The sequence below is a fragment of the Electrophorus electricus genome, chromosome 16 (genome assembly GCF_041902795.1).
Source record: "Electrophorus electricus isolate QZ-2024a chromosome 16, ASM4190279v1, whole genome shotgun sequence".
NCBI classification, from domain to species: Eukaryota; Metazoa; Chordata; class Actinopteri; order Gymnotiformes; family Gymnotidae; genus Electrophorus; species Electrophorus electricus.
Window position 1 is genome coordinate 14186715 of NC_137512.1, and position 72089 is coordinate 14258803.

General features: G+C 41.5%; 1 protein-coding gene across 1 annotated transcript; it reads right to left on the reverse strand.

Moving 5' to 3' along the window:
* Window positions 1-10785: 10785 nt before the first annotated feature.
* LOC113574187 (ephrin-B1-like) lies at window positions 10786-55366 on the reverse strand. Its single transcript, XM_027004937.3, has 5 exons — window positions 54270-55366; window positions 35396-35673; window positions 19213-19305; window positions 16211-16327; window positions 10786-14962 (listed from the first exon to the last, which is right to left on the reverse strand). Exons 1-5 carry the CDS (start codon window positions 54383-54385, stop codon window positions 14583-14585), a joined length of 984 nt encoding a protein of 327 aa, XP_026860738.2. The 5' UTR covers window positions 54386-55366; the 3' UTR covers window positions 10786-14582.
* Between the last annotated feature and the right edge of the window lie 16723 nt (window positions 55367-72089).

The window sequence follows — 72089 nt, forward strand, 5'->3', positions numbered from 1 at the left end:
ATGAGAGTGGGCCGGCATGAAAAACCCATGAGATCACTGAACAATAGCTCTAATAAAAACAAACAATTGATGGTGTGTGTCTGCACTGGAATAGGGTAACGATTTTACATTCCTGTCCTCTAAAATTCCAGTCGGCAAAGTTCCCAGCAGTTTGGTGCAAAAAAAAGTGCAGTTAGATACTGACCCCTGGCCTTTTCTGTGTGGTTTGGAGAACAGATGACTCGCAGCTTCATGGGATAGAGGGGGACAAAATCTTCTCAATTATAGGTTATTTGAAGGAGAGCTATGTGCTTTTTCAGAGAGCCCACATATGGCTCTATGTAGGTACTTGTGGAACATGTGAAACACATGGCATCCCTGAGTACATTTCCACAAGAGTAAGTGATTGTTTTATATCAGTAACTGATTTTGATATGCGTGACATGAGTGCTTTGCTTATGAGAGCCAGGAAACTGAATTCCATATGGTAACAAAAAAGCCTACTGAAGAAAGCTCCTTGGCTTTATGAGAAACATTGAGTTGACCTTTTGTCTGATGGTTATTTGAAATAATATGCCATCTTCATAATCAAATGTAGCTTGAAACTGGCATTAGTTCTCTCAAATTCACCTTCATTTTTATCAAGAAGTCCTTTTTGCCATAGTTTGCTATTTTTACATGTGCAATAGCTATACCTTATCATAGCAGGTTAAGTCAGAACTCTGGTGCATGTTTTCCATTCAATCTTCTTGACAAGTTCACTAATTAGTATGAGGAACACAAACATAGATAATAGGTATGCCAAAATTGCTTTCAGATTATGGCTAATAATCATACCTTACTAGTAATAAAATCATTGGTTATAACTCCCGGGATAGCTGAGTGTTTATTTAACAAAACTAGCCAAGCTAATTTATCTCAAATTAAACATAAGTGCAACCAGCTGTCTCACTGGATTGGCTTTAATTGAAGACAACAGGCCTGTTGTATTCTTTCATCTGTGCCATTTTGTTGTGTTACAAAATAAAAATCAATCAGTAAGTAGAACAATAGCTTTGAGGTTGATTAACAACAGGGAGGATGATGAGAAATAAATTAGGACCATATTTATAGTACAAGAATAAGCTCTAGTTTGGGGCTTTGTGTTTTGGTACCTTGGTATAATTAAATATGTTAGCTAGTCTCTTCTATCAATGTAAGTCTCCTGTTAGCAAAACAGAACTGCTGCTCATATTTTGGATGGTTTTACTCCTTTTTGTAAAAGGTTTAAACACTGTTTACACTAAAACATTCTTGAAATTGGAACAGGACATTTTTGGGAAAACAATGGATGGTACAACATTAGTAAATGGCCCTAAATGGCACATGTCTAAGAGGCTTTCATGACCTCTGAGTACATACATTCCCCAGTATGTGCAATTTATATAAGCCTCTGCATTTTTTTTAGAGCATGAATTTGAGAAGAAAGAATTTTAGGGTTTTGGGGGGATTCCATAATTCTAAACTAAAGCAGGACCTTGTTTGTGAGGGAAATTAAGTGAGCGAAAGATATACTTGCATAATTAAACCAAGCCGCTGCCTTTTCTAGAGTCTGAGCGCCGACCTACATCTGTTCAAATGTGGGCCAATATTAAATGACAAGGTGACTTCATGTCCAGCTGGACACCTGAGACAGCACGGGTGGCAGGGGAACTGGGCAATCTATCCTCCTCCAAGCTGAAAGTTCGATTAGTCGGCCACAGCAGCTCCTGCATCTCTCATGAGGAGTCATAACCATTTAGTTCATTCTGCTGCCCAATAAATGGACTTTTGAGCTCCATGAGTTCCAGTTGTGTGTGTGTGTGTGTGTGTGTGTGTGTGTGTGTGTGTGTGTGTATCCATGACAAACACTGCTTTCTGAAAGCATCATAAATCAGGATAAATATCTTTCATGTATGTATTTATTTATTACTGTATGTATGTATTGATTGCTATGGATAAAAAAAGAAACATGTCTATATACATAAATGAATAATTTTGGATGGATACTTCTGTTATATATTTAGAGCACTTTGTTCCCTGACATTGATATAGATGATATAGTACAACCAATCGTAATGTGAAAACACTATTTCTGATTTCTGTTTCCACCTTTCCCATCCAGTATCAATAATTTATATTTCAGAAGACACATTTCAAAAGTATTTCTGTAAAAATACATATTTATATTCTCATATATTCTATATTATTATTATTATTATTGTTATTATTATTATTATTATTATTATTATTATTATTATTATTATTGTTATTATTATTATTATTATTATTTTCTAAAACATTGGACAGGGTATGCCCACAGTGAAGTTAAAAGCCTCTCCTGGAAAGGATCTACTGTCTTTTTAATGTCCACATCTAATCTCCTTTTGTCCATCCCTTATTTGTGTTCCATGTGCTGTTTCATTTTACAATTTTTCACTCTGTCTTTGGCTGCTTGTAGCTCTAGTGGGGGAATGCTCTTGGCTTCCATGCGGCTCCAGTGAGTTTGAGGATACTAAGCCAAACAGAATAAAATTAGCTTTGCATTTCAAATGTCTGGAGCATTGGGCATGCCTAACACAAAAGTATTGGGCTGTTTCAAGTGAAATTGCGAATGACACATTTTTGGTGTGATTTAAATTTGTCCTCGTGCCAGAGGTTGTTATTACGTCTGCAACTATTGTGAATGCGAGCCACCTTCATTACATTCAGAGAACACAGGAGTGTGTATAACTTTAGCACTTCTGATGATGGAATGTGATCTCTCCATGTCAGCTCATCAAAAGGGTGCAATCAGGTGCTTAGCCTGTGTGTGGCTGTGTGTGGGTAAATTGCACTGCAGATGCCATGGTGGCTTTTGTGCATGCCACTTCCCTTCCATGTATCAATATCCCAGGCACTTTCTGAGGCTGAGAACAGGTGACAGACTGTTACAAGACAACAACAAACACACACAGAGAGAAAGAGAGAGAGACAGTGAGACAGAGAGAGAGAGAGAGAGAGAGAGAGAGAGAGAGAGAGAGAGAGAGAGAGAGAGTGAGAGAGAGGGAGGTGTAGTGGGGGTGGAAGGGCGAGATAAAGGGCCAGACAATGCAAAATTTCTCGGCTAAATACCCCAAAGAATGTGGCCTGGAGAAAATGAAGCATGGAGGATAGAAGATAGGCTCAAATCAGCTAGCTATGCAGAGAGAAAGAGAGAGAGAGAGAGAGAGAGAGAGAGAGAGAGAGAGAGAGAGAGAGAGAGAGAGAGAGAGAGAGAGAGAGAGAGAAAGAAGAGCCCCGGTGTCATTGTATTGGATTTCGAATGGTCAGGGAGCATGTAGCCAGCATTCCACTGCTTTCTGTCAGTGTTCATGCTCTAGTGGTGCTGCTGACAGAGCAGTGTGGAGCCTGGCCTCACATGGCGCCTTGCAGGCTAGTGCAGCAAATACCAACTGTGTCGTAGCCTATTGCACTCAGTGTCCCTCCTAGTCCATTTCAATGGATGGACAAAAACGTAGTCAAGCAGGACAGACACACAGTTCCTCCTTGTGAGACTGGAAATGCTAGCCAAAGAAGGGGGAAGAGATGAACCTGTCAAATATTAACTCCAATAGAGATCCGAACAACAATTAGGACTTTTCCCCAGCCAGGGAAAATGGCGTGGGAATTAATTTAGCCACTGACCCTTGAATTTGGAGCGGTGACATGGCTATATTTAGCCAGCAGGATCAGTGTTCACTGGTTCATTGGTTCCGACTGAACCGCCTTGTTGACTTTCGGAAAGTGTGCTCATTTCGTTTTCCTCTGGGTGAGTTCTCAAAAAGATGCTGAATAAGGTGTAAAGGAAGTGGAGATGAGGTGTTCAGTTTCATAGACACTGGACACTCCATTTTGTCCCCTTTTTCCCCCAGAAAATGAAAACTGAGGCACCATTTATGTTTTACTGTGGAAGATGAAAGCCCATACCAAAAAAAACAGTTTTGCAAAGGTCAGGTCAAAACTATGTTAATTTCAAAATCTTTGTGAAAATCCATCAGATTAATAAAGTTTACATTAGAGAAATAATAATAATAATAATAATAATAATAATAATAATAACAATAACCAAGTTCCTTTATTTTAGAACAACTAATGTAAAATAACACCATATTTATTTTATAATACAGAGCAAAACAAAAATGTTCCCAAATTTCTTTTTAAAAGGCTTGTAAAATAATCAGTGAAGAATGTGGTTTCCCCTGAGACTTATATCTTTTGAGCACTGCAGACAAATAAAATGTTACAAAGTACTGGTAGTTATATTCATTACATTCCCTGTATGTGCCTTTGATTTTATATGAGGTTTTAAAACAGCTGTATGACAGTTCAGTCATTTAACCAGTCCATATGTAGACTAGCAACCCTGTACCTGGTAATGGGACAGGTGCTAGACCCCATGAGCAATCTGTTACCACACCAACGACCTCTGGCGCGTCAGCCTGCCCATAACCCGACAGGATGCCGACAGGAGAGTTTGCCACCAATTAAAAGTATCCAATTAACCCTACGCTGAAAAGTGAGTGAAAAACTTACTCTAGGGCTGACACCAACACTGGATGCTTCCATTACTGGCTCTTTTATATGCAACAGGTCCTGGTTTTGTGATTAGAGTGAGGAGAGGGACTCTCTGGATATGCAGTTAACAGCATAGATGTGGTGGGTATACCAACCCTGATGTCCCCATTTTGGCCCCTGCAATCATATTTTCCAACACTGAGTCAATTTGAAAAGATGAATTCAGTGAAAAGCCTTTATTGACCGCAAAAGCACCTTGTGTTTTATTTTAAAGAAAAGCATGGCTAATACAAATCATACCATATGGTCACATTGCATATGCATGCATGGTCTGTCACCGATATCACTTTCTTCATGATGTGGTGTATAGGCATTTCTTTAGCTGACCCATGTTTAAGCAAAAACACATGATCTGTGAAAAACTGTAAAGTTTATGGAAAAGCTGCTTGTGACATCCATTAAAGAGGAAATTATCAAATATCTGCCACAAAATGTGTAATATGTCTGCACCTTTTATCATACTGATTACTCTAATAATTTAGAAAACCTATACTTGACCAAAAAAATCTAAACACACAAACACACACACACACACACACACACACACACAGGATTTTTCAAGGGTATTTTTTTCTGTCGCAGAAACTTTCTATAATAAATGAAAAGTATAGTAAATAACATTCTCATATTCTTTGACACATTGTTATGTTATTTGATATTCAATGTAAAAATTATTGAGAAAAATATATGAGAAATTGTTTAATGTTTATTTGCAATAAATGAAACAACAATAATTTTTTGTTCAACAGATGCAAGATATATACATTGAAACAGTAAATTTATACACACATAACTCAGCAGAGGCCACTAAACTGTATCTACTTTTTCTTTTCCCTAATGCAGTCCACATTGTAAATTGAATGGATGACATGTTAATAAGCATTCACTCTTTGAGCCGGAACAAGATCCACCTCTTCCTTTTCCAGCTTGAATATTTACATAGTTAGCTAGCTTGCTTGAGAGAAATGCCGTAGTCATGGCAACTGTGCTAACCTAAAGTGGCATGCTAAAGTGCTTGGAGCCTATGAAGGGAGAATGATCTCATGCTCGTATGAAGAGATCCCCCACCCCCATTCTACTCCTTGAGTCAGCGGCGACGTCTGCCTCGTGCTAAGAGAATAGGCACGCCGCGTTGAATCAAAAGTACATCTGACGGAAGCTTTTCCTCTGGGCAATTTCAACTGACAATGACAGTAGGCAAACGAGCAGTTCCACAGCTCTGTGAAAGCCTGTCTAGGGCTGGCGGGTGGCACGCTGATATGTCGACCTACTAAGACTGACAGAACAGAATTAGACATTTGTAAACACACAGGCATGCCATTTCCAACTTTACTCTTTTAAAATATCAGTTTTAAAAGCGCTTCAGTGATATACAGACACTGAAAAATAATTGATTTCCAGTAAATCTTTCAGTAGTGGTTTAGTGTGACACCATAACATATATTTACTTTTGCAACACAAACTGAAGATGTACCTTTGAATTATGTTTAATGATTTATTTCAGTATTTAATTATTTATTTTATTTATTTACTTTATTACTATAGTTTATTTACATATTGGATTTTTTCTAATGAAAGGTGAACACAGGGTAGCCAACCTGCACATAAAATGTAAGCATCTAAAGTGACCTCATAGAAGCTTAAGATAATTAGGAAAAACAGTATTGTTTTTCTCTTCTACTAAAATAATACTAATTTAGGGAAGTAACTGCCATCAAAGCAACAACAGTCATAAAAATAATTTTGCAAATGACAATATAAATTTGTAATAATCACAATATTTATAAATAATAATTTATTATTCAAAGCAGTTAGAAATATAATTTTATGGAATGCTCATGAAAATGAAAATGTAATAGCATTTTCTTATAAAGGCAGCTATTTAAGAAAGATATTTAAATAAAAGTCCATGGCATTCAGAGTAAAATTATTATATGAAATTGAATTGTGCCTCTAAATGTCAACTAGATGCAAGCTGACCTCTTTACCTACTTAAGTGCTACCTTGTGATTATGGACTGACTGAACATGTCAGCCTCTGGCCAGCACCTGTTTGCACCCAGAGAATGACTCATGCACTCTCGAGAAACCAAGAACTTTTTCCCCCCTTCAAACTGTGTTTTCTCAGTGGTTTGAGAGATGTGATTTTGTTCACAGGAGACTGTCTGCTTGATCTTCCAAAAAGAATAGTGCTGTACTGTGGACTGTGCATGAAATAAACAACTTTTTTTGCAGATGTTGCCTTGTATTTAGGTCACACAGACAATTAATGGCCATGATGTCTGGCAGATCAGATTTTGTAAAAGCAAAAATAAAAAGCAGTGGCTGCTTTTCCTTTTGCAGACCTATGGACAGAATGCAGATGGCAAGCTAACTGTTACCTGCCCTACCTGGCCCCTGGCCAGGATAATGATTGTTCTTTTTTGTCTCATCTTATTACTTATTACTGGAATTATGCTGTAAATATTATGTACATGTACATAAAGCAAATGGATGCTGGGAGGGAACTTTCTAATTGGGACAATTAAGTTTGAACTTACATTATCATACATTGTATTTTACAGCTCTGTCTAAACAAAGCAAATTACACACTGTTTTTAGGACTGGCTCATTACACTGGGAGCACTTTATATAAACCATTATAGCAATAAATCAGAGTGAAGTCAGATGTGTCTGATCATGAAGTGAAAGGGAAATGTGTCTAGGGTGCATGAGAGTAAGATCAAAACAGTACCAAGGTAATATGAATAATACAATCGACTCACACACACACACACACACACACACACACACACACACACACACACACACACAGAGAGAGAGAGAGAGAGAGAGAGAGAGAGAGAGAGAGAGAGAGAGAGAGAGAGAGAGACTGTTTAAGATATCAGTGTTTTGAGCCAAACTGAGAGGGGACTGTAGTCAGAATAGTGACATAACCATGTGCGCACACACACACACACACACACACACACACACACACACACACACACACGCACACACGCACACTCGCAATCTCTCTCTCTGTATCTCTCTCTCTCTCTCATACACACACACACACACACACACAAACTCTCTCTCTCTCTCATTCTCTCTCTCTCTTTCTCTCTCTCACATACACACACACACACACACACACACACACACACGCACATACTTACAACACCTGTGGAGCAGCGAACAGGGCAAAATCCTTTTCCCACCTCAGTTTCAAAGGCTAGACTCTTATTTTGATTGATGAGCAGCAGCTCTGCTTGGATCACTGCCACCTCAGGGGCAGGATTGTACATGTCTTGGTCATAATACCATCAATATGTGGGCGGACTGGAGGGAGAAAGGCATGAACTCATTCTCACACTGTATACAAGGCCTGAGGAGAGGCTGAGGCCTCACGCTTAATTTCTTCCACCTCCACAGATAAAAGCCTCCATTCTATGTGCGGTTTTCCCCCAGTGATTGAATTTGGGACCATATCAATAACAATATAACCCCATCATTACGTGCTTCGGTGTTCTGTTAACCACACGTGTTTTCCTTCCGCGAGACTTTAAAGTTTGACAGTTTTGATTAATCTCTATGGTTCGTGAAACACTGTCATGCAATGTGATTATTTAAAGCAGAGCATATGCCGAAACTTTTACCCTATAAAACAATCATATCAACATGATTTGAAGATGCCGTATAAACTGATAAAGTTGCATTATTGATTCTATTTTGAAATATGGAACCCCTCTATAAGGTCGATGGGGAACGCATTAAGACAAAAGACCTCTATTCCCGAGTACACCAGATAACTATAACCGATGGTCATTTCCTATGATGTTATGTATTGATGGCCTCAATAACTGATAATCAGATGGACGTTATGATAATTCCACTCTTCATCAACACCAATAATTAAGGCATTAAAACTTAATTTCGTCAACTGTAATACCCACTGGCCCACCTCTCAATTGCTTCATCAGTTTGTACTATTGACTTTTGTGTTTTAGAACAAATGTTAAACCCTGGCGGCAAGGCAAAGGGAAGATTTTAGGAAGATTTTAATAAAGGCACTACGGCTCCACTCAGCGTGTGTGTGTGTGTGTGTGTGTGTGTGTGTGTGTGTGTGTGTGTGTGTGTGTGCGTGCGCGCGTGTAGGGAGAGCGTGCGAGTGGGGCGCTACTTGCAGGTGGGCTTGAACACAGCATAGCATTGTTTTCAGGGTTCACGTTCGGTGGCGAGCATTGACACGGGGAGACTGTCTCCTTGTTTCGTTTCATCAATGCTACCGGACCCGTACAATAAAGGGTACTGCTCAATAAAGTTAATGACGTCCCACGGAGCATTAATGCCTACAAACCTGACAGATGCATACAAGGAATTAGTCCCTTGGACATCTGTGCGTAATTGCGAATAAAAGATCTTATCTCTATCAGCAGAAAGTAAGCGATTAGGGAAGAGTGAAATGCGAAATGCTAACTAAACAATTCCTCCAAGCTCGAGGGACTGCGAGCACCAGCATGGAGCAGACAGACTGTGCTTACATGCACACATTATTCAGATATATAGGGTCTTGATCGAACCAAGACGTTTACATTCTGAAATTAAATACTAATCCGTTCATAGTCCCGATTATGTGCACAACATCATACTGTCAATTTACACTGGAATATGACCATTCATGATGCAACTAAGTTTACACTGGTGCGGGCTTCCCAATTATTAAACAACTAAATACGCTACTAAGCGGTCTAAAGCTGACAAGCCGTCATGGCGTTATGTTATTTTTGTGGGAGTATTTGTAAACTGCCTATTGATTTTATTCTATCCAAAAACGCACTAGGCCTGTCGATTTCCGATATAATATTAAGTAAGTATTAAGTATTAATATTAATATTAAGTATTAAATATTAAGGAAGACTCTTATCCCCAAAATATCATAATTTTTTTTTGTTCCTCATTTCATTTCAAACAAAGCCTTGTCTGTTTTGGTATAATAAAGCTGATATCTCACCTGTGGTATCTAATAGTGCCCCAAAATGTTGCGAGTCATTAGCTCGACCTAAGAGTTTCTCTGTCTCTAATAGTCCGACTAAATCCGGACTGGACCACGTTTTAAGCGTTCAAGTTTTAAATCGACCAAGACTTTAGCCTTAGCAATTACAGTTTATTTCGACTAGAAGTCCATTCGTGTGCATGTAAACGCTCTCATGGTAAAAAAAAAATAATAATTAAAAAAAAAAAAAAAAAAAAAAAAAAAAGCTTTACAAGATGCCCGAATACACCGTCCCGGTTGAACGAATACGTAGGCGTGAGCCCATGTGTCCAGGGCAGAGTTCAGGGTGTGTCAGTGGCTAAGCCACGCTCACACTGCGAGGCACCAAACAGCAGTGAGCCAGCTTTGGCCGAGGCCGCGAGCTTTTGGAAAGCGCCTGGATCTGCTGGATACAGCGGTGGAATTGCTGTTTGTCAGTGCTACGTAAGCGTCGTGCCCAGACTGACAGCTACGGGCGTCAGCGGCCGCCGCGAGAGAACACGTGTGCCGTTTAGTGCGTGTGGGAAGGAGCAGGGGGGGCACTACATCTGCATCGCACGGCCGCCGGCAGGACAGCTCTCAGGCTAATAACCATCTGAAAGTTCTATGAGTTGCTCCAGCTCACTCTCCAGCCAATTAAAACTCCTGGCCTCAGAGTAGAACTCTCTGAGAGTTCGAGCAAGCGAGCAGGGTAATTTACACTGACGAGCAGAAAGAGCCTCCCCAGTTATTGTTCATCAGTGTCTTGGAGCAAATTGTGCTCTTTCTGGCTGTGAAAAAAAGCAGAAAATGCACTACTCAGCTGTAGTCTCCTTCCAGTTGAGATACCCAGATCCCCTATGACATCTGGAATTCAAGGCATGGCTTTCTTATTTATTGTCCACTGGCTGAAGGTTCATTAGGAGAAGGGAAGGCTGGATAAAATGTTAAACTGCTGCAAGTTGTGGCCATGTTGTAACTAGTGTACTATGACACCTGGTGTCTTAGCCTTCCGGTATGTGGGACATGGGCCAGGTCAAAGCTGAGACATGTTACATTTATGCTTTCTCTAGAACTGCTTTGTCTTTATGCAACAAGGAGCAGGGTTTCAAAACAGCCATCAGTTTCAGTTATAATTAATTCAACAAATTATCCATAGCTTTGTAAAGCCCTCTACAGAAAAAACAGGCACAAGCAAAATTCCATGGGAAAAAAAATTTATTTTTTCAAATAAGCAATATCAGATTTTAGATGTTTTGTGGAACACTATGTCTATCATTTGAATCAGTTGCAAAGGGCTATGCCAGGTTCCTGTGTGCATGGCAAAATAAACATGGAAGTATTATAAACACAGTGAACAGCCATTGTGAGCATGAACACGCAACATAATACTGTATATTGAACAAAAAAAAGAGCATTTAACGCTGTTGCTCATGAAGTTAAAAAAGTAATAATCATTTTGTAAATGCATCGCCAGCCAATAAAGCATAAAATAAAACTGTTGCTGGGTCTCACCATCAGCTGGGGTCATCAATATGGTGAAGCAACACAAATGTGAAAACAGCACACATATCAACTATATTAATGGGAAGAAGTGATGTAAAGTGAACAATAGTGACCACAGTTCTAACCAGACTGGGCCATACTGTTCCGACATGGAGACAGCTTCAAAAATGGGAACAACTGTGAATTGCTAATAATAGGAATGGTCCGAAAGGAAATAATAGGCCAAGCCTGAGGAACTCGGTACTTCATGACATAGGAAAATCCACTTAAAGGTAGGAAACATGTTTTGTTTCAGACTTTGACTGATCATGTTTTCATGCCAAACCAAAACACAAAAATGGCTGTCTGGGTTTCAGGCAATTTTAGTGAGGGTTTAAGTGAAATATATAAAATACTAGAGTCAGCTTTTCCTAACTTGCTTTTTTTTTTAACCTCAGATCTCTCTCCATATTCTCTCAACTAAGCCTTTTTGCACATGCTGGCAGACAATCCAAAAGTGGTCTAAGTGAATGATTGCTGAGTGTTAGCGATTGGCATGATCGACATCAGACAATTAGAGTGTAACCTCTCACAAAGACCGCACACATATCAAAGTAGTGCATACAAAAGTGAAGTCAAGGTTGGCTTGGCAATATAGGTGTTATTATCGTGAAATTCTTCTTTTCAAGAAAAGTGTCCTAGAGAGAGCTGGGTAATGAACTAATGAAGTTCACACACCTGATTTATCAGTCATGGAGACTGTGTGCCAAACCTCAGCACGATATAATTACTCAACCGAAATCTAGATTAATTTGACCCCGTACACAGTTAAAGGTACAGCCCTGTGATATACAGTAATGGATGCAAAAGGTGATTTATGGATATTCAAGTGTAATGAAATGCTATTATTTTAATAATTCTAAGTGCTGGTTACAGATGAATAGCGGTCATCGCTCGTGGTCCTGACTCAATTTTGAGCCAACATGTTTCTCAAGATATTTTCCACCTCCACAATTACAATGGCTGAGCTTCAATTTAGACATCAGTGTTTCAATATATTCAATAAGAAGATGTGTTGGATCTTAAAACATTAAGGGAAAAATGTACAGAACAGTGTTGCCAGCAAACAGCACAAAATAATGGGATACACTGAACAGTGTCTGGCACTTTGGACTTGGCCAGTTATTGTGCATCATCCTCTCAAAGAGTACTGAAGTTTTAGGTTTCAACTATGAAAAGCAAAAAGAAATTAAATGCAAGAATTTATACAAAATGCAATTTAAAAAGACATCTATATACAAAATCACCATTACAAAATTTAATTTCATATTTGCTTCTTAAACAGGGCTCAGGTGAAATTATGTTCTTTAAACTTTATCCACATATTTACATGGTCTCAGTTTTAATGATTTCCTTTCTTTGTGAGATTGTAAATAACATTGACAGGTCACTAAATTATCTAAGAGAAAAAAATTCCAAAAGAAAGGTAACACTGAAAAAGTTGACCTCCATTCTCACAGAGATGCTGTGTGTAATTTGATCTGTAAGAGGAAGTATCTCTGCAATCGTTGCTGCACATAAATACGTGGTGATAAGCAGTCAACAGTTTTACTGCACAGTAAAACTGAGTTAACTTAATTATTCCTCTTTACAAGCAAATGCTTGTCCTTAGTTGATGTGTCTTGTTTTTTTTTTTTGGCTTTTTGAAATAAGCACAGCGAAGAGGCTTTTTGGACTGCTCAAACATTCCTTTCCAAACTCTGGGCCAGACTTGATTTGAATTTATTATCAGTTTCAAACAGAGCCTAACCTTCAACAATTGAAGATTATCATGATTTACCTCAAAGAAATACAAATGAAAAAAAGAACTTTAAAGGTGGTGATGCATCAAACTCTCAAAGGGAGGAAAAACGTTAGTTTAGTCGCCTAGTAACGAGACTGTCATATCTAGGGAGGACAGGAAAAAATGTTGGCAAGGAAAAATAAGAAATATAATGTGATTTTTATCATGGTACTGCTCAAACATGGGCAAAATTAAAATGATTATATCATAACAGTTCATGTCAGAAGTACTCTGTGCTTAAAGAGGTGAAAGAACAATTGTACCATTTGCAATTTGTTTCCCTTCACATTTTCTAGGCTGTGATATTTAAGTTTTGTCTGTTTACCTTGAATTGCGAAAGGGTCGTATCCTACAAACTGAACTGCACAACACACTTTTTTGACTGAATATGATTATTTATAGTCAGATTAAAATCTTAGATTAAAATCTTCACTACTGCACTGTTTGACCTAACAGCCACATTTTTTTTTCAACTTTTGGCTTCTCATTTTGACATGAAGACTCAGGCTTGGTTTGCTACAAGCTAATTAGCATTCCAATGGCTCTTCAGAAGTATTTGTTAAGATAGAACAGCTGTTTTTCCCCAAATGTAAATTTTTTACTTTAAAACACACACACACACACACACGTTGATTTTGACATCATCCGTCATGCTCGTCTGCTGCAGGAAAGCCAATGAATAGCACCTATTAACACTTCCAAGTAAGCCGGAGTCTGCAGCCTATCTTTACTCCTGTGCATTATTAGCAAGCCACGGGCACATTGAGAGCCACGGTGTTCCATGGCTTGCCTCAACCTGCCTGCAAGAGCAGCTTCTGAAATGCAGGCAACTTAGTCATAAATACCGGGCAGGGGGCTGCTTCGACTCATGTACACAAGAGCCTGATTGAAAATGCCACATACATAAACACATCCTAGAGTGTATGATTACCAGCTATATGTAGAAGGACAGTTAGAACCAAACGGTTGTTTACTGTACATGAACATGAAGAGATGGCAGCAATCTGAACAGGGAAGTGAAATATTCACTATAAGAGAACATACATTTTAAAAAGCCTAAAAACCAAACTGCAAATCAATACTGGAAGGAGCAAGTACTTTTTCCATCAAAAATAGTAAGGCAAACATCATATGATTTCCATTTTGTTTTGTTTTTTTGTTTGTTTTTAGTTTTTGTCACCTCCTTGTGCCCTGTTACCTGAGCATTACAAAGGCTCCATATTCAAGCGGACAGTCAGTCCAAAATAGCAAGTCAGTTTTAAGTTAAAAACAGCCTGTTCATTCTTGTGTTGTGTGCGCAGTTGCTGGCCATTGTATTTCTAAAGCCCTGCACCACAAACTGCTTTCTTTTGTTCCAGCTGTTCTTAATGTCGCACTGAGTGACTGTATAGAGTTGCAGGCAACGCAACTTGTGTGGAAAATGAGAACGGAGAAGCCTTAGGCCAGCAAAATGAGAAGCATTGTCTTCTCGCTTCATGCTGGCTGCGTCTGCGGTTCTTCGCCAAACGTCCGTGTCCTGATCTCCTTTCTGAAGCCTCCCAATGTCAGAGGAGAAGGTAGTGAAAGTGGCAGCTCACAAAGAGTTCCTGTGACAGAAGTGTGACACACACAAAAAAAAACCAACTGTTTATTTGTCCCCCCCCCCCCCCCCACCCCCCCTTTTCCAGCATCACACTTTGTAGTAGATGTTGGCTGGGCTTTGTGGTGGCATCTCCTGTACGATATAGACGGGGTGGCCATAGTCCCCGCTAACCTTCTCGTAATGTGGGCAGTAGTTGTTCTCTGTCCGTAAGGGGATGATGATGTCGCTGGGCTCAGAGCCGGCGTTGCCCGTCATCTTGGGGCTGGCCAGGGTGCTGAGGGACAGGGCAGCTGGCCTCGGCTGTGAGGGCTTTCGCGAGCGCTTGCGGATTTTGATCAGCAAGATGATCAGGAAGATGATGAGGATGAGAAAGACGACGCAGCCGGCACCGATGGCCGAGAACACGGTGATCTTGGAGCCCAGGATACCATCCATGCTGCCGTTCTTGCCCTCCTGGTTGATGGTGTCTGTGTGAAATGATGGCAAAAAAAAAGCAATATCCTGTTACAAACCTTCAACCATGGCACAGATAAAACAGAGAAATCAGAAAGAAAAAAGTTGTAAAAAAAGGACAATTGCTTATTTCTGACCAATTGCTCAAAGATGGTGACATGCCTCAGTCAAACAGGATTCTAATATACTGCACCGTGTGTTTTAGCTACACTGTTTATGAACTCTCAACAGCAAAAGTCAACTTAAAACAATGGCTTCTACAGCCATTATTAAAGCTTATCTTGGTGGAGATAAAAGGCATGGATCATGCATAACTTCTGTCACCTAAACACAGATAATACTAAGACTCTCCTGGCTTGGAAACTGCTCCAAGTGCAAAAATTTCCCATCTCTCGCCTGACCCTTTCTGGCCAGAACATTCAATATTACAGCACAGTTCCTAATTATGGTGTCAGGCTCAACTCATCTGAACTCTTAGACTCGCATAAAGAATCCATGTAAAGTCTCTTTATTACTTAAAAATCATCTAAGGGCTCTGTTCTACTTTATCTGATGCAGAAAGGCCTGTCTGTGCTTTTGTTTTATCAAGAGGAATGGAGTGCACTCCTCACTGGAGCTCATGCCAGAAGAACCAGGATATTCCAAATTGTGTGGCCAGGATACTTATGAAAGCATAAAAAGAGGATTGTGACTGTGCTTGGCTTCACATCACTTCTGGAATGCCCTTCTTGATCTGTCAAGGTTTCCTCAGACACTGTTCTTCAAAAATTTTATTAGGCAAACATTTTAAGTTGCAAACAATAAGAGTTCTATGGCACCTTAAGACTGAGATTTACATAAATGGTGTAAATGTTTAATGAAATTTTTATTATCATTACTATTATTAAGACAGCTGTCTTTTCTGAAAGCACAAGCACAAAAATGCTGAAATATGGAAAACATTTTGATGCTCTCTGAATGAGGCAAAAGGGACTTTTTGCACATCTGATTTTGTTTTATCCCTCCGTTGGCTGGCGTCCTGGGTGGACACAGCCTCACAAAAAAAAGAAAAGAAAAAAAAGGCAGCTCTCGTGACTGAAATATGAGAAGAGAAAAAATCTGTTTTTTATACATTCAAAGGGCAGATGCCAGAAATTCCCTTCACCTCAATCCAACCCTGCTGACTGACTTTAATGGCTGCGGATGGCTCTATCTCTGCTTCTATCATCTTTGGAATGTTCCCTCTTAAAAATGAGATGTTACTAAGAGCAAAAATGCCATACCAGTGTTCCCAGGTTGCAGAGGCCCGACCAGGTTGGGGTTGGCAGGATTGGAGCTGGCATCAGGTTCAGGCATGGGGGATTCAGTCTGTTCTGGGTCTGGCGCCACCATGTTGGGATCTGGGGGTGGGTGGTAGGGGGAATAAATGGAGCAACAACAAAAGCCGAATAAACTTTATCTTTGGCTGAACAACAAAGGCAGATATTAACATTTCTCACAAAATCTCATTTGCAGCATTTGTTTGAACAGAGATCAAAATCAATAAATTATGGTTATTAAATATTTCCTTTTTTGAGCCACCTTTCCCCTCTTATGTTTATGACTTGTAAAATGCTTTTTTGTCATAAAAATGCTTGAAAATTTGAAATATTTGAAATATATGAATCTCATATATCCTTTGTATACTGTTTATTGTAGCATATCCATATGTAGTAAATCTAATACATATAATAAGATTTATCTTAAATTACCACAGCTCATATGTCTAAATAGCCTCATTACTGAACACAATATCAAATATCTGAGCAATTTAATGAGTTTCTCTGCCTGAGGCACAGTCTCTTAAATAAGCCCATTGGCTCTGGCTCCCTGGGAAGTGCGGAGGCCTGTGTGAATGCCGACTGCCCTCACCAGTGAAATGCATCACAATTAAGGCGCTATCAGAAGCGCTATTTCATATCTAAATTCAACCTTACAGTAGAATAAACATGGCCAGAATGCCCTCGTTCTGAGCACTGTATTGATCTCGCCACAGCGCAGTGGAGGACAGCGGCCTGACATTATGTATGAACTTTTTATCGTTTTTACTGTTAAAAGGTATAAGATGTCATGAATTCTGGGGATGGGGATGTATGGGGACTGGAATCTGTGAAGAAGTGCATGAGAGAGGTGTTATGCCCAGATGGATCAGGGCCATGACCAGGGTTCTACCAGTTGTGTGTTGCTGCAACTCCTCACAGCGACTCAGACCCCCTTCCAGGTCTTTTTGAAGTGCACATTTTTGGCCAGCTCGAGCCAGAGGTTGGGGGGAGGGATGTTTGTGGGTCAGTCAAATTCAGTCAAAGTCAGTCAAGTGGTAATTGTTATCCCAGCCCGATGGACCTTCAACAAGCTATCAAATCTCCTCTCCTGCCCCCCACTGCTCCTCTTATCTTTGTGTCCCTGGTGGGTCTGGTTGGTGAGTGTGTGTGTGTGTGTGTGTGTGTGTGTGTGTGTGTGTGTGTGTGTGTGTGTGTGTGTGTGTAGATAGGGGGCACCACTCGGCTCTTTCTATTGTGGTTTTGTTTCCTCTGTGGCGGCCTTGCACGTGGAGCAGCAGCGGTCAAGACGAAGGGAAGTACATCCGGCCCACACCGAGGCTAACCACGGTCAGCCCACAGTCTCACAGCCTGCTGGGGATTCACAGCCTGCTGGGGAAGGGCTGATGACTCTGCTGTCAGGAGGGGTCTGCTTTTCCCATATTCCATCCAAATTCCCTTCTGCATGATGGAAACACGCACCTGGTTCTTCTTCTTTCCACCATCCCATCCCCTTTTCTCCCCATCTCATCTCTTTCTCTCCCCTAATTATTCATAGCCCAGACGCCACCTGGGGTTCTGGGGTTCTCGCCTCATTGTCTTCGCGACTATCCATAATGCAGTGAGGGGTAGGGCTCAGAGAGACGCCTGTCTAGGGCAGGAAGCCATTGGTGTGCTCAATCCATCTGCTGTGCCCGCATTTGGCATGAGCCTGTGATCCATGCAAGCAATCACACCAGGCTACTCGACTCGTCTTCTCTCGCTGTGGCGGAATGGCGCCCAGGGACCGGGGTGGACTGGAGAGCAAGAGCGCAGGGCTGACACCTAAATGCGGGGTGACTCCGACTCTGACACTGTCAAAAGGAAAGTAATATTTTTACCATGCTGCCTCCAGCCATGTCTCTAGCCCAGAAGGGCTGTGGCCCAGGCCAGCAAGCCAATGAGCATAGAGGAAGTTCTGGTCCCTCTGATCCCTTCATTTACTATAATTCCTCGGAGAGACAGACAAGTTCTGCATATGAAATGGGGCTTAAATAATTCATGATAATAATCTGTGCGTTAGGAGTCATATGTTGTCAAGAGCATGTTTGATTAAAGAGCTTCACTGTAAACAAGGCAATCATTAAAGATGCCTTGAGGGGTTATAAATAGTGGTTTTATGTCGTAAAGCTGACATTTTTGCAAGACTGGAGTCACAAGGCTGCTTTACATATGCAGGGAGGGAAGCCAGCTTATAGGCTAACTGTAAATTCCTGCGCCTTGGGCCGACGGAGTTTATGGACCGCAGCTTGTTAAACCTGGTTCCTACACCGAGGTCGCAGCTACTCATTTGAGAAACGTTCATTATCATTCATCCATTTCAAGGACTGTGGCTGGCTCCCAGTCAGCAATGCCTTCTTGAGCACATAGTTCTGTTTTGTAGATTTGCGTGCCAGACCCTAAACACGCAATTAAGAAATCCTGGTAGGCAGATGTTTTTGCCCCTTCCCTGCTGTGTCTTTTTAGCATCAAGCCTCCAGAACAAGAGGAGAATGACAAGCGCCTACTGTAAACGGTTTGTTGTCAAATTTTCTGAAGTGGAAGGAATGTGATTTGGACCGGAAGTATCTAGTAGTGTGTTGGCTGTTTAAGTGACAAACGCTGCTGCTGCAGCACAGAGCACACAGTGGTAGGACACAATGCAAAGATCTTCCATTGATTTAAATTTTATCTGAGCAGCGTTTCATAATAAATATTTTTCTTGAAGCAGTTGACAAGTGGAATTGTCAAAACATGGCCCAAAATACTGGATTAAAATTTACAAATTAATTTTCATGGGTGGAGTGTAACAAATAAAAACTAGTTATTAAACTTTTTATATCACAAGTGGCACCACACTGCCAGAATGCCTAGTGCTCTCAGTTCCAGTGCACTGGATGGAAATATGAAGTGCAATGTAACAGCACTGTTATACTGCCCTCAGTCTTGCTGTGCTGGCGTTCACTCACCCTGCCCGACCTTCATGATAACCTTCATGGAACGGCTCCTACAGACACCTCCTTCCCTGTTCTCCAGGCCTTCTAGAGATCCATTGGACGTGGCTGTGGGTTGGGGAAAAAGGGGATAATGGAGCATGAACAACAGGGCCGAAAGCCGGACATGAAGTGCCAGTTATGTGTGAGGCGGCATTGTGAGACGTCACAAGTTGGGGGCAGAGCCTATCTCTCTCTTTAATGTCATTGCGAGAAAAGCTGGCGTGAAATTATACTAGTGTTTATCTCTGTGAATGCTTCCAGAGTGACGAGCCAGTGCCCATGAACTCTGCTTTCCCTTTCAGCTAGGCTTGTAATTAGGAAACTACTGGCTGTTGAGGACCTGAGTCATTTACCTTATTTTAGCTTGTCTATCCTGTTACCATCAGCTCAAAGTGGGGGAGAGTATGTGTGTATGCCGCCACGTCTCACTTCACAAGGATGAAGTCACAGGCAGCCAGGCACAATTGCGGGCTTATTCTGTGTCGAGGGAAAAACGACCTGTGGTGAAAGTGCAATACAGAAGCCCCAGCAAGGCCCACGCTGGTGCTTTTCACACCAAATCTTCAGCCTCTGACACAACCGCCCCCATCCCCTACTCAGCCCTTTTCAACGTCTCCCCACCCTGGTCTTTTTCATCCTCCCATTCACCCTGTCGACTTCATTTACTTGTCAAGATGCGGAATGACATAAGTAACCATTTGGAGTGGCGGTCATCTAATTAGATCTCAGCCCGACACTGAAAGCCTCTGTGCGCCTACAAAACAATGGCGGCCAGTAAGAGACTATCGCTCAAACATGTATCTCCGTCTTAGCCCTGGGGGATGACGCTATGACACACTTGTTAACCTCACAGTGCTTTTTCATCCCAACCGCCCCACCCTCTGCTAGAAACCACACTTGGAGATTTTAACTATAAAAATGTCCTTGGCTAATCTGGTATACACTGTTATGCAGGGATGTCTAGCAAGGATATTAACACTTCGCCCCTCAAGCTCTGTCATCTGTAAATTTCCCTCTGACATAATTCTGGCTCAGCATCTAACAAAGCCAGTATGTTTGAATGAAATGCGCCTTAGTTTTTGATGAGTGGAACTAATGGACAATGTCCTCCATTTAGCATAACCTTGTCATAATTGAAAGAAAACTGCATCCTCATAAAATGCTCTGCAACAACATATTCTTACTGCACTCATAAAAACTCATAAAAGAGTTTCATATTGTTGAGAAAAGACCTTTGTACTCTTTTCTAAGTGCAGTTGTAAAATAAAAACAATTTTCATACTGAGAGCGGAATTTTGTCCAAGATTAGATTTAATCTGTGTCTGCAAAATGAGCCTTCAGACCATTTCCCAGCTCTGCCTGAAAACCCAACACCAGTATTACAAGAGATGTGGCCTCAAATGTCATTTTACAGTAGTTGGTAGTCCCTCTTGGTGTGCCATGTCAAGTTCCAAATGTTTTCCTTTAAATTCTCTTTGAGGCACTTTACCCATCTGTAACATACATTTGTAACCAGACCACTTTCCCTGGTGGGCCTGTGTTTTTGATTTACGTCCATCATTTCTGAATGTCGTGGTGGGGCTTCACGTGTGGTGTTTTGGAAACAGGAAGCTGGGGTATTTGATGCTTCCTGTATTCACAATAGGGAATGGAGCTCATGGGAGAGGGCCTGAGATGAAGAGTGGAAGCTCTGGGTACTACCTGCACTCAGGTATACTCCCAAAGGCCAGAGCTCAAACAGACTCCTGGGTTTTGTTTTATTTTAAGTGTCAGCATTGGTAGATGAGACATCAAAGGTTTTTTCCTCCTTCCATTTGAAAACAGAACATAGGACATAAAATGACTTCATATCTTTCTTGTGAAAAAGATGAGAGAGTGCCACCAACTGCTTCCCTCTCTCATATCCCCTGAGCTGTGGGTTTCTGATACAGGTATTTATGCTGTCAGTAATGGCCAACAATGTCTGAATGATACTGAAGAAATAACAAATGCTTCAAATGTATACTGGCAATGGCATCAGAGGGGAGGAGGTGCCAACTTGAGAGAGGGCAGAAATGACTTAAATTGTGTCAACTAGGACAAAAGCCTTATAGAGTTGGAGGTGGTAGTGTGAAACCTAGGCTCACACATAGCTCATGGTTTATTAATGTTTCACTTGGCGCTGGAGACGCATAATAAACAGAAAATGATTCATAGTGAAGACAGTGAATTTATTCCTAGGGGTCACCTGACTGACCCAATTTTCCTTAGACAACAGGGTAAATATAGAAAGGAGTCTGGCTCATTGGGGGGCCTTCAATATTCCCCATTCATTCCCAAAGGGGGCATTCAATTCTCCCCTCTAACCAAGTCATTTGAATCAGGTAATGAAACAAAATGTAGTGGTTGAATATCCTGAAATACAGGCACCCAATTGGTTTGATGACAATGTACTACCCAAAGAAAATGGAAAAGGGGCATTATGTACAAATACTTAAAGCTTGGTATGGCAAGAGGCTCAAAATTCAACAAATTCGCCAACAGGGTTACCTGGTGTAAGTGTGATTTTTAAAAATCTGACTGGTGTTGCTTGTTAGGAAATATCTGGTAGGAGAGCTATTGCTAAATCTTTGAAAATTAATGTGATATACAGCCATCCAATGAATACCAGTGAATAGGCAAAATTTGTAACGAAGTGATTCACAGACATGAATGGCACAGAGTGCTAATGGAACATGCTGTTCTTCTCACATTGTACTTTTTTACAAATATTTGAGTTTTCCTATACATCCTCTCTTTAATAATAAAGCATGTGTGTACTCACGCACAGATACCTGCTGTACATCCAAGTTACCTTTTGACATTTGCAGTTATCTTGCTGGACACAGGGAAAGAGCACATTCCAGTTGAACAAAATAAGTTTCCCCTAAACTACACATGAGCCATGCTTTGCAGAACTAAGAGAGGCTTTTCTTCAGTTAGGATTCTAAAGGCAAACCTAAAATGACTATATAGCTGTAAAGGAGCTGTCCATTAAGCAGAAGGATCAGGGAAAGACAACTGAACAATATGGCTAGAATTTCACACATAGTTAAGCAGTTTGTCCATTTGCTTTTTTTTTGCCCTTGATGGGCCTTACTCACTCTACCTCCACCCCCACCAAAGGAGTCTCAACAGTCTAAAGCACCTTGCAGGCAGAGCTGGGTGGCAGCAAATGCTTTTTCTAGTCTTGCAACGTTAAGCCTAATGTGTTACACTCCGCTGCTGGGCTAGCTATGGGCGGCCAACGCACCTGCGGAAGGCACATCAGGCTGAGCAGAGCCCGTAGGTGGCGGCTCGCAAGCCAGAGTAAGGCTCTTCATTAGAGGCAGAGAGTCCCGGAGAAGCCATAGAAAAGAGACGCCCAGACACTCAATGGTCTTGCTGGGAACAACGGCAGTAATGTCTAGAGTAACGACATTTAACCCCATGGGTGTCTCTCTTACACTCGTCAGCTAAACTCTCCTAGGTTGACTCATTTCAAGTTTTGTGTGCTATCTGGATGCAGACTACAGCGTTATTTTATTTTTATTTATTTATTTACTTTTGAAAGGCTGTGGAGTTATGTTTTTCTCCTCTTTCCAGGTTTGGAAGGAGGTTTTGGCATTAAAAGTTGTTTGAATCCGCTTAGAATGTTGTGCTAGTTCCTCGAGTTTAGCTCTGATGCAAGGGAAGGTAAACAAGGCACTCACTCCGGCATGCAACCAAATCTGAGTGAAATGAAGGATGTGGAATAACATGCAGACCCTGGGGAGCAAGACTATTCATCTGTCTCAAACCATATCAGACTTTTTTTTCCCTACCGCTTATCTGGCAAAGGCGGAAGGGGAGAAACTTTCATTTCTCAGATCTCCTGACCTTCAATACAGTGATAGCATATTTCACCATACGCATCCTGCTTTAACATGGAAACGGTTCTATGAAAAAAGGAAAGAAAAAGTGGAGCGGAGCTTTTATTATAAGCATAGTTTTCGTTTCACACCCAGTAATTATTTTGCTTCACAGTAAAATGAAGGAAATAAACTGATGTTTGGCTTGAGCCAGCAAGTCAAATAAGTCTTCTGTCTTGCAATTTTCTGAATGCAGGAGTGGTTTATGAAAACATCACCAAAGTTTAAAGAGGCGGCTTTAACCTTTCAATTAAGAAAACCTGTTTTTTTTCAATTTAGAGATGCCATGAGTGTTCTTGTCACCAGATGTTTTGTGGGAAGAAAAAAAAAACATCACCTCGTCATGGCAAACGTTGCTGGATAAAACAACCAGGCTAAAACACAATGGAAAAAAAGTTGGTCAATGCTGCCAGCGGAGGGCTCTCCCCTCTAAGACAGATGACAGGATTCCGAGCTGGCCAAGAGAGTGTTGCTTTTGGAGACATCTGTGTTATCTTGGCTACTGTGGTGCGCTTAATATTTGGACTTCAATTGGGGCTTAATTGGCTTTGATAGAAAACACATGGGGGAGTGGTGGAGAGGCTGGTTTCCCGGCAGGGGGCTCAAGTGAACTTATGGACTTCCCTAATTTCTACAGATAAATCAGCACAAGCCACACGCTCGGAGGCGGCATCCAGCACGCACAAACCACCACCCGTTGTAATGTGAGGGAGCCAGTGAATCAGCACTTTTACACGATCCACCTGTAACCACTGAGAGTCACCTGGTCCGTTGGGACCGATACATAAATTTGAGGAACAAATTTTAGGAACGACAACCCCCTAAAGCCGTCACTCATTTCCCTTCCTAGCATGTCTGCTTAAGGAATATACCTGGCAAGACGCACACAGGAACTGCATTTAAAAAAGACCGGTCTATATTCTAAAAGGAGAATTGTGGGAAAAAATGGCCAGGTAAAATTCATATTCCCTGACTTTCCCTTAGCAGAGCAATGTGAACAGAGACTTCAAAGTTCCTTGTATCTCTACACAGGACTCTGCTGTGACTCTGTCAGCATACAATTAGACACAGTAGCCCATGTGTGTTAGCTGGGAAATTTATGGGCTTGAGACATATAAACATTGTGGTTTTAAAGATTGTTTTAGCATCATATATTTTTATGTCTTTGACCCTTTCCTGCCCTTTAGTCATAACTTGTTACGGTTAGTGTTATATGCATTATATGGCCAAAAACTAAGTGGACACCTGATCCTCGTACCTATGAGGACATCCCAATCCATAACCATGGGCATTAATATGGGAATATGAGTTGTGCACCTCTTGCTCCCTCTGGGCTTTTCAGCTACAACAGCCTCTGCTATTCCGGGAAGGCTTTCCACTACATTTCGGAGCGTGTCTGTGGGGGAATCTGCGCCAATTTAGTCAAAACCTCATTGGTGAGGTCATACACTGATGTTGCATGAGAAGGCCTAGCATGCATGTTCCAGTTCACGCCAAAGGTGTTCAGTGAGGCTGAGGTCAGGGCTATGCAATCTGCTGGAGTTCCTCCACACCAAACTCATCAAATCATGTCTTTATGTACTTCACTTTGTGCACAGGGTCACAGTCATGCTAGAACAGGAAATGGCCTTCCCCAAACTGCTGCCACACAGTTGGAAAAAAATAATTGGCTTAAATTGTCTTTCTATGCTGTTGCATTAATATTTCCTTTCACTGCAACTAAGGGGCCTAGAATAAACCCTGAAAAATAGCCTCAGACCATTATCCTTGCTCTACAAAACTTTATTGTTGGCACTATCCAGGAAGGTAGCATTCTCCCAGCAACTGCCAAACACAAATTCGTCCATCAGGCTGTCAGATAGTGAAGTGTGATTGATCACACCAGAGAACCTCTTTCCACTGTTCCAGAGTCCAGAGGTAGCATGCTTTACACAACTCCAGCCAATGCTTGGCATTGTGCATAGTAATCTTAGACTTGTGCGCATCCGCATGGCCAAGGAAACCCATTTCATAAAGCTTTTGATGCAGAATCCTTGTGCTGATGTTACTTCCAGAGGCAGTTTTGAACTCTGCAGTGAGTGATGTAACAAAGAATAGGTGATTTTTACACGCTACACACTTCAGCACGCTGCAACCCCGCTCTCTGAGTCTGAGTGGTTATGACTGAGCTGTTCCACTTCAGCACAATCGTACTTACAGGTAACTAAGGCTGATCATTTCATGAACTGACTCATAGAAAAGGTGACATCCTATGACAATGCCATGTTTAAAGTTACTGAGCACATACTAGAGTATGACCCACTCTACTGCCAATGTTTGTCTAGCACATGGCTATGTGCTAGATTTCACACATCTGTTAGCAATGGGTGTGGCTAAAAACCTGAATTCATTCTGTAGAAGAAGTGTCCACATAATTTTGGTCACATATTGTATACAATATCAGTACATTTCCCCTGTCTCATAGAACCACTAATCTAAGAGGGTACCCAAGGCTCCAATAATTCATATATGCATCTATAGTGCTGACTACTATAACACTGTGGTCTACCTCAGAAATAGGGATCTGAGCAGCTATAGCACAGCAAGGAACCTCAATAATAAGGATCTCACTCTGCCATACCATCACATCTATTGAGTACTTTATGTAATGGCAAAACAGAAAACCGCTGCTGTCTTTAAGAATTCTGTCCTGCACCAATAAGAATACACCCCCCCACAAAAGCCATACCTGTCCCCTAATAAAGCCATTTCATAACCACAATTCTCCTAGATTTGTAATGGATATCTTAAAACAATATCTCTTTTTTTGGAAGGATCAAGAAAATACGTTTGACCAAAAACACACTTGTAATGGAAGCCTAAGGGTATTTCCTAAAAAAGATAAACAATTTCCCTAAGGCTTTGATTATAATTATGTTTCGAGTCAATTTTTAAAAATTATTGTCTACATACTTGGAAACGCATTGAATTTATTGCCTGTGGTAGTTGACCATGTGCTACAGATATGGCAGATAGAGATTAGGTTGAAAAATACTGGAATGTTTTTTAAGATGGTGTGCATGTAAAAAAATATGCTTACTAGGTCATTTCATAATATTATATTCCATTTTGTAAGGCTTCAGCCTGGATTAAACAGTACTGAAATAATTGTCTCCTTATCACTTCCCCATAACACTCAGCATAGATAATATTAGCATTCCTTTCCATCTAGTACTAAATATTCATTCAATACAGAATATTTCAAATTCTGTATTCATACAAAATATTTAAAATTCCCTGTGACTAGGCCAGCTTTTCACTAGTGAAATGGTTGCATTTGGTAAAGGCTTAAGTTAAATCAAATCACTGCAAAGTGGCAGCATAGTATAAATGTGGGCAAAAACAAATTTGGTAGAAAAAATAAATTCCACGGCTTCAACAGAGACGTGAATCTTAAGTCCTGTGAGACACCAAGGTAGTGCTGCAGAGTGTGCCTTGTAGCTGTGAACAGAGATGTGCAGTACACAGTTAGTTCAGGAGAAGTGAAGAGCAAATGGAAGGACTGTGCACAACTGCAGCACACAAGCAGCAGAGCATGTTTATACAAGTGTGGATGCTATTGGCAGTCATGATGGGTTTGACCGTTGAAAAATTACTTATAACTCACATTCGGGATTTGTGCACAGCCTGCAATATAAACGGCAGAAATGCGTCGCCACTTGGGTGTGGTTTACATGAGCTGACACCTCAATGACCCAGATCAATGACGCAACATGAACTTTCTAAATGCAGGATGTAACTAACTCGTCAACTCAGTCCTGGTCCTCAGGGATGTTTTAGACACGAAATCAATGGTTAGCAGTGGAGCTGGCCAATTAAAGACTGCCGTTTCTTTCAGGCTGAAAGGGTGAAGGGTTCTGAAGGGTCGTAAAGAACGTGAAAGTCACCATCTGGCCAAACTGCTGGAGATGACAAATTGAAGACAAATCATGCCCCGCACCAGATAGATAAATAAATATAGAAACAAACAAACAAAGAAATAAAATGACTTTGTCTTGGTTAAAACCTTCATGTAAAAAAAAAAAAAAAAATATATATATATATATATATATATATATATATATATATATATATATATATATATGGCAATTGCAGTATAAACTGATTCCCTCCAGGCTTTTACCCCTGTATCTAAGGAATGCCATATATGCCGCAAGGGAAGTTTTAAAGCAAAGCCGAAATCTGAGTTATCAAGAACAGCCTGGGAGATGCCGCTTCCTTTCTCTCATCCAGATTCATTAATCTAAAATGATATCTGCCTGGATGGCTGATGCACAAAGCACTCTTCTCAAGCCTCCTGAACTCAAGCCTTCAGTCAAGGCAAGGTGTGAGACAGTCTATTACTATGCGGATGCCCTTTCACACATAATAAAGACAAAAGGGACGTTAAAAAGCAACAAGAACTTCCCAAACAAAGAGGTTTAAACCACACCCGATTATATTTTCAAATTTTGTGGCTTTATGTGAGTTCTGCTAGCTGACAGGGATTTTTTTGAGACTCACTTAAACACTTTGAGGAACACAGCCCCACAGACCACAAAGAGTGGCCAAACAGAAGTCTGACTGTTACGTGTGAAATACCCAGATGTGTTTTAACCCCCATAATTATATGGCTTTCAATTTTGCACTTTATGTTATTTATGTTGAAAACATTCGCAGTGCAAATGGCCTTCCGGGTTTGTAAGTTTGGCGGGGGGGGGTTTCAGTCTGAAGGCTCTTGGTAAGAGGAAAAAGTGGATCAAAATTCAGATGGAATATTCAGCAGACAGCATTTGGCACAATATAGATATTGTGTGTGTGTGTGTGTGTGTGTGTGTGTGTGTGTGTGTGTGTGTGTGTGTGTGTGTGTGTGTGTGTGTGTGTGAGTGTGTGCGTGTGTGCATGTGTATGTGTGTAGGTGGGTGCATGTGTGTAGATAAATGTGTGCATGTGTGTACATTAATGTGTCAGTCTATGTGCATGCATTTTGGTGCATGTGCATGCGTGTGTGTGTTAGATGACTGATTCGTGCGCTGTTGATGTCAAGTGCATCTGCAGTGACCTTTACCAATGCAGAATTTGAGTCTGTTGACTGCAGCCCTCCATGAGCCAACAACACATAGCCAATTAACAACAAACAAACACTAAACCACAAAACCAGAACATTATCCTTCAAAAAAAGATGCACTACATCAGGCTTTCCACTTAACTACAACTCATGAGGAAGAAACCTATGCAATAATTAATAATCTATTCTTCTCAAACCAGTACAGGCCAAACTGACAGGCTTGTGTGGAAATAAGCTCAGCCCATTGTTATGAACCATTGATCTATTTAGTGCAGTGGCCTGTTTTTCAATGTCGTACTTTGATGAGGACAGTCACATTTCATTAAATCTACACCCTGTCAGGTCGAGTCGCCCATGAGTTCCAGAGGACTCGAGGAGACCATCTGTCCTCCGCAGAGACTCATTCTGCACAGCAAGAGAGGGAGAGAGCGAGAGCGAGAGCTTGTATGTGTGTGAATATGTGTGTATGCGTGAGAGAGAGAGCAAGACAGAGAAGAGCAGGCTTATTACCCCCACCTGTCTGTAGCTAGGCAGCTCAAGCATGTCAAAGTCCCCGGCAGGAGCTTGCTGTGGCTCTGTGAACACGCCGTGTGGATGAAGTGGCCTTCTGCTTGGGCCCGCTGAGCCCTTCAGTCACAATTGCCCACACACGCAGGTGGCACGGTGGCGCGGTGGTGCGCTCACCTCTCCCGCCTGCCCCTGGCCGCCCGGGTACCATCGTGCTACCAGGGCACCCAGATCTATGCCATGCATTTTCCCTCAGCCACGTGAATTATTCATGGTACTGCTAAATTGCAGGTGGGTCTACAGCCCCTTTCTCTGCATCATGATACCATCTAATGGAATTTTGCCATCGAGATAAAAAAAACGCAGGCTAACTGAAATGAATGGGTCGGAGCGAATGTCAACCGAATCCGGTGTGCCGCTGCTGTGTGAACAGACATGCACAGCCAGACCAAAGAGGGTCAAATGTCCTGATAAATGTAAGGAGGACCCGCTATTGAGAGGCAGGCTTGAAAAATGGCTCTGGTAGTTGCTTGAGGTGGGGGTTTGGGGAGGGGAGCAGGTGTAAATCCAACACAGGGGTTTCCTAATAAATGAATCTGGGGTGGATCAAGATAACTACTAATTTTGTTGGTGTTTGGGCCACTTACACTCCATATGGTTACCTTTGGCCCAAGATCGATGATTATTTTCTTCTTCCACATGTTCATGAGAGAGAAGGAGAGACAGACCAAGAGAGAGAGGGGGAGGAACAAAGATAGAGAGAGAAGCAAAAAGAAGTATGTGAGCAAGAGGGGTGAATCACTCAAACACAAATAAAGCCACAGAGATGGCACACAGCGATGGCAAACCTCAAAATGGATGTTGCTGATTACATCCTTGCAAACATTAAGCTGTCCCTGCAATCAGTTATAGGGCGGTCAGATCTGAGGCTGGATGTTTGAGGATATGTCTCAGACCTGTAATCGGCGAACACAATGCAAAAGTAAACATGATCCTAATTTTAAAAAATGCATCTCATTTTTGTCAGTTTCACCCATTTATTCCGTAAATCCGCAACAGTTCTACGAAGCACGGCCAACTGTATCAACCACACGGGGCTATGATCAGGCAATCAGAACCATGTGGTGTGTGTGATGCAAATCTCCTGGCTGCATGGAGGGGTTATGATACACAGATGGAAGGAGCTGAGATCACAGTAAAATGTCAGGGTATTAAAATAGACACATGAAGCCTCATGAAAGTTATTTCAAACAAAAACCAGCATAAGCTACCAGCCCTACACCTTCATTTCTATAGGATGAAGCTCATGTGGCAGTGCTGGGAGAGACATAATGTGCTGTGAAAACCAAAATGCATCTGCGAAGAACGAGCTAAATGACCATATGTGTAGAAAGCTCAGCTATAACGTTTGAAGGGGTAGCCACCTAAAGCTCTTAGCATTCAGCACCTCTGTTCTCACTGCCTTCGGTGCGTCGACAGACATTTGAGTACACTTTAGTCATTTCAAGGAAAGTTGGCTCATCTTGCCAAGACTTTACTTAACATTATATGGGCTGTCAGGCCACAAAGCCCAGAGCAGGGCTTCGTTTCATCATGGCCGTGTAATCTGTAATGTTCTGCCAAATGACTCAAAGACAACACCTATTTTCCTGTTGATTGAAACTTCGTTGTAATATGGAATGCATTTTTGAGGCTGTACAGAGAGACAAAATAGAGAGACGGGGAGTCTGTTTATTCCAGTAAATGTGCTCATTCATCTGGCACTGAAATTGAGAAAACATTTAGCGCAATATTACTGAATGAGTAAATGACAAGTCCAGACAAATCGAGACTGTCCTGAACCTGCTCAGAACTTTCCTCACAGAGGAAACTGGATTCTTGGTTATAAACCCAAGCAAAATTTCTCAGTATAATTTAGAAAAATATACCATGATGCAGTGGTATCTGATATGATTCAGCTCTCATACCTAAACTAGTGCTCATAAACTTCCTGTCAGTAGGGTTTCCATTTTGTCTATGATGTTATATACTAAATACTGCTAATATAATGTTGGTATAATGTTCTAATAATATAATAATAAACTTTATTTATGTACTTTCATACATTAATGCAGCTCAAAGTGCTTTATAATGCAAAAGTCATAAAGTAGAAAATTGACAAAATAAAACACTATCGAAGATCAAAAGTAAATAATAGAAATATAATCTAAAAATAAAATACTATTCAAAATGTAAAATAAAATTAGAAATAATTGCACTTACATATATTACACTGACATTTATATTATGTCAAGTTCCATTGATTTACCATTGAATATTCAATATTAGGACCAAGGACGTGCAGGGAAAGTGTGTACATTTTACATTTTACATTTTACATTTTAACTAATACATGAATCTGTGCCTTGCAGGAGTGTGGATTTACAAATCAAGGAATATATGATGCATCTGTTTGTTTAATGTATCATCCAATATTGTATATGTATACTCTAACAGTAACCCTGAGTAATATTCACACACATTTAAAACATTTACTAAGGAGTGTGATTTTAGCTATCATGTTTGAAAGTTTATTGATATAAATCAATTTTCAAACACGATAGCTAAACTCACACACGAATTAAGTTGGTTTTTTTTTTGTTTTGTTTTTTTTTTTGCTCTCCTTGGCATTTGCTTGTGTTGTAACTGCAGCCAACAACAATATTTGCTAAATGGAATGCTAATTTGTCCAGCATATTCACTTGCCAAAAAGTGACAGAGGTGCTAAACAAGGCTCAAGGCTCAAGGCTTAAGGCATTTCTCTGCAAAGACAAAGCCTACAGGTGGAAGAAGTCATGACCACACAAGAACAGCTACACAGAGGGAGCCGTTGCTACCACTAGGCACACACAGACCCTTGCATGAGATGAAAACTCCAAAATAATTGATTTGACATACACACCACAACCAGTGCTTTGGCCAGATTAGGTGCAGGTGATTCATTTCATTTGTAACATGCAAATTAAAATGTTCAGTAGGGCAGTGCAAAAACAAACAAACAAACAAAACAACAACAACAACAACAAACCTAATATCAGGCTTATTCCCCAGTGTAACAACATTTCGAATGGATATCACAAGCCTACAGAGTATGACAATTGGTTTCAAAAGACACATATGCAGCCTTGAGTTGCCAAGCAGTACTGTGGTATGTAATAAGGTCTCTCAAGGTTGGAGAAGGGGGGAGGGACAAATTAGGTAGGGAATAAACATCAAAATCAAAATAACTTGGGAAAGGACATAGGGTGAGCATACTGCTCAGTTTCTATTTTCTGCAAAGAACCATATGGACATGTCAGTGCATCGCTACTGAAGAAGTCAGATGGCAGGAGATGCCCGCTTTGGGCATAGTCTGTTTTCACGTCATGTCATCAATCATTATACACCAAGTCCCTTGCACAATTGTGGTGACTGAGACCACTTAAGTCTCAGTTGTGTCTCTGCTAGGAGGCAATTCACAGTCCACGCTCAGTAGTCTCCATTACGCAAGCTGAAAAACTAGAAGCCTTGTATGTGAACAGGGCTGTTTGTGGTTGTGCTGGAACGGAATGTGGATCATTTCGCATTTCAGCTGAATTCACAGAAATGGATTCTGCTTTTACCAACCAGCCAAGGATTTATACCCTTATTTATGTGTTGGATTACCACAATAATTTCCATCACAGTCCCAAAATTCATGTTTGTTTTTTCAATACTTCATACGGGTGCTGTTTAATCAAAGGCCTGCAAGTATAACCACCAAAAAATTCCCTATCATCATCTAAACCAAAGTGGCAACATCCATGGCACATCTTCAAGCTAACATAGTGAGATTTTCCTTGATGGACAATGTTTAGAAACCCACCACGTTAGAACAGTGATTGGTTGCATTTAAAAAACAACGACAAAAAAAAAAAAAGATCGTCAGACATTGCAGTTTTTGTTTTTTTGTTTTTTTTTCTTTTTGCTTCTTTTGGCAGATGGTCTGGAGAATGTCCCTGAGAAATCAAAGCATGAGGAGGACAAAGCCCTGTTTGTAACACTGAAACAACCAAATCGGAGAAGGCTTCAAGCTGTGATTGGAGTTAAGGGTTTGGCTGCCGATGAAAGGCATCTAAAATGTCTCTTGGCATATTGGAGGGCATACGGGAGGAACCCACTAGCCAGAAGAGGAAGATGTCCCAGTGGCTTAACCTGGCATCTCCAGTCCGTGGCAGGCAGACTTCTTGCACTCTCTCAGCTTCTGCCCTCATATCCCTCATGACAAGGTGCTAAACAACATTATAAAACATAAATCTACCCCACCTGGCAGCAGGAAAGTCACAAACAAAACACCTGTCTTCGCCTGAGAGAGAAAGGCATTGATTTCAGCCCATATCACACTGCCTTGGGGCAGCAATGGAGCACAACTCACCATAATGAAGCCAAAAGATGAGGCACACACGCTTGCTAAAGCAGGAAGCTAGTGAATGGAAATGGCGAGGCTGCTGATTACTCTGCTTCAACAGAGTTTGGCAAGTGAGAGCCATTAACATACGCTAACTGAGGTGGGGGCAGGCAAAGTGCTAGAATAAGATGAGTGTGAAGCCTAATGTGGGGGACAACTGGCCTCTTCTCAAATATCGAGATGACTTTAAATGACACAGAGTAAATGAATGCCAGATGACTCTGCGGTTCCAGGCTCCTATGGCCACAGAAGCCATTCTCGCGCATGTCCATGACAGACAATAAAACAACAGAAAACAATGGAGTGTTCACGATTTTAGGGTCCTCCTTTTTCAGAATTTTTTCCACAGGCTGCTGCCGCGGACACAACAAATGAAACCTTCAGGGAAGGCTGAAAATGCATATAGAATATCTACTTTCATGGCCTGTATGAAACAGGGGAGCACATGGGCTGTAAGGAATAGTCAACGCCCTCACCTGAGTGGAGTAAAGCCTGCTCCACTGCCTATTGTTGCTATCTGCACATCTTCAGGTACGTGCTTATTTGAGGCCATATTACATTCTCTCATCTGCCATTCTGTTGGCGCTTTTAACATTGACCCCTCTCCCACTTCCTTTCTTTTTTTTCCCCAGGCCTGGTGCTCTTACCCAGCTCCCTTTTGGAGTATTCGCCACAACTCCCTCCCCCAACACAATGCATTAGTGGGAAGGCAGCAGCAGCCTTTGGTTGACAGGATGTTCCATGCGGGAGGATAGAGGAAAATAATAATAATAATAATAATAATAATAATAATAATAACAGTGCGGTAGGCTATGCTCCAGAGGTTCAGCAGGAGTGGCAGCTGTCACTGTGCATCATGCTTGTCCGCCCATGCCACCACAGGAAATCAATGGCCATCTGACTGCAGTGAGAGCCCTCCCGGAGGATGTTAGGAGAGAAAAAGCCTTGACAATAAGGCATCTTTCTTGTACCCAAAAAAAGTGAAAAAATAAAAATATAAAAAAGAAATCATAAGTTAACACAACACAAGGCAGGCCCAGCCAGATACTAACACAAACGGGCGAGTGTGTGGGGGTGGAGGTGGGGGGCAGTACAATTACAGTCTTCAAATGAGTTTAACGACTTCAGCAGGGCTCGGTGCCGGTATGGGCCATCAGCCATGTTTTTGTTGTCTAAGCCGCCAGGGTGTTGACCTGGACCTGGTGGTCTCCCTGACCACCAAATGGCAGCAGGGCTTGAATTTAGATCAGGGGGTTATCACTGTCCGGCCTCCCACTGGGACCCACTGACCCCTGGAGTCCCTGAGTAAGCAGAGAGTCCAAGCAGATGGAGCCCAGAGACCAGGGCTAATGGGGCAGGTTACTGAATGGCGGGCAGGAGGGATGGCAAAGGCAGGCGAGACGGGGACCTGCAGACATTCACACCATTTGGTATTTGTTTTGTTTTTTTCCTTAACTTCACCTATCCCCTCCCCAACCCCATACTCATCTCAAGTGGTGCAAACAGAGGAGAATGTCATTCATGAGAACAGTGACCCTCTTCTCATATGGTCAAAGAAACTGAGACAGGGTGTGTGTTTGTATGCTTGTGTATGTGTTTGAGTGAAAAAGAGAGACAGAATGAGAGAGAACTAGACAGAACTAAGAACAAACCAAGAACTACTAAGAAAGAGACATGCTAGCAAATGGGTCTTTTGCCTAGATTCCTAAGCGAAATCAAAAAACTTGTCTTTATATAACAGCCATTTTTACCCACAGTTTGCTCCACTTTTTCCAAGAGAAACAAATAGGTTAGGAAAATGCCTCTACTTTCTGTGTTCCCGCTCCCCAATGCTCATTAAGGCCATGGTTGTGCTTACATGAATGCACAAGCACATCCATTATGTAAAAGATAGATGATGTGTGTCACTATCTGTGCAATGTGGGCAAAAATAACCCCCAATCCCTCTGAAAGTGCAACTTCTGCATCCCAGTATTCTTCATCAACACTAGACACCCATGTGCAAAAATATGTCAAATATACTGCTCCTCCCTTCCCTGCAAAAAAAAAAAAAAATTCTACTAACAGAAACAACAGCAATAATTGTGGACTGGCCCACATGTAAGGCTGTCTGGTAGCAGGCTTCTCTGAGAATGTAAGATCTTAGGTCTGTAATACCGATGCAATGATAAGAAAAAAGTACATGCTTACACGTGATGTAGTAGTCTTTGTTCTTCTTGAACTCCAGGCCCATGTAGTTGGGGCTGAATTCCTGGAACTTGATGGTGAATTTGATGTCCTTCTCAGGCTTATTGCAGGTCACCAGAACGTATGGGTCCAGGACAGTGCTGCAGGATTCCACCTGTTCCTTCTTTACCAGGTACAGCTTGTAGTACTCATACAGCTGGCTGGCATCTGCCTTGGGACAGATAATATCCATCTTGTCTCCAATATCAGGATAGATCACCAGGCCTTTACCACTCTGGAACCTGGATTATGAAAGAAATATATAAAAATCTCATTTTTGTAAAATCCAAATCTAAAAACTGCTTTTAATAGTTAATAGTACAAAATATAAACATTGTGTCCAAACATTAAAGCCTTACTCAGATATGCACATTGACATGCCTAACATTAATGCATGTGGACTGGTATTAGTGGACTGGTTCCACTCAGCATGACCCTCACACATTTTCTGTTTCATACATTCTCTGTTCTGGCACTTGAGGTTACAAATATCTTTTGTTTGTCTTTTTTAAAATATACTCATCCAGCAGACAGTAACTTTTCAATTCAGTTTTTCTATAGCATGAACTACTAGAGTATTAGGCGTACTCTAAAGTCTAAAGCCCAGTCTGGTATAAAACAGCTGATGAAGTCTGGTTTGATTCTGTACAGACATGGGAAATCACTGTTGTGGACTTCTTATTGGTGTAAATGTCTAGAGAGTTCAGAATCAACAGAAATGATTAACCCAGACAGACCTTCCTTACATGTTTTCTGCTATACACCATAAAAGCTATAAACCTAAAGTTGTTGTTGCTGTTGTTTTTTTTCCCAATTTTCATAGTTTCTTATGTGACACGATAGTCCTTACTTAATAAGATTAATAAATATTTATAGTGCCCAACAGTATTACTGACACGCTTGGTAAATGAGCAAAAAACACAGGAAATTTGAAGGAATTGAAACCATTGTGACAAAACAATTTTAAAAAATCTTTATAAAAATAGCCACTCCCAGAAATATTTCTGAACAAAACCTAATTTACCTGTATATTGACAGGTATAGTACATTAATTTATCTCATGTGTCTCCACTCAGCCTTGCCAAGCCAAGCCTACATACTCTGCACCCCTGTCCATTGTCATTGGTGTGAATGATGCAAGTATGGCATGTGTGGTCAGGGTTTTCTCTAACTGACCCAGATGAACATGGGCTAACACAAATACGGCATCATGAGCTGAATATGTACAACAGGCTGTCAGCACAGACACAGTGCTATCGTGCACTGCTGTGTGAAATGGAGATGTAAAAGAGTCAGAATTTTAATGAACTCTCGCAAAAAAATAATAATAATCACCATTACAGGATTAGAGCTTTCAGCAGCTGCTGCTTTTTGCCTTTCGAAATGGAATGGGACCCTCATACAAAATGTGAAAAAATCCCATTGCAAAGTATGTGGTGAAAGAAATGGCATATATGAGTAATATGCCAACAGGCAAGAACAACTTCTTGGAAATGGAAAACCACTGATTCGCATTTATTGTCTGGTGCTAAGGGGGAGGGGGGCATTAATTCAAAGAGATACGAGGAATGAGGGGTCCTTTGTCCTAACCACTCCAACTATTTGCCTAGTTATCACTTGTGAGCCCATTTATGTCCAAAAAGACAAGGCCTCAATCTTCTTCTAATTGGATTTACAAGATGCACCAGTGAGGCATAAACAAGTTGCCATGGCAACACTGGGCTTTGTTGTTGACCACCTCACACCCCATGTCCTCAACCCCCTACCCCAAATCTCTTTCACACTTGCACAAATTCAGCCTTTAAATTTAACAACACACAAGTTACGTTTTTCACTGGATTTAAAAGAGAATGAAAACAGACTGGATTTCTTAAGTGCTGTTATTATAAGCAATGGGACACAGTTACTGCAGTTCGACTCTCGCAACTGCACTTAAAATTACATTTGCAGAAGTATTCACTAAAATAGGGTCAAACAAAACGTCTATTTACCACAGCCAGCATTCGTAACAGGAGAACAAGCGCCTTTTTTGATTAATTGATAAATCATCCCCTTGCCTCCGCCTGCTCCTGGAATCTGGGCTTCCCAGGCCTTTGTTAAATGCAATGGATAATGAGGTTCTGGCTCAGACCGAAGGCTGGAAATGCTGTCGCAGATGTGAGCTAACCGGTGTAAAGGAACTAGGGCAGCAATTAGTGTTTACCCCAGTTTTTAAAAGCCTTCCATTTGGCAACAGTAATTACTGCCAGCATCCAAAATGGGGAGCTAAAGTTAACCACAGAAAGTGCATGCCACTCTGTCTGTTTCCATACCTTTCTGAAACGGTTACAGTTGTGTGGGTTAAGCTCGACCGCATGGTGCACATGGCACACGAGGGTGCACATACGGCATTTCTTGTGGAGGAATGGAGTATAAAGTTAAAAATTCTCCTCTAGTTAATCACTTATCAAAGGCCTGTTAATGTCCAACTGACTGAGTAATAGCTGTTGGTATAACAAGGATGATTGAGTCATTGGATTTCTCCCTGAATAACTGGTTTATGAGTAGGAGAGCACAGCCAAGAGAGGGTCCGAGTGTGAGAAAGCAGTAAAATTTTGTAATAATCCCCTCCTGAAGCAACAGATTTTAAACAACAGATGAGGGATAAAGGAAAGAAAACAGGGAAGATGTACTTTTTTCACTCTACACCATCAGGTTCCCTTTAAAGCAGTTTTATATCTTTTATCTTTGTATCAGCTGCTAATATCCATGGCGTACCTAACTGGCATTTTTTTCAGTTCCCCCTCAATGCACTACAGCTTCTTTAAAAAGGAGGTGAGGGGGAGGTCTGCAAAAAAAAGCTTCTCTGTGAGAACCCCAATTCCTAGTCCTCCACACCTCCCCTTCAGACATTCCAAGAAAGAATATAGGCACATGATTTGGCACTCCCTCGTCCCATGCTCCAGCCCAGCCTGAAAGCACCCCTACGCTCAAGCACTGGTACAAAAGAACGGCAGGGTGCTGGAACAGGCTGGGGAGCCAGACAGGGCCTGCCTCAGCTCCTCAGCCAAACCCAGTTATAACACACCGAATGAGCCCCTTGCTGACTATGAGGAAAGGCCGGATCCAAATCCTGTTTCATGAGCCTTGGACAACCACTGGCAAGCCTGCCACGCTGCTCAATGGGAAGGTTCATAGGAGGCAAATTGTGTTAAATTGATTTCTCTGAATGAAACGGAAAAGCATGGATCATATTTCAATTAAATCCCACCCCCCACCCCAAATGCTAATTTGCCTCCAATGATCCTGTATGGAAAGTCAGGTACCCCATTTTCCCTTCTGTCTGCAGTAGTGAGGGTAGTATGTAAAAATGTAGCTTTTATTCACATTATCATTTTATCCACAGGCACTCATTCAATCACAGCCCAAAAATGGTTTCCGAAGTTCAAGTGTGTCAAATTATGAACAAAAGTGAAAAAGATATGGATTTCACACAGTTTGTCTCTGCAACTAAAGGTTTTGTTGAAATAAAATTGCTCATCCACACTACTTCACGAGTTAGCCAATCCTTTAGCCCTCTCTGAATGCCTGACATTGTCGTTTTATGCTGAAAGTCTACAGCGGCCATTTATCGCCATTTTCCAAGGCCAATATGCTCCTTGGAAATTTCTGAACAGTTCAGCTCTGTTTGGAGCTCTCCCTCATGGCATATGCGAATGGAAATTAGAACAGCATGCTCATGTCTTTGTCAAACAGTATGGCCTGGTGAAGTTTAAACAATGCCGAAGAGCATGCCCACGTTCCCGAGGCCAAGAGGACTCAGATGCTGGGGCATGCGCTGTGACCACGAAAGCCAGGCCATGGCCTGAAAAGCCCAATTCACAGGCCCACTGGCTCCCAGAGGCGACCGGCGTGTTGTCGCAGAAACCTCAGACAGTGCGGGCCTACACATGGCACGGGTCACGCGTTTACTGCCACGGTGCTCCTTGAGCTCTGGCCTTGTTTTTTTCTTTGCCGAGCTCCAGTGAAATAGGAAAGGTTTCTTGCTCAGTGTAAGCACTCTGAAAGTGGAGTTCCCACCATTTCTTGATGGCTGAGCTAAAAGCTGTGTCTGCCAAGCAAAATAGAAATAGTGAGAGAGACAAAACACTGACTCTGTCAGATAACGTTGATTCCTGGGGCGTCAGCTTACTGGCATGGCACAGACCTTTTTGGAGTCTGTAAGGTAATCAGGGAGTATTTTTATTCGGTTCTTTTGAAGTCACATGTAAGGTCTTGATATACTCAGGCAAAGTCCTAGAACAAACGCTGCAACACTGTCCTGCCACTCGCCCTCTCACACTGTTAACCAGTGAACAGGACATTTAACCTAATGATTACTGCTGCTAACAAATCAGCATATGTAACATCATATGTAACATGCAGCCACATCTTCAGGACATGGATGTGTATTAGTTTCAATAGCTACCAATGTGTTTAAAAAACTATTACTATATTTCAAGTTTCAGTGTTTCAAGTTTTCAGTCTCATTTTATGAAGAGATCATATGAATATGTGGGGTTTTTCACAAATGGTAAATGGGTACTGACAAAGGAACACACACTTTGCATGTGTGAGTGCAAGAAAGCATTGAGCTAGCTTATTGGACCTGAAATGCACTAACAGAAGCTCCAGTTTAAACCCCCCCTGCGAAAACCACACAAGTTATCAGCGAGGAATGAAGATGTCAGCAGCGAACAGACAGGGGCGAGCATACCCACCCCCACACATTATTCATAGCTTTGGGTGGCTTTGTGAGTGTGAACCATCACACCCTCCGCAAAACAGACAATCTGTTCGATCCGGGAAGACGGAAGAAGGCAGAGCAAATCAGATCCGGCACGACCAATTTCAGCGGGCTCAAAGAGAATAGCACTGCACATGCCTTTAATCACGATCACAGGCTGATCCCTGCTGCAAAGACGCAAATGGAGAACTGACTTCCAGCAGATGTGGTGGCCACTGTGTTCTTGGAGAGGGAGGGAAAGAGAGGCAGGGTGTCGCTGTCGATGATTATACAGATACCCCCCCCCCACCCGGTATCAAGTGGCATGACACGGCGTACTCACATATCCTTAAGTTTGCTCAAGATTCCCTACTGATTCTCCAAGCGTTGCAGGCTAAGGAGAAAATTATAGCTTAGAGCAGAATGTGGGTCAGGTTTGGGTGGTATTTAGGCACGGGCTCGAGCCGGCCCGAGAACCAGAGACACAGAAGACTCTTTCTTCTCCCCTCGCTCCACCAGCCTGAGTGGCCGTGGCCGGGCCAGCTGCCTTCCATCATGGAAGAAAACGCAGCCACAGATGGACTCTTCATGGTCTGTAAAGATCCCTGCTGCAGGCGCTGGGCTTGCGGCAGCCAAGCTGGGCCGGCGCGGGCCAAGAACCACTCGGCGTCAAAAAGCCATCGGATGCCAGAGAGCTCTTGGGAATGATGGTCCTTGACTGGATTCCCCTGGCCCCCTGAATTGGATGGCAAGGCACATTCTAATAAGAGCAATATCGCACAGAGGAGGAAGCAGAGAGAAAGAATTACTCCTTGTCCCCAGCGGATGACAGCAAGTCCCCTTCTTTTTTTCTTATGACTGACAGGATGTTTAAAAAAGTCTGGGAGGTGCTACTGTATGAGAACAGCAGGGTGCCTGAAAAATGCCACCTGTCATATTAAAGCTGTGAACGAAAGCACACTTTTCCACTACTAATAAGAATGGACTGAAGTTTTGAAAATCTTTTTATGCAGAGTTGTCCTAACACCTTTGAGCCATCTAGGCATGACCTCTCTGGTTACAAGCTGAAGGAAATTCCAAAAACTCAAAAGAAAGTTGCAACAATTTTTCATGGATGTGTGTAACATATACAATAATGCTTTTAACAGATGCCAACATAATACCACTGACTATCAAAACCAGCATACTGGAATCATACCAAAAATGTCTGAGAACAAAAGAAAGGGGGTAATAAATCTTGGGAGGGACACCTCAGCTTTGACACTTTGAATTGAATCTTCTGCAAACACAAAGTAAAAGATAGCATGCCCCAAAGTTCAAATCACTTCCATTGTTCATGTGTCAGAAGGGGAGACAAAACCATACAAGACGGAGGGTGAGGGACTATGAGCCCCAATATTTATTATGTATCCCTTTGCCAAATGGCATTTATTACATTTCTCCCATGGGGGGCAGGGCTAGGATTGATAGTAGAGGGCACCCAGTGTGTGATAGGCTAAAGTAAGTAATTTGCACATTTTGGATCATTTCTGAAGCAGCATCCAAAGAAACAAAACAGCAAACAAATGCCTGTTATCTTTACCCATTGTGTTGTGTCTGTGCATTGTCTGTGCTAGCACTTTCTAGGCGAGTACAAAAAAGCTGACAAAAGTGCTGTGTTCTAATTCTCATCAATTAGGGAATATACACACAGTACAATTCAGCATTTTTCCCTGCTTCCCTCAAGGGCCACAAGGCTAGCTTTCTCAATAAACAAGAGTTTAGGAGTTAAGGCAAGTTAAACAAAGCCATAAAAGTGAATCTGGGGACTGTTAAAAGAAATTATGGGCAAACATTAATTAAAACGTTCGCTCTTGATAATGATAGGTGACACCAAAGCCTGCACTTCAAGCTGTTCTGGCATCCCGGCACACGCTAACTGACCTTCACGATGAAAAACCAGTCCAAGATGCTTTTTTTAATCTGCACCTAATGAATATTTAATGTCGTCGAAAACGTCTGAATCCCACAATAAGCTTGTTTTAGCAAAATCCCACTTTCTCAGCACCCATTTTTGCCTCTGGAACATGATTAAACAGATCTACTGGTATAGTTTAATCCCTTCCACCACCCCCACCCCACCTCCCTTCACCACAGGTTTCCCACAAGCATGTTTCAGCTAGCAATAAAGCAACATGTTTTGGGAACACACATGACCTCAGGGAAATTCCCGTGCAGGGAAGCATGCACTAGTGGCCAGGAACAAAACGAGACAAGTACGGCATCTGACGGTTACAGTGAAGCGAGGAAGAATCGATTCCTTTTTGGCAATCTGTTTGTTATATGCTTGTCTTGCTCAGGCAGTCACTGGTTTTGCATGTCATCACTTGGACTTATCCTAAGTCTGCCTGTGACCACTTTGAAAGTAGTGGCTACTTTAGAAGTGGAATGGTGTAAATTCTGCACAGCTGTCACTACTCTTAAAAGGGATTAAATCAAGGCCTTTTTCAGTGTTAAAATATTAACATTTTTAAAATGAAACCTAAATGGCTTTCCACAATAGCCCTTCTCTGCAACCTGTCAGTAAATCTATGATTCGAACGGATGTAAATCTATGAAAAAAAAGTTTATGTAAATCTTGGATGGTAGAGAAATGAGTGTGAACGCTTGTCATTTTTACAACGTGTGGTAAATCCCTTAGATCCTCCAGCTCATGCGTGCCTGCCCTAGCCTTTCATTATGATGAGGCATGTTTAATATTGTTCAGCCACATTATTCTGCAGTGAATACTTGAGATGATTGAGGGTGCTCTAAATTTAGTGAGTGATCCAGCTGTCTCGTGCACTGATCTGCTGTCTTCTCCAATGGCAAACCCCCATGCACAATAAATGCGGGCAAATCGAGACAAAGTGATGCAAATATAGGAAGCATTTATGATGTACAGCCCCACAATTTGAAGAGCTTGAGAGGCCAACTGTGAAGGCTCATCTCTCTAATGGTGAGCTTTGATTCGCTTGATTGTCTGCAACGTTGTCCACACAATAAAAGCAAAAAAAAGGCAAATTTGCAATTCTAATCAACCCGTCAACATGTCCGGACAGCCAAGAAACAGACAGTGCTCTCCTTCGGGATATCACTTTCCTGGCTAGAAAATGACACACAATCATTGCCATGGATACCATGCAATATCCCAAAAGGAAAGAATGGAGAGGATATTAATACACAAGCTCAGAGGACAAAATGAATTAGCGTGGAGATTAGCGTGATATGAGGTTAATGAGTCTTCCAGCTTTTCCGAGAGAGATCATATTTCCCAACAATCCTGCAGCTTCCAGGCCAACACCTGGTGCTGAGCATGTTTTAGCAGGTCCCCACTCCATTTCTGACTCAGCTCCCGCCTCAAGTGCACTGAACGGACAACCACACAGCTCTCTGAGGAATATTCAGTAAAATAATTAATTAAGCAGATTACCAGTAAAACCGGTGACAAACTCAATTTCACTGGTTAAATGACAGGGGTAAATTATATGCAAGGCCATCTGTTATATTCTCTTTTTTGTGGGCCTCTTATAGGCAAATTCAGATGACTCAAAGAGTTTGGGAAATATAAATGAGGAAAAACTGGCAATAAACATCGTACACATTTCCATGACAAGACAGGCTCACAGCCATGGGCATCAATCATAAAGATATATGTGTCTAATATATGTTCATTTTAGAAATCATCACATCACATAAATTTGGATTGATGAAATTCGGACATGAAATTTTAAGCGATGGCTTTATGATTACATTGACCTTCTGTGTCAGATTCTTTATTTGTTTTGAGTCCCTGAATGTGACAGTGCTCAGAAAGCAGGAAAATTGCATATGAATAATGAGTGGCGTGGCTGCCTGCCATAGTTAAAGACATCTCTGTATGTCTTGAAACCCCTGCTGTTATGGGGCACGGCCATGGTTATGGGGCTCAAGAAAATGAACTGCAGAGGAATTCTGATTTTTCAGGGAAGGGATTTAACTCTCTCGTGGATTGGCTGATGAGACAATACTTCATATCATGTAATTGTCACCACTGTACATCATCTTTTGTACTGATGCTGTCTTGGTGCCAGGAATTACACTGCATTTCAGACTGTTGACAGATAGGTTGACACAAACAATTCTAGTGAGTCTAGGCATTACATTTAAAATGTACTTTGGCCCAAGGTTTATATTACTTAACAAAAGAATTTTGAATGCTTAGCCAGAACTTGTTTCTTTTCTGAATTTTTGCTCTTTGTTGAGTGCTTGCATTTTCCCCCAGTAATGACGAATAGAAAAAGCTTTCATCACCAAGAACAAATCTGAGAAAACATAAATTCTCTATGAACCAATTTGTTCTTCCCCTTTGTTACAAGTCTCAGATAATGAGTATTTAATGGGTGCTTCATTCATTGGCACTGAATACTAAATGTCTCCAACACCCAAAAAAGCAAAAGATTTCCAATTAATCCTCAGAGGAAAGATAAAGGCAGAATAAGGCATGGCCACGGAACCCAAAAAGATGTATTTGGGCAAATTTACAACAAGCGAACTTTCACAGCTTAAGACGACCGTGGAGAGTACAGAAAAAGACAGAGCTGGGCCAATAAATGTTGTTTGGCAGAAAGAGAGTCCAAATGGCATGCCTGGCTGAACATAGCGCTGCCGTGGTTTCATGACTGTATGAATGTTTCCAAGGAAGCTTCACTGAATGAGGCTCTTGGAAACAGCATCATGTGTTATTCAAGATACATTTCAATCAATGCAAGACTATTTAATAGCAGCACATGCTGGGATCAGCCATGTGACGGTCAATTGTGATTTGGAAGTAGAAGTATACTGTGTGCTTTCACAAGGGGGGGGGGGGGGGGCATCTCTAACAGCCTCAGGTCAATATTGTTTTCACATGATAAATTCCAAACCATATTTTAGCACATTGTCCCTGGATTATATAATAGCATATAACAAAGAATGTACATATAAAGATAGAAGTGAGTTGAAAAACTGTTTAAAAAATGTACACAGTAACTAATAGATAACGGGAAAACATAAAAACAAGAGAATGAATGCATATCAGCATAATCAGTCAGCATAATTGTCACAAATCTCCACAGCACTGGTATGTTTTTCTGCTCACAAAAGCCTTGTCACTCACTTTTTTAAGGAAGCTACACAAGGCTTTGGAAAAACAAGAGCTATGTTAGGTTAATAGAGATGCTATATTACCATTATTGAAGCCATCTGTAAGTTGCACTTGGCTTTAAACTTCGGCAGAGCCGGCCGCAGCTGACACTTCCGCCCCTCTGGCCCCCCTGCCCTCACGCAATTGAGGGTACAGCTGGGCCTGCGTCACAGCACACAGCCTCTGGAAGCGTGTCATTCAAAGTTGCCCGACTGGTGAGAGGAACCCATGTTCAGACAAGCAACACGCCGGCCAGAATATTTGGCCCACTTCATGCTCCCCATGTCACATAGTGGATGGGCGAAGGCAGCTGATTGCTTTCGAAAAAAGGCGCAAGTGGGTGTGGAGTAGCCCTCCATGGCTAGGGGAGTGATTTACCCCCCATTTAGCCTTCCCACCCCATTGAGCTTTGAAGTAATCCATATGCATTATTTGGTAGTATAATCTGAGCCAGCACAGTCATGGAGGAGCCCCTGCTTCTCAATGGCACCCATCTTCTGGATAGCCACTTTCAGAAGGAGTTATGGATCATACCATTCCAAGCAGGTGGCTCCTCTTTTTAATATGTATAAGACAGTGGCATTCGAGAAAGCACCAGTTCTCCCAAAATGCACAAGAGATTGTACGATCAAATATTTATAACCGCAATCATAATGGCAAAAAAAGCAAAAGGGGAAAACACAGGAAAAAAAATCAGAGAGGAATGAATGTCTGGACCAGCAATGCAGAAATTGCCCCAAGGGACAGGTATCCAAAATAATCAGAGTCTGGGGCAGGAGACATTTTGGCAAGAGCGCCAGAAGAAATGTCTAATTTTCCCGAGTCAGAGGCCATTCAGAGGAGAATCACAATAGGGCTGGGGGCTCAGGGACTGATGGGGTGGAGTGTATGTGGGGGGGTGAGTGACAGCAGTACCGATTGCCTGCAAGCAGATTAAGGCTGGGGCTCTGGATGAGCTCGCAGCAGGTGAGGCCAGGGGAAAACCCAAACACGCCAGCCAGCCAAGATGCACACTGAGGATGCCATCCTCACCCGCTCCAATAGCCTTTTTCACAATGACTTTGATGTGGCCAGTGTGATGGTCTCAGAAGTGTGGCAGATGGATTACTGATGATGCCAAAACAAGCCCTCGACCATCTCAGTGTCCCCTTATTGCTCCAGAATCATGCTTTTCTCCCATTGCCCCACAGTCAAAGATTTACTCATTTGGCTACTTTGAAAAATAAATCTGAAATGTCTGTCTATTTTCTCCAAAAGCCCATATCTTCCTCTGTGTATTGGATTTTGACATAACATAAGGATTTGATGTCTGGTAGTGGTAAGTCAAGGAGGCTGTAGTTGTGGTATAATCTCAACAGTGTTTTGCTGTGCATCAGATGGGCTTCATCAGGTCTGAAATAGACAATTCAATGACCCAGATGACTGAAAACCTTCAGACATAAGAATTTAATCGTTAAACATGCAGAAAACATAAACTTGGACGGTAACAGAAAACATATGACACTAAGATGAAGCAGCTTCCTCCTCGCAACTTTTAATAAATACTGCTGAATATTTAACATAAGTTACTGACGGCGAGTTGGAAAAAGCAGCTCCCCAACCGTTTCAAATGCAGGGGAGGGGCAGGCGGAGTTACACATGCACTGCCAAAATGGACTCACTGGAACATCTACCTCTCCCTGCATGCTAAAGCAACCCATGACAGTGACATCTTCATAGGCATCCCCAGAATCACACAGCATTGATGGGCCTTGATCACATGAAAGGGCTGATCACGCAAAAATCACACGCTAGGTTAGCTGGATTTACACTGGATTTAACACTTAGAAACAGATTAAATTTGGGAGGGTTTTTTAATATCTGACGCCACAGTTGGACTTGCAGATTTGCAAGACGTCTCCTGATCTCTGACCCCAGGCTTGCGCGTTCTCCAATCAGATGCACACAGACATGAGTGCACCTTTTTGATTGATTGCAGATGCCCATTGTATGATTTGTGTGTTGACTGATGCATCTCTGTTGGGGGGAAAAAATTGGGAAATTTGCAAGCATTTGACTCCATCAATCAAGGCAGCAATCAAATTAATTTAATTAGGGTGCCTCAAATCCCTCTGGCTTATGACCCACCTCCCTCAGCTTAAAGACAAATTCAATTAAAAGACAATGCATATAGTATTATGATAAAATCCATGTTGTATTCAGCACGTTTCTGCTGCGTATAGTATCCAATTATTAGCAAAATGTGGATAATGTCTTTACAAACATACTTTAGGGTTTTAGGGGAAGAACAACTTGAACAAGTTAACTGCACTGTAAATTGTTTATGAAGAGAAAAGTTAGATGACAGGAAGTAAACTTGCAGAACACTTTGGCAAAGTACTCTTCAAGCTTTCAGCAATTTTGTAAACTATGGAAATGCACACATATCTGGCATTGGAAAAAAGTGAGGTTTTCTGGATATAGTTTGGAATTTCTTTTGAGATTTCTATAGCGTGAAAGGGGGAGAATGTGCAGGGCCCAGTTGTGGCCTCCTATAGTGAAACGATTGAAGCAGGCGGTCACAGCTGCCACACAGCTTCGAGTCTGGAGGCCCACTGATCCTGAGAGCTGAGCAGGGACGTTAACAGCATGACTTTTCATCCAGCCCTTTCTTAACTCACCACTGTGGACTGAGCACCATTTCATGCTGGGAGTTTGCATTGAAATGACTGAACAGGGGCCTTCAAGTTCTGGCAGAATGGGTTAATGGGGGAAAAGAAGTCCACAGCCCCCACCCCACCTCAAGCCAAGAGATGCACAGAAACACACTACGTTTTGTGATGTCTGGCCCAAAGAGTGGTAATATAAGGTGGGGGCATTGGGCTGTAGAGGGTGCAGGGGACAAAGGAAGAAACAAGAAATCCAAATAAATCAAACATACAGCTGACATACAGTCCCAACAGAGAATAAAGTCCTTAAAACAGATAAATGGACAAAAAAGATAAAAATTTGTAGTTTTCCCTATCTGCCCAGCACCACTAGTAGTGATAAAATCCAAGGATTACACGCTGCTATTTCCAAGCATGCCTAATGGTTTCCATTTCTTCTGTCTTTATACAGTGAATGGATTAAGACTGTTTTATAATTAATATTGAGGATTGTAAACGATAGTCCATCTGGTGTGGTGACACACTTACCGAGGAGTCCACTCAGCAGGAATGGTATCATCTATTCAATTAGATCTGGACCCAGAAGTGGGTTCTAATGGGTTTTGAAATGCCTGTCACATCCATCCGTTCCACGGCCCCATCCACTCGGAACCGTGCCACAGCGCAATGATCTCATGACGCTCTCCCTCTTTTGCACACACATCCCTCCGCCCCCTTCCTCTGCTCCGTTGTTCCTCTCATTCCCCTTCTTCTTCTACTCACTCTCCCTTTCTCCCCCTGCGCCTGACACATGGAAATAATCTCTGGCCTGGGAGCAGAGGGGAGAGCCTGACGGCCCGTGTTACCCGGAGTCGAGGGCCTTCTCTGCGTTCGCACCAGCCACTGCGCTCTGCCAGGCCTCTAATTTGCACGTCCACTGTTGAAGGCTGTTTCCTGCAAGCAAACGTTCTTTTTTCTGCCGTGTGAAACGGCCTCGGGGCCGAGTCTCATTTAAATTGCTGCCACTGTCTCGGAGGTTTGGAGCCGACACTGCAAACGGAATTTGAAAAAAAAAAAAACTAAACAAAACCAAAACAGTACCAGACAACAAAAAGGCACTCCAAGTACATCTAAGGCCTGTAGTTTCTGCCCCTGCCACTTCGACGTCCTACATCACATGCGAAGTGTTTTGTGGGGCTGAACTAGAGAACGGTCATATTCCACTTTGGAGTTCAGCCTCGCCACATGGTAACACTTGCCCTCACAGCTCTAGTGCTCAGCATCCATTTTTAAAACTGTTTCGTTCCAACTGTGACCACCTGTGCCAAAAGTGGTAGTAACAGAAGCTGGCAGGTAATGATGTTACCAGACAAATACCCCGAATGAACATTTATTGTGAAATAATGGGATTTCAAGTGGACATAAACCAGTTTCACCGGCTGAGGAAAAACACATGGAAATGACATTGCCTCACAGAAGGTCTTCCTGGTCTCAACGAAGACTCCTGTGTACTGAGGTACCCAAGACAGATGACTGTTATCACAGACGCAGCTGTCCGAGATAGCCCCCGATATGGGCTCTCTAAAACCAGCCAGACCAGTTGCTTACTATAAGTGGAATAACAGTTTGCCTGCTGCTTGCAGAATGGCCTGCTTCACTTCACCATTTTTCCCTGGCCTAAGTAGTCCTGAGAAGTCCCTGCTCTTTGTAATGAGATCTGTATCAGTGGGAAACGTGATCAGAGCCATGGGCATGGGAAGAGGGGGCACAGTGCGAAGGACTACGGCAGAACAAAAACAGTTTCCATGAAACTTCACACCACAAAGCATATTTCTCCCAGCTCACCAGCAAGCTGTAACAGCTGGAGCAGATCCAACCTGGCCTGAGACTGTCACTGATAACAGGAACATCTTGGGAAATTTTAGGACAGCCCCTCTGCAACTTACTTTAATATGTTAACTATCGGCAACTCACAATTTAGTGAACAATACACTGAAGCCACACTGGGCGAGAGCAGGAAGACAAGAGAAGGAGGACGACTTGAGGGCACTTTGAGGTGGAGAAAAATGAGTTCCTGGAACAGAGGCAGCTATTGGCATTTCTGTTTGCTGGGGTTGTGTACAGCCTGTGTTGAATAAAGACACGGAAGTAGAGGTGTCCTCAAACAGCAGTGTATGTGATGGAAGTTCCAAAAAAGAAGCCTACCAGATGCAGTTTTGAAAGTGCTGCCTGTCATATATTTTTCCTTTCCTTACTCTTCTTGGGGGGGGGGGGGGGGGGGCGGCGCAAATAAACAACAACCCACACACTTATAGTCTTGGGTTAGCACTAAAAAAACAAACAAACCTCCCCCCCAAACTAAGTCTCACATTTAACTCACAAGACTGCAAACTGGAAAAGGTACACCTCCCAGGCTGAGTATGGCATCTGCAAACTTTAAGAAGCTGCTGCTTATGAAATACAAATGACAGCCTTCTGCTACTCCTTTCCATCAAAATAACACTGATAATTAAACTGTTAATGATATCCATGTGGATTTAAGGTTTTTAAACTAAAACACAAAACTTTCTTTTAAGAAAAAATGGAAGCAGTCTACAGCTTGCCCCTTCATTTAACACTTGCTAATTTTAAAGTTCTCTTGCCTCCCCTGTCAATTCAGACGCCTTGAAACATTTCCATTTATTTGAAGGTGTGGGGTTAAAATTAAATGAGCAAGTCTCTGCTTTTGGGAATACAGGGGTTGCTGTGTTATCTGAACAAAAATCCATAAAAACAAACTGCAAGCATAGAGAAACCCAACTGGTCTGTGCCTATTCGCTGTCCTCACTCTCATAATTCATGGCCTGTTGGGGACTGCTGTGTAAGATTGCATTGTTATTGTTCCCAGCAAGGAAGGGGATGGCAGGACTAATTTATTAGCCTGAGTAGCAGTGGTCTCCAAACCAGGCAATAGGATCCAAAGCACCGTAAATCTAGACGAGACATCAGATACTTTTCTTTATGTTATCTAGAGATACTGACCAGCCCTGAGGGCAGGGCAGCCACCACAACTGAGTAAAAACAATGAATTCTTTATGGGCACTATACACTCCATATACTCAAACTTTAACGTTAACAATGGTGCTGGCTGATTTATTTCAAAAGCCTATGTGAATCGTGCCTGAATACATTATATGCATTTTTAATGAGACTGTCATTTGTATTATGGAATACTTGTACTTATTGGTGCATTGGCACATATGTGTAAAAAAAAAAAAAAAGGATACAAATTGATTTATGCTACCATCTAAACATAATGTTTTCAACCTTTCAAAGAAAAGGCAAACCATTTCTAGTGGTTGTCCAAGTAGAATTATTAATCAGAACTTCTACTGGTTTGCATTTCATAGTACCAAATAAGTAAGACATGAAAAATGTTTGGAGTAGTGGCTAAAGTAGACAAGTATTCTAAAAAATAACAAACCCAAGATGACTTGTCGGATTCTATTTGACCCATGCCAAATGTATTTGTTTCCGAAACAGATTTGTGCAAAGCAAGACCATATATTAGGTTTCTACCACAAAAGGTTTTACAGGATTTAGTATTAAATACTGAACAGCTTTAGTGGGTTTTTTTTAAAACCTTTTTTTGCTTGTTTGTTTTTGTTTGCTTTGTTATTATTTTAATTATGATGTTGCTGATCACGTTTTTAATAACTAAATATTCCATGAGTCAGGTAATAAAGTGTTAAAAACTCTTTAAACAACAACCATTCAACACTTTAATGCAGAAGTAAAAAAAGATTAAATGATAAACATATCTGACTGCCAACTGCAAACACGGCAAGAAGTCGATTCCCTTATCGATCCCCTACAACCTCACATCAGCCATGAGATAACACTCGTCAACACGCATTTCCAACTAAACAAACAAACCAAACAAACAAACAAACAAACACATAAATAATTCTGAATTGTTTGAAGTATTATTTATTATTATATAATTGAATTATTATTATATAATTACTTGAATATATCTGAATTATTATATACTAAATCTTGAATTCTGCCATTTTTTATTAATTTACAGGGGTAAATTAAAAGGTTTAAAGCACACAGTGCTAAAAAAAAATACTATACCAGAAGACAGTATTGCAATTTAATGGTCTTCTAAAAGACCCAACCCAGCATCATCTTTGATTCTATTTCTCAAATATATTATGTTTAAATATTTATTGCATAGCTCTAGATACATATTGCTAATTGACTACAGGACGACTTTGAAGGTACTGTCTGCACATGGAGACAGCCTGACTAATCCTTGCAAAAAGGCAGTACAATACCAAAGTAGCTTGGTAAACTACTGTTCTATATGTGCATGATCAACTTGGAACCAACAAATTCAGTGAACTTCTAAGCTTGTGTTTGCATGCACAGGCTTTGCATCATAAACCGCTACTGGATTCATGAGGAGAACTTGCACAACTTTACTCACACTACACTCATGAACAAAACAGCCTGAGACAAACAGACGCATGGCACTCCTTTGCTAAAAAGGGACTTTTGTCTAAATACTGATCGCACCTTTTAAAAGACTAGTGATGATGTCTATTTTTCAAATACTCCTAAATTGAGAGTAGAAATAATAATGCTCGCAAATTGATTTATAATTTACACAACTTAACCAGCTTTCATATCCTGCTATGTATTAATAATTTATATTAAAATGTAACATTCATAGACTTGTTTGTAAGACCTGCTGGCATGCAATTTTGGATATCTGATACAGTCCATCGTGAGAGAGATCTCCCATCTAAAATTTATTTTAATATTCTGTATGCTTGATTTATTCTTTTTTAAGGTGGGACACACAGGCCAGGTCTTAAATAAAAAAGAAACAGCACCATGGTCATGCAAACAGAAAACTGTAAGTGCTCTCAGAGAAGTTTGAGAGATTTGTGCTCGGTCACCTCTCTACCTACTGATGATGACAGGCCAACAATGAAACAGAACCGCCAGTGCACAAAGTCGCAGTTCAAAACACACCATTATTAATACATCTGGACAGCAACTTGGGCTATCAGGTCCATAGAAAGAGCAGGCAAGCATATGATTTAAATAAAATGCGCAAGACACAGAGCTTAATGCAGCAAACTGACAGAAGGCAGCTCTGAAGTGGGCAAACACAACCACCAGACACAAACAAGTTGACAAATGCAAAACTTTTGTGGAGCAACACTTTGTTAACCGCAGTGAGAAAGCACAAGAGTGCCCCTTAGTCACAATCAAATTAGACAATTTTTTGGCAACAATCGCTAAACTCCTGAAGAAAGTCAGTTTTTGACTAACTTTCAGTAACAAAATCATATAACTCTGAACTCTAAACCTTAAAGCTTGAAATAAGTAAACAGCAAAAATAATTGCACAGTTTAACATCACTCATGTCAAGTAATAAACCTCAGGTTTGGAATACAAAACATTTAGGTCCATTTAGAAAATAAATTGTTTCTGATAAAATTGTGGAATAAAGGAAAATCAAGGAAAAATTATTAACTTAATAAATATCACAAGTGCCTTCATTACTAGAATAAATGGATAGAATAAATTTACTTCTACTTACTACATATTTAAACCAGTAAAGATATGCCAACACAGCTGGTAACTGCCATAATGAAGGGAGAGAGAGGGACACACACAGCACCCCCACCACACACACACACACACACACACACACACACACACACACACACACACACACAGAGAGAGATTTCTAATTTCTAAAATTATGATTTCTATTATATTGCCACAAATTAACAACTATTGTTATAACAAAAAAAAACACCTCAATTACATATATATTTGTGGAAAAACAAGCAGTGCTCTTTTTTGTGTGTGTTTGAAACACAGAACAATCGAATTTCCAATTTTAAATTATGCCTGTGATTTTCCTCACTGCACGGCACATACATACATTAATCAGGCTGAAACACATATAAGCCTTCAAAAAACAATAACCGATTTGTCGAGGTCATTTATGACTAGGCCCCGGCCTTACGCAAATAATGCATTTAACGATGGTCGTGGGAATCTTTTCCTGAGCCATTGGTTCAGTTGGCTGAATTAATCCCTCCAGACACTTGACATGTCTTCGAAGGCACTGCCCTTCAGAAAGTTCTTTAACTCAACAAACGTGCGCACTGATGCAAGGGAGAGATGTCGTTGCCTCTGTGCAACGAGGTGTACTGCATGTCTAGTTTGAAGAATTGTTTGCAAGCAAAAGACATCGACAAGGGAAGCAATACTTACTTGGGATTTTGTGAGTTCCAAATTATGGTATCCAGGGACTTGGCTAATGGTAATGTAAACTTGCATATGATGACACAAATCCAGATGCAATATTTCCAGCATCCGTGTCTAGCCATTGCCAATACTGCGCGAGGCGATATTCAAAATGATGAATTTGGCGCTTGGCAAATAAACAGTTTCAATTTAGAAATTCAATCAGGAGCATGTGCGACCGATATAGGATACATATCCCTTTCTGCCACTACTTTTGCACTTTCTTTTACAGAACGTGTCCTTGATTGAACCGCAAAATCAGTCTGATCTTGTGTGAAGTATATCCCAGTGCCCAAATGTCAACGTAGGCTGCACGACAAACGGTTCGTAAATGTGTTATTCCAATAAACCTGTGGCTTCAGACTGAGAAATCCGTTTCGCCAAGTTCCTTTAATCGCCTGTGGCAAATTCTATACGTGGTTTAACAGCTATTTCTGGAATAGGAATTGCCGGTCTAATATTCAAAGATTAAATAACCCCGCAGAATCGTTCTGCCCACTGTTCTCACGGCTCCTTATTAGAAAAATTGGATTTCGAGCTGTCGCTGCTATACATCACAAATAACTGGTTTGTCCATACGTCCAAATAATTCATCGGAACTCATTTTACGTATTGCAACTCAAGGTACTTCGTCTAGGAACGACTGCTCCTTGTGTGCTGTTTTCTCGACGCAGCACAGTTCCTGGGTAAATGTTTTCAGTAGTACTGCTTCCTCGCGGTCATCTCCTCGTACAACGTGAGACTTCAAACTCTGTATCCGAGTGTTGACAACGGTCAGCAGCCGCAGGTTCATTCACTCAAAGGCTGATGAGAACGCCTGCAACTTCCAAATCGCCATGCAGGGGGCTCCGGAAAAAAGTAGGAGTTCTTCGCCCCGTCGCGCTCGTCCCTCCCCGTGTGTAAAGTGTTCCCAGTCAGCACGCATTACTGGGATCTCGTAGATTGCGCCACTCCTCGCGCAAAACTGCTACTGTAATTTGATGCTCCCGAAAGCCTGGGACAACCCAATAGCTACCCAACCAATCATAGGCCAATCCAATATCGACGTTATCCTCACATTGGAAATGCATCGAGACAAACATGTAGACAAACCTCCAGCTATTACACGTGCAGTACTCTGAAATCTAAAACAAAATTAGATTCAGATTAGATGCTAAAAAAGAGTTTATCACTGTAATGTAATTATGCTGCGTAGGTCTGTTTATAAGATCCTAAAGCTCATAGCATTTCTCAGAGAAGAGGAGTTTCTAGCCAGGATCAACACAGAAGCGGAGTAATCCAGTACTGCATAAGTCAGCTCTCTAGTATGCCTTGTGAAGCGCATGATACTTAGCTGATGAGATGAATCAGACATGCTAGACCAGAAAAAAGACTAAACTGTGCAGTGCTGTGGCCCCAAAGACTGGAACAGTTCACTCCAAAATAAAGAGTGATATTTCAACACACATAGGACACACACACAAAAAAAAAAAAATTATTTCAGGCAATCAGTGTATTTTGTAAATGGTCCCTGACATGCATCCATGTCAGTATACACTAATTAAACATGATGTGTGAAGGATTATGTTGATAGGCTTGTATTTGTACAGTTTGAAAGCACTCTTGAAAATACAATCTAAATTGGTGTGAATATTTGTGCTTGCTTGATTCCTTTTCACATTTGTTCTCAAAGTTACAGAAAAGTTACAGAAAAACAGAACCATATTTTCTAATTCTAATGAAACTGCCCTGGAAATGGGGCTTGATGGGGCTTTTGGGAAGCTGCTTTAGAAACCATGAGATAGGCTACAGGGACACATGTAGATTAATGATGTTCATTTAACACTTGCATTAGATTTATGAACATCTGATAATGATAATTTGGCCTAAATTAAATTTTGAAACATTCTGCACATAGCTGCTTTCAAGGTTTCCCAGGGTCTTTGCTGAGCTTGTACTGAAAACAAGCTATTTGCTTGTAAATGCTATATAGTTAAATCAATCATCAGTTATCAATGATAGTGTTGTTAGTGTTGAAGAAAAGTGTGCTAATGAGTCAAATGAGCAAACAAATATACTGTAGTGTACTTTTAAGGCTTTACTTACTGAAATAAAATAGCATTAATTCTCTGACTGATTCATCAGACTCACTAATGAAAGAAACATTTATTTACCTGCAAATTACTATCGACAAGACTATGTCAACAGGCAGCCAAAAATGACTGTTTAATGCTTTATTGGAATCGCCTTACACTATGACCAACATATTTATGTGAACTGGAACTCACGTGTAACCAAAGCCTCCTCTCACCACTCTGACTCATTTTTGTAGTTTATGTGTTATGTCGCCCCCTAGAGCTTATGTAGCACCGTTTACTGTGATCAGCATCATTCACAGAACAATGTAGCTTACCCAGTTCACAATTAATAATGAGACTGCAGCAGCAGAAGGCTGCTTTACTGTACACTACACAGTGTGAGTGAAAAAATATGATAAAAACAAGAGCTAATAATCCCTGTTCATGGGCATTGTCTCCAGATGACATTAATTTCCTGGGATTTAACATCACAGTGAATATATTACTCAGCCTTCAGTTGTTAGGGATTTTTGTATTCTCAGTAAAGTCTAACCACAAAAAGTGTAGAATACTCTATACTACTTCAAGGAAAATGTGAAATTCTTTATGTAATAAAGGTCTACAGGGGCCACAAAGGAAGAATCTGCTAATATGCTGGTGCTATTTTAACCTTGGACACTGGGGACACATAATGATATGATACCATGTGAAGGTAGTGGCATTTTGTGGTCTTTTTTTGATGATCTGATGAAAGGAAATATCAAAGATTATTAAAAATGAATGCCATAAAATGCTGAATTCTATTACCATGTACAAGAATACAAAATGTAGGAGTAAAAAGATACAGCAAGAAAATATCATTAAGATGATATTTTCTTTTCAGTCAATATAGTTGATAAGGAAAACTGAAAGAAGTGTCCTTATTATTTCTGTGACCTTTTCAAGAACAAACTACTGGCCTATACTGTACATAACTAGATCATTCCAAATAAATGGTCCCATCATAAACACTCATTAAAAATGTATGTTGGCTCTGGCAAAGAGGTAGCGCTAATACTGAATATCCATTTGTTAGTCATGGTGTGTTTTGCTCTTGTGCATTATAATTTGGTCTTGTACATTATAATATAATCAGATGGGTAAACAGGACACTAGGTCTTTGTGACTGTTTCTCAGGAACATCTGATGTATGGAATATACCGCTGCTAGCAATAAAAACTCTGTAGTCATTCAGGCGCAAATGTTACACTAAATAGGATTATGGCCATCAGTGTTCTTGAGCAGATGGGAAGGGTCAGCATGGTTAATTCTTTCAGCATTTTCTTGCTAGCACCAGATTTCACTTCAAAAACCACATCTCTTTTTTCCTGTCCAACAAAAGTAGCTGTGCTTTACTGCAGTATTCAAACAATTTGTCAGTTTATAAGCAGGGGATGGAAAAGGTATGGTGTGGTGAAGGGGGGTACAGCGCTGTTGTTGAAGTCCCTTCCTGTTGGGGCCTTTTGTGGGCTCAGTGTTTTCAGGGTGGCAACAGATGACCGAGAGCTATGAGTGCCAAGAATCCGCATCAACAGGCCCTTCACCACGGGGGGAGCATGTGGCGTTGCCATGGCGACATGCAAACACTGCCCGCAGCGAGGGCAGCCATGTCCCCTAGCGACCAGCAATGGGGGATACCCGATCCGCTGCAGGCCAGGAGGGGGCTCACCATCCCTGATTCGTTTTGCAGCTGCACCACTCCCTGCCAGCCGGAGGGACACAAATTGCTGCCGCTTCTCCTGACTGACGGCACAGGGGATGCGGCTGCCTGGGTGGGTGAGGGTGTTCTTCAGGACATGCTGTGTTGATTTTTGCCCAGAGACATCGCCAGCGATGCAGCCAAAACACTTGGCGAGATCCACCCCTGTCTGGTTTGAGGGCTCATGACACACAGACAGCATCGTGTCTGCAATTATATAGAGTAAAACCTGGTGGTCCAAAACCAACACCTCACCCCCACCTCCCCACACATGCACACACACACACACACACACACACACACACACACACAGTGTAAATTTCAGCACAAATGTGTTCAGTTAATCCCTGTGGGCAGAATGATACTCAAGTATCATTACAGACAGCAGAGATGCCCTGGGGGGGATTGATTTAGCACTCATGTCATTTGGATAGAAAGCGATAGGTTAGTTATAGCTGGAAATGGTCTGTGGTTCTTCTGTTGCCATTGCTGCATCAGCAGAAGGAGCTGGCAACTTTCTCCTGGATCACACCATGTGTGAAGCTCTGGTCATATCTATGCATGACCCATTGCTGATGGGGGGGAGGGAGTAGGCAGGGGTGCCTTTGAATATTGCACCTGTGTTCCATTTGGGCACATTTGCAATTTAGTGTGCAGCACCTTATTTGCAAGAGGTTAATTTTGCATAGACAAACTGTTCACTTCAAAAAGAGGGTTAGCAATTCATGAGTTTGCTCAGACTCTACTGACACAATCAATAGACTTTAACAGCACCATGTTCTGCTCAGTCTCCTGAATCAAACAACTGTACTGATGAAAGTCACTTTCATCAAGTCACAAAATTATATTTTAACACACACTGGTATAAAATTAGCTGAACATAGTTTCCTAATATGTCACAGATGGAAATCTTTGACAGAACTTTTGAAAACATTTACTTTGATGCTAAATCATGCTCTTTCGTCCTCTATAATATAAGATAAATGGAAAATTTGGCATTGTAGATGTCTAAATGCACAACCGTAGACTGACACTGAAGTATCTAGATTTAACAACTATCAGTCTTTCTTGGCAAATCCAACTTCCTGCAAGGTCCAGATTCTGCCTTCATCTGATATACTAGAAGCTGCTAATCAAGGCCTTCAGGAACATATGAAAATGGAAAGGTGTTTTACATAAGGACTACAAGTTGGAGTTTGGTCGACATCCTGATCTGCACTTAAAGGCACTGTCAATCTTGAAAATAAATGAAAATGAAAGTAAAGAAAAGTAAATCCACTATATTATACACTAAGTATTCACTCATCTGCCTTTGCATGCATATCAACTTGAGTGATATCCCAATCTTAATCCATAGTGTTTAATATGATGTTGGCATACCTTTTGCAGCTATAGCAGCATCATTTCTTCTGGGAAGGCTTTCTACATGGTTTAGGAGTGTGTTTATGGGAATTTTTGACCATTCTTCCAGAAGCACATTTGTGAGGTCAGACACTGATGTTGGACGAGAAGGCCTGGCTTGCAGTCTCTGCTCTAATTCATCCCAAAGGTGTTCTATCAGGTTGAGGTCAGGATTCTGTGCAGGCCAGTCAAGTTCTTCCACACCAAACTTGCTCATTCATGTCTTTATGGACCTTGCTTTGTGCACTGGTGCATAGTCATGTTGAAACTGGAAGGGGCCATCCACAAAGTGTTCCCACAAAGTTGGGAGCATGAAATTGTCCAAAATCTCTTGGTATGCTGAAGCATTAACAGTTCCTTTCATTGGAACTAAGGGGCCGAGCCCAACTCCTGAAAAACAACCCTACATAATCCCCCCTCCACCAAACTTTACACATGGTACAATGCAGTCAGACAAGAATCATTCTCCTGGGAAATGCCAAACCCAGACTCATCCATCGGATTGACAGATGGAGAAGCATGATTCCACACTCCAGAGAACATGTCTCCACTGCGCTAGAGTCCAGTGGCGGCATGCTTTACACCACTGTGTCTGCTGCTTTGCATTGCACTTGGTGATGTGAGGCTTGGGTGCAGCTGCTCAGCCATGGAAATCCATTCCATGAAGCTCTCCATGTTCTTGAGCTAATCTAAAGCCCACATGAAATTTGGAGGTCTGTAGACTTGACTTTGCAGAAAGTTGGCGACCTCTGCGCACTATGTGCCACAACATTCGCTGACCCTGCTCGGTCATTTTATGTGGCCTACCACTTCGTGGCTGAGCTCCCAATCGCTTCCACTTTGTTACAATACCACTGACAGTTGACTGTGGAATATTTAGTAGTGAGGAAATTTCTTAACTGGACTTGTTGCACAGGTGGCATCCTATCATAGTACCATGCTGGAATTCACTGAGCTCCTGAGAGAGACCCATTCTTTAAGAAATGTTTGTAGAAGCAGTCTGTATACCTAGGTGCTTGGTTTTATACAGCTGTGGCCATGGAAGTGATTGGAACACCTGAATTCAATTTTTCAGATGGGTGAGTGAATACTTTTGGCAATATAATGTATCTTGTCTAATTGCTGTGGATTTGCCAAGTCCTTCAAAACCTTCAGTAAAGCCTAAGCACAATACATTGTATTATTTCATTTTTAAAATTATTGATGCCAGCAGTAATTTATTGTTTAATCATTTAACATTCAATAATACTTTATCCATCAAGGGCAGATAACCTATCAAAATGTCAAACTGGTAATCCCTGAATAGAGCAATCATGTTTGCAGGGAATGCTCCTGGCCTAGGCCAATTTGTTTCTTGACATAGTTGTTGAACAATAGAATTCTTCGGTGACAGATGGACAGATGAATAGTTTCAGTTTACATGCTTACCTCCTGTCATTAGTGAGCTAACAGATCCCAGTTTGGTATAAGAAGATGCAGAGTCCTTCAAAATATTTGTTTGGATAAAATTGTATATAATTGTTTTTTAACTGCTATTATTGAAATAACAATTAAAAGAGCTTTAGATATACAATTACTGTAAGAAACCATATCCGAATCTCATGAATCACGTGAAAAGTATTCAGTTTCTCAGTTAAGATTTTTTGCAGCCTCACTCATAAAGTTAAGCTTAAAGAGATTACTTTTAGTGCAGACATGGCACTGCTAGAAAAAAAGAATGAAAAAAGAAAGAAAGAAATCAATCGACCAATGGAATGTGTGTTAACAATGCTGTACCCACCAACACCACAGTTGTATAATAATAAGCCATAGATCGTATGAAAGTACAGTTATCATGTTAAGTCCTGTAAAGGAATGCTCCATGCTTCCATTATATTTTATGTTCTTGTTTTGTCCCCCTTCCCTCCACCCCCACACACATACAATGTTTAGAGATTTATACATTTTAAAAACATTTCACTCATCATTACCATCCATTGTCCACCACTGTGTCTAACGAATAAATATGTCTGTGGTGTACAATACCTCCACAATATCTCTGCTGAGTTAGGTGAGGACTATGTTGGAAATCTATTAATGGTACTGTGCAATGCTGTCCTTGAGTTTGAGGCCTTAGCTTCTCAAAAGGTCATTTTAGTGCTTTGCTTGGAAATACTCTGCCAGACAGAGCAGGACCTTCAAATCCCCTAGTTGTGCACTACAGGCGGACCTTATATTTTTGTAGCTTCACATGAGGAAAACTTTGTGTCACATCAATGTACCCATGTAAGGGCAAGTACTTGAAAAGAATGGTGAACGGCTGATAAGTGCAATGTGTACACTGAGACAGCCTCTGCCTGATGTAAATAATCACATTATAAGCTGATGAAAAACGCCTTGGTGCAGGTATGTTAGGGTACTGTTCAGGCAGCCCAGAGGTCAAGTGGCATCAGCCAGCATTATCTGTAGATGAGGATTAGCCTGTGGATGAAATGCGTGTAATGTGTAACTCTCCCAGCCTGAAAGGGATCGATGTTTCTTACTCATTAACAGCTCAGAAGACAATGCAAAAGCAAACAAGAGATAGCCGTGGGCTGGCAAGCAAGTCCAGTTCATCATCATGTGAGGTGAAACCTGTTTCATAGGAACTCTGTAGCACTAGGAAGTGTGGAAGTGAAATCAGCACTTTTTGGCTAACTGGGGTGCCTCTTTAAAAAAAATAATACATTTGTCTAAGCAAATATGACCAGAGGGGCACACCAGGTTTGGCTGCTGATATTTGTATGTTTTTAATTGGTCTTGCTTTTGGCCAAACCTCTTCCTCTGACATGGTATGACTCATGAAGGTTGTGGGACAGTTTACAGGCCAAAAAATTGTGAGACAATGGTCTGGAGATGACACCACTATATGTCTCATTACCATCCTCCATATAAATTACTATGTCTGCCACCTTTCTGACAAGGTAGGTATTAGCAAAAACCAGAGTTACACTTAGCATAGCATTTTGCTCGGAAGCAAACTAATTGTTAAACCACATTTAGCAATATGAAAACCAAGCATTTGGATACAGTATGATCTCCTGCTTATGTGCTTACCAACTTCATGATGTAACAGAGTTATCGAACAGGAAGTAAGCAGAGACATCTTGCAGATGATCCATCAAGTATGCGGACTTACGCAAACTGAGCCTGGCCTTACTCAAATCGTGTCATGTCTGTTTACTCGTTTCATGTGGTTAGACATAATGACTGTCTCAGTCGGGCGCGGGGCATGAGGATTTTTGCCCATATTAATGGAATTACAAGCATATGTTAGCCGAGTCCATTCTCTCCAGCAACTTGTCTGTCAAACATTAGGTCAAACACTGCTTTCAGACGGTGAGCGAAAATGGCTGATTGTGCGGGCTGTGGGCCCAAGCTCCTCCAAGCGGGCAAGAAAGAGAGCCCACAGAAAAGGGATTACAGGACAACAAAAGCCGGTGCCTTAATCCAGTTTAATTAAGGCGCGCTCGTTTTATGTGTGATTGACAGGACCTGCAGAAGTGTCTCCTTTCTCATCGTCTCTGTGCTGCTCTCTGGGTGAATGCTAATGAAACATACACTTCAGCATAAGTGCTCTACCCCAGCCAGGGCATAATGATGGGAAGAGATGTGAACGCTCTCTCTCGCTCTCTCTCTCTCTCTCTCTCTCTCTCTCTCTCTCTCTCTCTCTCTCTCTTTCTCTTCCTCTCTCTTTTTTTCAAATGTCTGCAGCCGTTCACTAGAAGAGACAAAAGATGTGAATGGAGACTTCAAAGCTGCCTCTGAAAGGCTTTCTGGTTGCAAGGAGAAAGAGAAGCCCTGAGCACTCTGATGTGGCTCTCTTCCCCTGTTTGTCCTTCTCCACATCCCCGCTGTGTTTTTGTGGGCTTCTGGGGTGGCTTCAAATTAGAGCTGCATCTCTAATATAATTGGGCCAGAGTATGTGATTCATGAATCACTTTCTCTGAGTGTTTTTGCTTGGTGAGGAAATCAGGAGTTGTTTTTGTTTTTTTGTTGGCGGTGGTTTTTTATTTATTTATTTATTGCTTCTTGTCTAGCAGGCAGTAGGTTGTGGTTGAGATAAATTTGTAAGCCCACATTAAACAGCATTGGGGAATCTCCAAGGAGAAATAGGCCATTGTTGCAGATATACTCATTGTGACTCATTTGCAATTAATGGTTTGGCAAATGTTGTTTCAAGTGGCGAAGTGCATTAAAACAAACTGGTGTCTGACTGTGGTCTGCTAAGTGGTTTACCATGGACGTTCAGGCATATAATGAAGGATCCCATTACCACATGCTTCAGTGGTCCAGAGGTTTTAAAACCTGCTGTTCTCATATAGCTAAATGGTTCTACTCCTGTATTCTGGGATTTTTTTTTTCTCTCATGGAGAAGTGCTAAGGACCTCCCAGCATTCTTTGTGGCTTCTTTCTTTAGCATGCCTTGCTTCATTTACTTTCACAAGGCCCCTCAAAGTTCAGTGTAATCCTTTGTCTTATGAAGTCCTTTTAAAATATCACACATCTTTCACAAAGAACATAATTATACTCTCTAATAGATGGAGATAGTATTAGCTTTGCTGTGAAAATTAACAGCGTTGATAGGGTTTGCTGATTTCTAGCCCAAAATGGAAAGCTTATCTTATCTATTTGGATATCTATGGTGAATGCATTGTTCTATATTAGTGACTATGTCCTGCCTGGTATCATCTACAGTACATCATATTTTTAATCTGGTGTCACTTTAAGGAATGAAGAGTGGCACCATGCTGCTCTTGGCCTGGTCAGCGCCACCAGTTTTGTACGCTAATTTACCCCTGCATTCCTCTGCATGCGCCACACAAAGAGACTCCCAAACCCAGACGGTGACATTTCCACAATCAGGAAGTGTCTCCCACTGAGCGGCAGAAATGGAGAAATTCCTATAACAGTGCTCAGAGTTCCCAGGCTTAATTGGGTTCCTCGCTACTGGCTTCCTCAGAATGAATGGAGAGCAGCATTTTCTTTGCCAGAAGCATTTTAGAATTATGTTGCGTGTAAATTTACAGTGAGAAAAAAAAAATTATGCTTTTGAGTTATTTTATCTTTTTATTAACATTATAAATAGGCAGAAATAGACTACCCAGGTCTCAAAAACATTTGAAACTACATCAGTGTCTGTTTAAGTAAATATGTAAACTGAAAAAGGAGGCAAAAGCCTTGACTGGACTGCATCTTGGGACTATGCCTAAGATTGTGATAGTAGGTTAACCAGATGCACTACAATTAGCTCCTCTGCTAAGTTGGGTTTCTTTGTTTTCTGTTTTTTTTCTTTATAATTAACCACAATTGCCTTGAAGTGAAGTGAAGGGAGAAATCCAGCTACGAAATGTCATTCATGTGTTAGTACATATAGAAATGTTTAGTAACAATTAACAGTTGGCCTCTTTTAAATTTCATACTCTCATTTTATGTTTTTCTCACCTGATCCTTGTTCTGTGTCATTATTGTGCGCGTATATAAGTCTCTTGTCTAGTGGATGTTGTCAATGTTTATCCCCGATAGCCTGCGAGCTTTGTCTTCTTTGTTGTGTGTGCTAATAAAGGTATATGTCTATTTTACTCAACTCATCCCCGCATCCTGCTCTGCCTCCTCATCATTACAACTGTAATTATTTCAGGTTTGTCTTACCCAACCTCTCAAGCACTTGCAACCTTGGTGCTCTTGAAATAAATCTAATGAACGCCAATGAAGATTTTTCTTCCCTCAGTGTTAAAGCTCTAGTGAGGGAAATTTGAAATATTTGTAGTCCACTTGAATGTTGAATTAATTCTGACTGTCATGGTTTTTGCCATGATAGTCATTATTACTAGCTTGCTACCTGGTAGCAAACCACTGCCATGCTGAAGGCTTCAATCGGTACTTTCCTCTTTTCATACACACAACATGTTTTTCTCAAGCTCCTAGGCTCTCAAAGCCTCAGTCATGTGTTTTTGTGAACAAGGGCAGAGTGGAAGCACTGTTCGAATTTCCCTTGTCATGAGGCAGGTGAAAAATGGGAGGTTCCGCGGCCAGGGGGGATTTGTGAAACCTCAGCAGGCAGGCGGGATGGGACTGGGGAGAGGGGCTGAGGGCTCCTATCTGACCCTACTTCCCTCGGCCCCTCTTCTGTCATGTCTCAGTTACGAGCCCCTAAGCCATGGGGATTAAAGTGTCACTAAGGCTGGCAGTGTTTGCATTGCCTCTCGGATGACACCGCGCTCGGAGCGGGAAGAAAGCTGTGCCGGCTTCGCCAAAGACAGCAAGTGTTATTAAATCTGTTTACATGGATCATTACAAAAAGCCAGTGGAAGTCTTGGGGATAAACCTGGCTATGTTGGAGAGGGAAAGTATAAGGGTTGGCTACAGGCCATGTTTATTTTGCCTCAAATATTCTTGAAACTGAAAGGGGAGGTGCTTTGCGGCAAGGATGTTCTAAATATGGTGATGTGTTTGGAAGAGATGAATTCGGCTGTCTTTAATATATTTAGTGTCTGATCTGGATTAGGAAATGACCAGGTGTACGGTGAATGATCCACTCAGGCTTTTGTCTTGAATGCTATGATACCTTGTCATTAAGTGGAGATAATGATCACATTACGATAGTATCAGTTAGTCAAATCTTATTCGGGATTCCAGAAAGAATCAGTGTACCGACATGCTTGAATATTTCTGTGTGTGTGTGTGTGTGTGTGTGTGTGTGTGTGTGTGTGTGTGTGCATGCATCTGTCAAGCAACACCAGTTTTTATTTTGTATCATCACTGCTGACCTTCACTGCCATGTTGAAAAGAAGCAGAATATTTCAGCCCATACTGAATTACGGGCCCATCTTATATGTTATCAATCTAATTAGAGTTAACATTTAACAACGACTCAAAGAACATGTATTATTAATACTGAGACCTCTGTATCAAAAAGCAGGATGTGCTTGTATAGGGTCCACAGCAGTGTCTCATTGTTTGCTTCATACCTAATATTTCCTTCTCCACTTAAACCATGTTGACATGGTGTATATCAAGCCTGGCCCTCGTTAAGTGCCAGGAGTGCATGAAGAGAGGAACCTCCACCGGGTGTTCCACCGCATCAAAGGCCAGGCCAATTTACTCCTGCAGTCCGCACCCAGGCATAAATCTCTCTTTATCTCACCCCCTTGAACCGCTGAATTTTCTAAATATCTGCTTTATCTAACGCTACAGCCACTAAAAGGAGAACAAAGCTTTGTGCAGAGCATAAATAAGGCCCGCGGAGAAGCCATAGTGAGATTTACTTGCTCGGGGAGGATTCGGCCCGCATCTACTAATGCTGCCGCATGGGCTAAACCGGCCATAAGAGTGCCCTCAGACCTATCAATACACCAGGGATTTTGGCTTGGGTCAGCCCAAGACATGCAGCAAACATTGGTATGAGCGTTTCCGGCTGACTTATGGGGGTCATATATGTCTGAGGTCCAAAGGTGCACAAGCAATATATCTATCTGAGAGGGCATACACTCTGAAGGACGTCCCTAGAATCATAAGTCAGAATGCGGTGTCAGTTCACCATAGCGTCCCTCTTCATACATGCCTCTGTCTACATAAAAGTGATCTGTAACAACAAAAAAAAGTTTGCTACTGATTACCAGTGAAACTCAGCAGCTGCTACTTCGCCTGTGAGCATGACATGAATTTGACCTTTCTGAAGCTTTCTTTAGGTGTCCATGTGCACTGAAAATGCCGTTAACGGGACCCACTAGAACCTTGCGAAGAATTTATGAGTGCAGTCTGAGCATGTTTTACGTGCATTCTGGACCCTGGATCACAGGCGACTCCATGGGTGACTTTGCAGGCGCATTCTGGTATTTCTACCTGGCTGTTAAAACAGATCCAGCAGAGGCATAAGAAAACAAATCATCCATCTATTCTAAGGAGGACGTTTATTTGCCTCTGATGCCGTGGCTGAACTAACAGTTTTGCCCAGAGCTCAGTGAGTGTCCCCTTTGTCCCAGCTGCTCTTGTAGCCCACCACCCACACTCCCACCCTTTCTGCCCCCCATTTTTCCCTCACCCTCTTCCCAGAGACCCTGGGTCACCACTTCTGACCACACCCCCTCCCCTGCCACACCACTCCCCTCTACAAGAGTTTCTGAGGCTCTGAAGGTGTGTGTGATCCATTCCATTATTGAGTTACACTCAACAAGTCTCTTCACATAGACCAGAGCAGATTTACTCCTCAAGTGTTTCAGCCTGCTTAAAATCTTATCAAGCTTCTAATAAAAGTGGCCTGAGCAGTTATGGCCTTTCAGGCTGTCAGCAAGACAGAGGAATGCACCAACACAACAGAACTCCCTAGCCGAGTGAAAGCCATCTGAACTAATGTGTAAGTTAAATGTTAATAATGGCATTGGACAACAAGGAATTGATTCCTAAGAGTTAGCTATAGATTAAATAATACTGCTCAATAAAAAGTCACTCAACCCTCTTCTTAACACTACTGGTGTTTTTTCTTGCCTTAAATGGAACTATTTAGGCAATACATTATTCTATATCTTTTAGAGCCAAGCTTGACAGTCCTGTGAATTGTTTTTATATGTGTTTTTGCACAAATATTTTAGTTATTAGTTATTCCTTAGTACAGTCATGCTATCGGCTGTGGCATGCACTGGTACAGAGTCCTGCTTTTTATTATGTAGCACATTTTGGTTTAAAACAGAGTCATATTATTTAGGGTTTTTTTGTTTTTTTTTACTTTAAAACAATATCAGATACTCTATATGTGGCACAAATGTATTCAGCTATTTTTTATTAATAACTATTTACAACAATAATGTTACTATAAACATTCTGATTTTGTGTCATAAAAACTAAAAAACACTACATAGCTTCTAAAACTATGCAGTTGTGCTATTAGAAAGGTTACCATGTAGACTGTGTAGCTTGAAAAGTTATCTGCTGCCCTCCCTTGGTAGTCCATCAAGTAACAAGAGTCTCAGGAGGGCAACGTTCTGCATTTCAGTGCTGCTTTAGGCCATTTCCCCCATGCAGGGCTTTGACCCTGGCCCAGGTGGGTGCTGGAGGCCCAGGAGGGTGAGACGGGGGTCAACTAAGCTATGCCCCCCAGGGTCCTGTGACCCTGGAACAAAGAGACTGGAGATGAATGGAGTGCTAACGAGTTGCAGTGAAGGAGCTCATCTCCCAGAAGCACAGAGGCTTTTGTGCTCTGTCAAGAAGGAGGATACAGCACCGCCTTGATAGACAGGTTCGGTTTAATCAGCTGAATATGAGAATGCCAGTACACATTGTAGCCATCATTTAAGCATGGTATTATTTGGGCACATTCACATAGGAATGGCGGTTCCCTCTCTTATCTCTTAATTACCATGGTGTAAATGGAGATTTAGATATTTTATGCTGCAGTTTTATGTAGATCTAAATCAAATTGATCCTGAAGCAGCATTACTTGCAATTTTCAGTTTCAGATACACTCAGTACGACTGAAGCAAGATATGTTGCCCATTTATGACAGAAAATCAGAAGTCTAATTAGAAAGATAAGGCTCATTAGCAAAAATGACTTTGCCAGGTTTCCTGCTCCCCCTGTGAACTCCATTAATTTGTTGGCTGGGAACTGCACTAGTCCTCATTTTATGTTCAGACGTCTGATCGTTGAATGAAGTCAACCCACCCCACAGTATCAGACCCAATTCCTGTGAGGTGACTTCAGGTTGCTTATCAAAAATAGCTTTTCCTCTTGCATATAGGAATTTTGGAATGAATATTCAGTGAGCTCTGCCCACCCAGAGGGTCTGCGACATTGTGAAGTTCAAGTACCACTGAAGGAGTAGCCAGCAGGGAGGAGGCAGCTGGAGAGCATCTGAGTTAAGGTAAACGAAAGGTCATCCCTGCGTGCCTTGAAACCTCAGAGATAAGCGACGTGTTCACCAGCCAGTGACAAGTCCACACAGCTGAAGCTCTTTAAGGGCTCTTCGCGATTCATTCCAGGGGCAACTGCCACGTCCCGGCCTCATTTCTTTTCGGCAGGAAATGTTAATGGTGCTGCTGAGGAAAACTTGTAGGAAACTGAAAAAAAACTCTTGAAAATTTTAAGAGGTCATTTCGATGAGTTGACTATATCACAGTGTCATTAAAACAGTGTCACTGATGCAACAGTAGGTGTTAGATTTTAGTCCTTTTTAGACTGCATATGTTTGATATTAATGGTAAAATGCTAATAGGCTGTGCCTTTAAAACTAATTACTTGAGAGATTAAAGTTCACTCATCTGTGACCTTAGGGAAATATTGGAAAATTATAGTAACAGAAGTTATCTCTATTCCATCATATTCTGGATTCAGAATGCAACATTCAGTTATCTCATTTCATTGTCATTTCTTTATTTGCTGCAGGTGCCCAATAGTGCCACAGGATATGCATAGTTGACTGAATAATGATGGCCAAGCTCACAGCCACAAAGAAATTCACATATGAATCCAAAAGGAAGTTGACCGACATGATATTCTTACAAGCATGGCAACTACCAACCAGCATATCCAAACAGTCTTTCTTATAAGGTAGATGATGGCTTAAAGAGGGTGTTTAATGGCATGCTTACAAATAAAAGTGAGTAGTATCGTAATCCCTGTGAAAAGAAGTTTCCAACCCTTGTTTTCTTCTTGAATTTTAGTTATCTTCTAGATATAGTACACATGCATACATATTTAAATTATTACTTCTGCTGCTATCACGTTATCTTCTGTAGTGCCAGATCTTGTGGAAATCTTGCTATTTTGTTGCTATGTAGAATGAAATTGCTGGAAAGTTTCAGCAACACACTGGTCATTTTCTTTTCTTCTATAGAGATGTCATTCAAAGACTAGGTTGCTTCATGGTTGCAAAAACGTACTGCTCATTATCTGTGCTTAGGCTAATGAATATCAAGTTTACTGATTTTAGAATGGTATACTCAACTGATTTTAGAATGGTAAAGATGTAAACTTCTTTTAGCATTAAAAATGTTTCATGTCACAAAATTACATGCACTCTATTTAAATAGATCAACAGAACCTAACACTTAAATGAATCTCCTGGAACTTCAATCCTATTACCCAAGGCTGAGACATCCATTGTTTCAATTTGACCATGACATTTTGGATCTAACATGACTTTTCACAGATCACTGACACTGCACTTACTAAGGGAACTTTGCTGATGACACCATAGAGCACATAGTAGGAGTTGTCAGACTAAGTGGTTAATGATGGAGTAATGCCTGCTTGTCCTCGGCATGTTCATCATGCTTACCATGTCTTTATCAACCAATAACTGATCGAAAAGAATCTTCGTCAGGTCCTTGTAATGCCTTAATTAATCTGGGTTCTTTTTCTTTTATATTTACACCAATATAAAATCTAGGTTTATGGTTATCAGTCTTTGTGATTATATTCACAATATTCACAGCTGACGGTGTGGTATTGATTGCAACAATCAATTAATCATTAATTCCTCTCTAGAGTGCTTGAATTTGCTGAGGTCCAATTTGCAACCAATCTTTCTCAGTCTTCTGGTTTCATACTAAAGAGGATTCTGGGGAAATGCAAGCTGCCAGAAATAAGTAACTAGTGCTAATATGTTTATCAAAGAATTAAGAAAAGACCTTTAAGCATACTCTTTGTCATGGAACGCTCCCCTTCCCACTGGTCACGTGGTACGGCCTGCCACGTGCAGTGGGAATTCATATATTGTCTCATTTGTAATTACACCTATGTTTAGCACATACCTGCACCTGGTTTAGTGTTCTTATGTTTGTATATATTTAAACCCCTGTTGGTGTGTGCATCATTGTCAGTTTTTGATCCTGTTTATGTTCGTGATGCACGTTTGTGAGCTGTGTTCGACATTTCCCATTTTCACCTTGCCTATTCCATGTGAGTGCCACTGTGTTCGTTATTCGTGTTTGTTTAATAAATATCTATGTCAAGGGAGTCTGTGTCCTGCTCCTCGGCCTGCAGCACTCGGGCCAAATGCCTACTCTCTCTGTGTTAAACAGACTGCTCACGGGGATGCGCTCTGGAGTGAGCTATGGAGAGAGCTCTGAGCAGCCGCTTCACAGGAGGAAGCGCACTCTAAGGCTAGGGGATATTCCCTTGGCATTCCCCAAATGCCCCTGTTGCCTACATCCCCCTGGATTCCTAGATGTTGGGGAGAGGACTGCGACTGCAACCAGAGGAGGAGGGGAACACCCCTTGGAAGTTCTTGGGGGGGGGGCTAGGACTACCTAGCCGGGACCACGGAGAGCCAAAGGGCTCCACTGAGACTGCTATGTAGGTGATCTGTTGGAGTCAGCTAGGTCCCTGGCTAGTGTTGTTGTAGCCTGTGTTCTCCCTCTTCTGAGTACATGCCATGATCACTGGACAGGTCCGCCCAAAGCCCTGGAAGAAGAATGCTTCAGGGGCTCTCACTGGGTGGCTGGCTGCAGGTGGGCCATAGTCTGTAGCAGCACATCCAGACCCAGGGCAGATGTGCCCCTCCACGTGTCCTGTAGGGCCAAGGACACACCTCCAGGGCCTGCCTTTCCAGTGGGCCCTGCATCTGGGCACCTT

Bases quoted from the DNA above. Each gene is read 5' to 3' on its own strand.
- LOC113574187 (XM_027004937.3), bottom strand. From the start codon at position 54,385: ATGGCTAGACACGGATGCTGGAAATATTGCATCTGGATTTGTGTCATC. The intron at 35,674-54,269 runs GTAAGTATTGCT...TTCATAATCCAG, and splicing joins TGGAACTCACAAAATCCCAA to GTTCCAGAGTGGTAAAGGCC. The intron at 16,328-19,212 runs GTGAGTGAACGC...ACCCACCCCCAG, and splicing joins TATCATGAAGGTCGGGCAGG to ATCCCAACATGGTGGCGCCA.